We start from the raw sequence: 72,089 nt of genomic DNA, 5'->3' as shown, positions 1-72,089 counted from the left end.
AGGCCGAAAAGTTGCCCTACCAGGCAGTGATGCAACCAGTCAGGATGCTCTCGGTGGTGCAGATGTAGAACTTTTTGAGGATCTGAGGACCCATGCCAAATCTTTTCAGTCTCCTGAGGGGGAATAGGCTTTGTCGTGCCCTCTTCACGACTGTCTTGGTGTGTTTGGACCATGATAGTTTGTTGGTGATGTGGACACCAAGGAACTTGAAGCTCTCAACCTGTTCCACTATAGCCCCGTCGATGAGAATGGGGGCGTGCTCAGTCCTCTTTTTTTCCTGTAGTCCACAATCATCTCCTTTGTCTTGATCACGTTGAGGGAGAGGTTGTTATCGTGGCACCACACGGCCAGGTCTCTGACCTCCTCCCTATAGGCTGTCTCATCGTTTTCGGTGATCAGGCCTACCACTGTTGTGTCGTCAGCAAACTTAATGATGGTGTTGGAGACGTGCCTGGCCATGCAGTCATGGGTAAACAGGGAGTACAGGAGGTACAGTGTATAATCGAAGTAACAGTACTTTTATTTAAGTTTAGATTTACAGTACTCTAGCCACCTCTGCAAATTATACATAGCCTAATTATAAAACGTGGCAAGCATACACACTGGAGTTTACCGTTCTTCAGTAGGCCTACATCTGTCAATCAACTGATGGCCCAAATCAGCTCATCAACTCCGCCAGGGAAACACAAACAGTAGCCTATTATCGGTTTTCACACCTTTCATTATGTGACAATGTATAGGCTAAAAGGTAGTCTACAGAATGTAGCCTATTAGAATATAATCAAATAACAAGTGGCCTATTGTAACCATCGATGGCACTAGATTATCGGCAGCTGGTGTATCGTTAAACCATCATATGCACTAAATTCACCCACACAGCTGACCTCAATTGCAACCATTATTGGTCACATCATTACAGCTCCCTAAACGATGATGTCGGTGTTACCTTGGTCAGAGATCAGGGCTGCGTTCAGTACTTTTTTACCTTCTGGAACATTCAATTGAACGGAAACGATGCTGTACTGAACGACCAGTTGAAAAATCGGGAGTGGTTGTGGGTTGGGGGAAACTGTCAGCATGGCCACTGCCCATTAAATACGTCACTCATTGCTTGAAGCCACATTTCGCCACACCCACCATACGGGAACGTACCTCAAAGTCTGTTCAAGAACGTACAAGAACGTGTTGTTCAGTACAAACTGTTCAGCAACGTAGCAAATTATCAAGCAAACTGAACGCACCTCTGTATATATAATGATGAGATGACCATGTCTCCGCCCTAACAATGGGAGTCGTTGTCCCAAAGGCAGGAAGGCAGACAGCAAGCTTAGGTCTGCATATTAAGCCCATAGAAACGCATTGGACTTAAACTTGGACTTGAAGAAACTTTCAAAGTTCTTGAAATTGTCCGTATTGACTGACCATGTCTTAAAGTAATGATGTTTCTCTTTGCAAGTTTGAGCTGTTCTTGCCATAATATGGACTTGGTCTTTTACCAAATAGGGCTATCTTCTGTATACCCCCCCTACCTTGTCACAACACAACTGATTGGCTCAAACGCATTAAGAAGGAAAGAAATTCCACAAATTAAGTTTTAAGAAGGCACACCTGTAAAATTAAATGCATTCCAGGTGACTACCTCATGAAGCTGGTTGAGAGAATGCCAAGAGTGTGCAAAGCTGTCATCAAGGCAAAGGGTGGCTATTTGAAGAATCTCAAATATAACATATATTTTGAGTTGTTTAACACTTGTTTGGTTACTACATGATTCCATATGTGTTATTTAATAGTTTTGATGTCTTCACTATTATTCTACAATGTAAAAAAAATGTAAAAATAAAGAAAAACCCTTGAATTAATAGCTGTGTCCAAACTTTTGACTGGTAGTGTATGTTATCGAAAAGAAAGTGTCTGGTATGGTCATTTCTTATCAAGATTGGGGGTAAAATATCCCTGGATTGTTCATATTTGAAATGTGTAACTAAATTAAGTCAATCTGGGGGATTGAGTTGAGTTATTTGTGCAAGAAGGGCATGGGCCGGAATCGAACCCACACCGACACAGCAGGCCTATATGTGCGCCATGAAAGCAGCAGCCCTAAATGCTAGACCACCCCAGGCAACAATTGAACTACATTTTGACAGTTAATTTGTAACTTTAGGGTACTTCACACTTGTATGTCATAGTCTAGTGGAGATCAATATCTATCTTGTGTTATTAAGCTATACTATAAAACAATATATAAAACATTTGAATGTTGCAGTAATAGGACCTTGACGTAGCGTTTGATCGAGCGAGAGATAATATTGTTTTGATGGCAGGCCTTATCCCAATGGCTCCACTGCCCCTGCATAGAGAGAAAGAGAACAGCACATTTTCAAGGAATCACGAGGCTCATTTGGATATCCTGATGCAGCAGGAAGATTCTCCCTGACAAAAGAGTGATCAAGTTAAGATCTGACATCTGTATAGTGCACTGTGGGCACTGGTCAAAAGTAGTGCACTATGTACGGAATAGGTGCCATTTGGGATGCAGCCATTGGTTTGGATGTGAAGACAGGGACGGTCACGGCATGATGTAGTCCCGGGATAGGGGATACAATGTCCTTTTGAGTATAATGGATGACGCTGTCCATCCACAAGGTTCGGTGTGGTAAGTTGGTCCGTTATTAACCTTGATAAATCGATCGTTAACGGAGAGATGGATGACTTGTTGAAATAATAATATAATATGCCATTTAGCAGACGCTTTTATCCAAAGCGACTTACAGTCGTGCGTGCATACATTTTTGTGTATGGGTGGTCCCGGGGATCAAACCCACTACCTTGGCGTTACAAGCGCCGTGCTCTACCAGCTGAGCTACAGAGGACCACAATGAAATGCTGATTAAGGAATCTGCCTTTCTTTTTTCCGGAGAATGCTGATTTATGAAATGGGATTGAGCTCATGTTTAATCTTTTTGATTATTTAATATGGGTAAAGATGGATTTGATATGAGAGTCTGGAAGCAGATATTAACTCCATTCTAGATTATACATATTAAAGCTGCAATATGTAACTTTTTGTGTGACCCAACCAAATGCACATAGAAATATGAGTTATAGATCTGTCATTGTCATTGAAAGCAAGTCTAAGAAGCAGTAGATATGTTCTATGTGCTCTATTTCTATGTTTCCCGTTCTTAAATTTAGTTTTTGCGTCTTTTTCTTTCGGTTTTGTACACCATCTTTAAACAGCTGAAAATACAATATTTTTGATTATGGAAACTATATTTCACTGCAGTTTAGATGGTACAATGATTATCTACACAATGACTGCTTGTTTTGTCACATACCCTGAAATTAGGCAAACTATTCGAATTTTACCAACCAGGAAATGGCGGAACGATTTCTACATATTGCACCTTTAAATCATTAAATCGGAATTATATTTATCAGCACTTCAAGAGAATGGCTCAGAAGACATTTTAGTCATTTAGCAGACGCTCTTATCCAGAGCGACTTACAGTTAGTGAGTGCATACATATTTCATACTGGCCCCCTGTGGAAAACGAACCCACAACCCTGGCGTTGGAAGCGCCATGCTCTACCAACTGAGCTACAGGAGGCCTACATGGACGTTTGAGTAGGCTCTGCATATTCTGAGCAGTTGATTATGAAGTTGTTCCAGTTAATGAACCAAGTATTCAAGGTCTTACTGAAAAAACGTTCCATTTGTAAAGATAGATGGACACTGATGTGTTCATCCATATTGTTCTTCAGTTGCACTGTAATTATGGTATTTTGTATAAAAATGTTGTTATTATTATTATCCGCCAGTCTGCACTGTTTGCACAGCGCGTTATCGACCCAGAACATATCGGTTTTTCTGCCGGAATCACTGATTCACTGGACCTTTAACACCGGATAATCGTAGCTAGATAGCTGCAATCAAATGGACGTTGTTGTTGGCTAATCAGCCTTGAGCTAGCCGCGAGCCAGGCCCTTCTCCCGGCTATCTACCTCTCTGTCAACCGGACGGGTTGTCTGATGTGATTACAACAGGTTTCCCGTTATGACGTCGACCACGAAGATCCATCTGCTAGCCCCGGCCCGCTAGCACACGCTTGCCGTGGCCTCTTGCTCGCTAGTGCTATAGCAGCCCCCGATCTACCTCCAAACTCTCCTATTGCTGTTCACCGGACCTTATGATAACTCAGCTATACAGCTGATGCCTGCTGGACTGTTCCTTTATACGGTACCGCATCCTGTTTATGTTTAGCCTCAGCCCAAACTTTGTCGCCATTACCAGCTGTTGTCTTAGCTCTAGAATAACACCTGTGGTTGCTTTATGCCTCTCTCCCATTTCAATATGCCTTGCTTATTGCTGTTTCGGTTATTCTTATTGTACTATTTCACTGTAGATCTCCCAGCCCAGCTCAACCTGCCATAGATAGCTCCTTTGTCCCACCCCCCATACACGCGGAGACGGACTCAATCGGTGCCTCCAGTGATGCTATCTCTTTCATCGTTACCCAATGCTTAGGTTTACCTCCACTGTACTCATATCCTTCCATATCCTTTTCTGTACATAATGCCCTGAATCTATTCTACAACGCCCGGAAACCTGCCCCTTTTTTTCTCTGTACCCAATGCACTAGAAGACCAGTACTTAAAGCCTTTAGCCGTATCCTTATTCTACTCATCCTCTGTTCCTCTGGTGATGTAGAGGGTAACCCAGGCCCTGTAGCCCCCAGTATCACTCTTACTCCCCAGGCGTTATCATTTGTTGACTTCTGTAACCGTAAAAGCATTGGTTTCTTGCACGTTAACATCTGAAGCCTCCTCCCCAAGTTTGAGTTATTCACTGCGTTAGCACACTCTGCCAACCCTGATGTCCTAGCAGTGTCTGAATCCTGGCTTAGGAAGGCCACCAAAAATTCAGAAATGTCCATCCCCAACTACAACATTTTCCATCTCGATAGAACTGCCAAAGGGAATGGGGTGGGGTTGCAATCTACTGTAGAGATAGCCTGCAGAGCTCTATCGTACTATCCAGGTCTGTGCCCAAACAGTTTGAGCTTCTACTTCTAAAAATCCACCTTTCCAGAAATAAGTATTTCACTGTTGCCGCTTGCTATAGACCCCCCTCAGCCCCGAGCTGTGCCCTGGACACCATATGTGAACTGATTGCCCCCCATCTATCCTCAGAGTTTGTACTGCTTGGTGACCTAAACTGGGAAATGCTTAAAACCCCGGCCAACCTACAATCTAAACTAGATGCCCTCAATCTCACACAAATTATCAACGAACCTACCAGGTACAACACTAAATCTGTAAACATGGCACCCTCATAGATATCATCCTGACAAATTTACCCTCTAAATACACCTCCGCTGTCTTCAACCAGGATCTCACCGATCACTGCCTTATTGCCTGCGTCCGTAATGGGTCCGCGGTCAAACAACCACCCCTCATCACTGTCAAACGCTCCCTAAAACACTTTAGCGAGCAGAACTTTCTAATTGACCTGGCCCGGGTATCCTGGATGGATTTTGACCTCATTCCGTCAGTAGAGGATGCCTGGTTGTTCTTTAAAAGTGCTTTCCTCTCAATCTTAAATAAGCATGCCCCATTCAAAAAATTCAGAACTAAGAACAGATATAGCCCCTGGTGCTCCTCAGACTTGACTGCCCTTGACCAGCACAAAAACATCCTGTGGTGTACTGCATTAGCATCGAACAGCCCCCACGATATGCAACTTTTCACGGAAGTCAGGAACCAATATACACAATCAGTTAGGAAAGCAAAGGCTAGCTTTTTCAAACAGAAATTTGCATCCTGTAGCACTAACTCCAAAAAGTTTTGGGACACTGTAAAGTCCATGGAAAATAAGAGCACCTCCTCCCAACTGCCCACTGCACTGAGGCTAGGAAACACTGTCACCACCGATAAATCTACAATAATTGAGAATTTCAACAAGCATTTTGCTACGGCTGGCCATGCTTTCCACCTGGCTACCACTACCCCGGCCACCAGCTCTGCACCCTCCACTGCAACTTGCCCATGCCCCTCTAAAGACACCTCCGCTGTCTTCAACCAGGATCTCACCAATCACTGCCTTATTGCCTGCGTCCGTAATGGGTCCGCGGTCAAACAACCACCCCTCATCACTGTCAAACGCTCCCTAAAACACTTTAGCGAGCAGGCCTTTCTAATTGACCTGGCCCGGGTATCCTGGATGGATATTGACCTCATTCCGTCAGTAGAGGATGCCTGGTTGTTCTTTAAAAGTGCTTTCCTCTATATCTTAAATAAGCATGCCCCATTCAAAAAATTCAGAACTAAGAACAGACATAGCCCCTGGTTCTCCTCAGACTTGACTGCCCTTGACCAGCACAAAAACATCCTGTGGCGTACTGCATTAGCATCGAACAGCACCCACGATATGCAACTTTTCAGGGAAGTCAGGAACCAATATACACAATCAGTTAGGAAAACAAAGGCTAGCTTTTTCAAACAGAAATTTGCATCCTGTAGCACTAACTCCAAAAAGTTTTGGGACACGGTAAAGTCCATGGAAAATAAGAGCACCTCCTCCCAACTGCCCACTGCACTGAGGCTAGGAAACACTGTCACCACCGATAAATCTACAATAATCGAGAATTTCAACAAGCATTTTGCTACGGCTGGCCATGCTTATCACCTGGCTACCACTACCCCGGCCACCAGCTCTGCACCCTCCGCTGCAACTTGCCCATGCCCCCCCCCCCCCTCTTCTCCTTCACACAAATTCAGACAGCTGATGTTCTGAAAGAGCTGAAAAATCTGGACCCCTACAAATCAGCTGGGCTAGACAATCTGGACCCTTTCTTTCTAAAATTAGCCGCCGAAAATATCGCAACCCCTATTTCTAGCCTGTTCAACCTCTCTTTCGTAACGTCTGAGATCCTCAGAGATTGGAAAGCTGCCGCGGTCATCCCCCTCTTCAAAGGGGGTGACACTGTAGATCCAAACTGTTACAGACCTATATCCATCCTGCGCTGCCTTTTGAAAGTATTTGAAAGCCAAGTTAACAAACAGATCACCGACCATTTCGAATCCCACCGTACCTTCTCCGCTATGCAATCTGGTTTCCGAGCTGGTCATGGGTGCACCTCAGCCACGCTCAAGGTCCTAAACAATGTTATAACCGCGATCGATAAAAGACAGTACTGCGCAGCCGTCTTCATCGACCTGGCCAAGGCTTTCAACTCTGTCAACCACCGCATTCTTATTGGCAGACTAAATAGCCTTGGTTTCTCTAATGACTGCCTCACCTGGTTCACCAACTACTTCTCAGATAGAGTTCAATGTGTCAAATCGGAGGGCCTGTTGTCTGGACCTCTGGCCGTCTCTATGGGGGTGCCACAGGGTTCACCTGGGTGTCTGGTTAGGTGTCTGGTTAGACTGTAAACTCTCCTTCCAGACTCACATTAAGCATCTCCAATCAAAAGTTAGATCTAGAATTGGCTTCCTATTTCAAAACAAAGCCTCCTTCACTCATGCTGCCAAACATGCCCTCGTAAAACTGACTATCCTACCGATCCTTGACTTCGGTGAAGTCATTTACAAAATAGCCTCCAACACTCTACTCAGCAAATTGGATGTAGTCTATCACAGTGCCATCCGTTTTGTCACCAAAGCCCCATATACTACCCACCATTGTGACCTGTACGCTCTTGTTGGCTAGCCTTCACTACATATTCGTCGCCAAACCCACTGGCTCCAGGTCATCTATAAATCACTGCTAGGCAAATCCCCGTCTTACCTTAGCTCACTGGTCACCATAGCAACACCCACCCGTGGTCTGCGCTCCAGCAGGTATATCTCACTGGTCATACCCAAAGCCAACACCTCCTTTGGCCGCCATTCCTTCCAGTTCTCTGCTTCCAATGACTGGAACGAACTGCAAAAATCTCTGAAGCTGGAGACTCTTATCTCCCTCACTAACTTTAAGCGTCAGTTGTCAGAGCAGCTTACCGATTACTGCACCTGTACACAGCCATTCTGAAATTAGCCCACCCAACTACCTCATCCCCATATTGTTATTTATTTTGCTAATTTGCACCCCAGTATCTCTATTTGCACATCTATCATTCCAGTGTTAATACGAAATTGTAACTATTTTGCACTATGGCCTATTTATTGCCTTACCTCCATAACTTACTACATTCGCACACACTGTATATATATTTTCTGTTGTATTTTTGACTTTATGTTTTGTTTACCCCATATCTAACTCTGTGTTGTTGTTTTTATCGCACTGCTTTATCTTGGCCAGGTCGCAGTTGTAAATGAGAACTTGTTCTCAACTGGCTTACCTGGTTAAATAAAGGTGAAATAAAAATTAAATTAAATTAAACTGTCATGAACAAATGGTATGTGGCTGGGCTTTGTCATATACAGAAACACTAGATCATCCTTAAGGAATATAGATTTTTTCTAATGTTATTAAAGGTGTCTAGATCAAATAAAGTATGCCATGGGAGTAATTTAGCATGTTTTTATGTTTTCAAATATCAAATCAAATGTTATTTTTTCACATGCACCGAATACAACAGGTGTAGACCTTAGCATGAAATGCTTACTTACAAGCCCTTAACCAACAATGCAGTTTTAAGAAAAATAAGAGTTAAGAAAAGTATTTGCTAAATAAACAAAAGTAAAACATAAAAGAGCAACAATAAAATATAAATAACGAGGCTATATACAGGGGGTACCGGTACCGAGTCAATGTGTGGGGGTACAGGTTAGTCGAGGTAATTGAGGTAATATGTATATGTAGGTAGGGCTAAAGTGACTATGCATAGATAATAGATAATAAACAGCGAGTAGCAGCGATGTAATGCAAATAGTCCAGGTAGCCATTTGATTAGCTGTTCTTGTTTAGATATCATTCTTTATACCATCCTCACATCCAATAATATGTTCAGAAATAATTATCTGACAGGCATTTACCAGTGTGAGATGATCGATGAGTGTGTCAATATCCAAGCAATTTCCCAACCACAATCAATCACAGCAATTTTACATTATGTGTCATAAGAAGCTCTATTGGTTGGTATTTGAAGCTCTGATGTGTCACATGACCTCTCGATGATAGACTTTTGTGACTTTTATCATGCTGGTGGCCTACAGAAATTGCACCTCAGCTGTGGAGAAATGATGCAAGTAATTTGGTGACATGAATCTAAAATGCTGAATTCAAAGCCCCCACTAGCCAAGCCAAGCTAAAGTTAGGCTAACTAAAACTGTGGGGAGAAAAACTCTGGTGGAGCTTTCTGAAAAGGACATAGAGAAACGACACTACCACATAGTAATGACCAACTTCAGTACCTTGTCCTGAACTTTAGTCACTGTTACTAGCTGGCTACCACCCGATACTTTACCCTGCACCTTAGAGACTGCTGCCCTATGTACATAGTCCTTGAACACTGGTCACTTTAATAATGTTTACATACTGTTTTACCCACTTCATATGTATATACTTTATTCTAGTCAAGGCTCATCCTATATAACTACTGCTCTACGCACCTTTTCAATACATATACTGTCCATACTGCCTATTCACACCATTATATATATATATATATATATATATATATATATATATATATATATATATATATATATATACATATACACTGCTCAAAAAAATTAAGGGAACACTTAAACAACACAATGTAACTCCAAGTCAATCACACTTCTGTGAAATCAAACTGTCCACTTAGGAAGCAACACTGATTGACAATAAATTTCACATGCTGTTGTGCAAATGGAATAGACAACAGGTGGAAATTATAGGCAATTAGCAAGACACCCCCAATAAAGGACTGGTTTTGCAGGTGGTGACCACAGACCACTTCTCAGTTCCTATGCTTCCTGGCTGATGTTTTGGTCACTTTGGAATGCTGGCGGTGCTTTCACGCTAGTGGTAGCATGAGATGGAGTCTACAACCCACACAAGTGGCTCAGGTAGTGCAGCTCATCCAGGATGGTACATCAATGCGAGCTGTGGCAAGAAGGTTTGCTGTGTCTGTCAGCGTAGTGTCCAGAACATGGAGGCGCTACCAGGAGACAGGCCAGTACATCAGGAGACGTGGAGGAGGCCGTAGGAGGGCAACAACCCAGCAGCAGGACTGCTACCTCTGCCTTTGTGCAAGGAGGAGCAGGAGGAGCACTGCCAGAGCCCTGCAAAATGACCTCCAGCAGGCCACAAATGTGCATGTGTCTGCTCAAACGGTCAGAAACAGACTCCATGAGGGTGGTATGAGGGCCCGACATCCACAGGTGGGGGTTGTGCTTACAGCCCAACACCGTGCAGGACGTTTGGCATTTGCCAGAGAACACCAAGATTGGCAAATTCGCCACTGGCGCCCTGTGCTCTTCACAGATGAAAGCAGGTTCACACTGAGCACATGTGACAGACGTGACAGAGTCTGGAGACGCCGTGGAGAACGTTCTGCTGCCTGCAACGTCCTCCAACATGACTGGTTTGGCGGTGGGTCAGTCATGGTGTGGGGTGGCATTTCTTTGGGGGCCGCACAGCCCTCCATGTGCTCGCCAGAGGTAGCCTGACTGCCATTAGGTACCGAGATGAGATCCTCAGACCCCTTGTGAGACCATAAGCTGGTGCGGTTGGCCCTGGGTTCCTCCTAATGGAAGACAAAGCTAGTGGCTGGAGTGTGTCAGCAGTTCCTGCAAGAGGAAGGCATTGATGCTATGGACTGGCCCGCCCGTTCCCCAGACCTGAATCCATCCACCAACGCCACGTTGCACCATAGACTGTCCAGGAGTTGGCGGATGCTTTAGTCCAGGTCTGGGAGGAGATCCCTCAGGAGACCATCCGCCACCTCATCAGGAGCATGCCCAGGCATTGTAGGGAGGTCATACAGGCACGTGGAGGCCACACACACTACTGAGCCTCATTTTGACTTGTTTAAGGACATTACATCAAAGTTGGATCAGCCTGTAGTGTGGTTTTCCACTTTAATTTTGAGGGTGACTCCAAATCCAGACCTCCATGGGTTGATACATTTGATTTCCATTGATAATATTTGTGTGATTTTGTTGTCAGCACATTCAACTATGTAAAGAAAAAACTATTTAATAAGATTATTTCATTCATTCAGATCTAGGATGTGTTATTTTAGTGTTCCCTTTATTTTTTTGAGCAGTGTATATATATATATATATATATATATATATATATATATATATATATATATATATATATATATATATATACACTACCGGTGAAAAGTTTTAGAACACATACTCATTCAAGGTTTTTTCTAGATTTTTACAATTTTCTACATTGTAGAATAATAGTGAAGACATCAAAACTATGAAATAACACATATGGAATCATGTAGTAACCCAAAAAGTGTTAAACAAATCAAAATATATTTTGTATTTATATTCTTCAAATAGTCACCCTTTGCTTTGATAACAGCTTTGCACACTCTTGGCATTCTCTCAACCAGCTTCACCTGGAATGCTTCTCCAACAGTCTTGAAGGAGTTCCCACATATGCTGAGCACTTGTTGGCTGCTTTTCCTTCACTCTGCCGTCCATCTCATCCCAAACCATCTCAATTGGGTTGAGGTCGGGGGATTGTGGAGGCCAGGTCATGTGATGCTGCACTCAATCACTCTCCTTCTTGGTAAAATAGCCCTTACACAGGCTGGAGGTGTGTTGGGTCATTGTCCTGTTGAAAAACAAACGATATTCCCACTAAGCACAAACCAGATGGGATGGCGTATCGCTGCAGAATGCTGTGGTAGCCATTGCTGGTTAAGTGTGCCTTGAATTCAAAATAAATCACTGACAGTGTCACCAGCAAGGCACCCCCACACCATAACCCCTCCTCCTCCATGCTTCACGGTGGGAACCACACATGCGGAGATCATCGGTTCACCTACTCTGTGTCTCACAAAGACACGGCGGTTGGAACCAATAATCTCAAATTTTGACTCATCAGACCAAAGGACAGATTTCCACCGGTCTAATGTCCATTGCTCGTGTTTCTTGACCCAAGCAAGTCTCTTCTTATTATTGGTGTCCTTTCATAGTGGTTTCTTTGCAGCAATTCGACCATGAAGGCATGATTCACACAGTCTCCTCTGAACAGTTGATGTTGAGATGTGTCTGTTACCTGAACTCTGTGAAGCATTTATTTGGGCTGCAATTTCTGAGGCTGGTAACTCTAATTAACTTATCCTCTGCAGCTGAGGTAACCCTGGTTCTTCCTTTTCTGTGGCGGTCCTCATGAGAGCCAGTGTCATCATAGCGCTTGATGGTTTTTGCACTTGAAAAAAAATGCAAATAGTCCGGGCAACCATTTGATTAACTGTTCAGCAGTCTTATGGCTTGGGGGTTGAAGCCGTTAAGGAGCCTTTTGGACCTAGACTTGGCGCTCTGGTACCGCTTGCCGTTCGGTAGCAGACAGAACAGTCTATGACTAGGGTGGCTGGGGTTTTCCTGCATTAAAGTCCCTGGCCACTAGGAGCTTTGGATGAGCATTTTCTTGTTTGTTTATGTCTTTATACAGCTCGTTGAGTGTTGTCTTAGTGCCAGCATCGGTTTGTGGTGGTAAATAGACAGTTACGAAAAATATAGATGAAAACTCTCTCGGTAAATAGTGTGGTCTAGTGTAGTCTACAGCTTATCATGAGGTACTCTACCTCAGGCGAACAAAACCTTGAGACTTCTTTAATATTAGATTTTGCGCACCAGCTGTTATTGACAAATAGACACATACCACCACCCCTCGTCTTACTGGAGGTAGCTGTTCTGTCTTGCCGATGCACGGAAAACCCAGCCAACAGTATATTATCCATGTCGTCGTTCAGCCACGACTCTGTGAAACATAAGATATTACAGTTTTTGTCCCGTTGGTAGGATAGTCTCGAACGGAGCTCATCCATTTTATTCTTTAATGATTGCATGTTAGCCAATAGGACGGATGGTAGAGGCGGGTTACCCACTCACCAACGAATTCTCACAAGGCACCCGGATCTACATCCTCTGTCTCCTTTTCATGCGAATGACAGGGATTTGGGCCTGGTCCGGCAGCAGCAGTAAATCCTTTGCGTCCGACTCATTAAAGAAAATATCTTCGTCCAGTTCGAGGTAAGTAGTCACTGTTCTGATATCGAGAAGCTGTTTTCGGACATAAGAGACAGTAGCAGAAACATTATGTACAAAATAAGTTACAAACAATGCAAAAAAACACATTAAATTGCACAATTGGTTAGGAGCCCGTAAAACGGCAGCCAGAGAGAGAGAGAGAGAGAGAGAGAGAGAGAGAGAGAGAGAGAGAGAGAGAGAGAGAGAGAGAGAGAGAGAGAGAGAGAAAGAGAGAGAGAGAGAGTCAGAGAGAGAGAGAGTCTCATGATAATAAAGCCTGTTTTAGGAAGGGAATGTCTATGGAATAGGTTATGGAAATAAGGTGTTCCTAAAGTACTGCAAGAAGTAGTGGCAGAGGTGGTTTAACTTAACAGAAGCCCATGTAGGTGTCTGTGGCGATGCCTGCCCACTTGCCCTTCAACATAATGACTTCTAGAACGGCCTGTCAATTTTAACCCCTCCTCCCTATTCTCTCCACTTCTCCTGCTGTAGGACGCAGAGAAGATGAAGAAGGTCGTACCTGCAAGAGGGTGTTGTGGATGACAAAAGACAATGGAAAAGCAGAGAGGGGATGAAAGACACATTCGCTCTACATCTTCACCCAGTCTACACCTTCACATTTCACAGTCATTCCATATTTACTTCATGCATTATATCATACTGTAAAATAAAGTACATTTTGTACATGCTCTCTGTTTTCTTTATCTTCACATTAGTAAATGTTGCATTAGATATACATTTTAGATTGACTTAATGAAAGATTATGACGTTATCTTCCATATTCCTACAGATACCTTGCAACTGGAGACTCCTTCAAAACAATTGCCTACACTTACCGTGTAGGGCACTGCACGGTTGGATGACCAGGGCCATCTGGAACTGCCTCGTGGGAGAATTCAGGCATGTGTGAAGGCTACCTGTGTCCTGCAAAACTTAATGAGGATGGATACGAGGACCAGGAGGGGATCTGCAGCTCTCCGCCGTGTGCCAGAGGAGAGGTCTGCTACTCTGCAGGATGCTGCAAGGATGGGGGCCAACAACGCAGCATGGGAGGTAATCCGTGTGCGGGAGATCTTCACCTCCTACTTCTTCGAAGAGGGTGCTGTTCCCTGGCAACACCATAGACTACACTATGCACAACCAAATGCTCTTTTAAGAGCCATTCGCATTGCAATAAGAGTATTCTTCCATTTACTTAGCTATGTCAACTGCAGTTATTAAATTCCCAGTTTCTCTCCTTTTTCTACTTCTCAGGTGAGGGTGCTGTTCAGGTAAGGGTGATGTCTGTACAAAAACAAAACAGACTCTTTTAAGAGTCACCCATATTGAAAAAATTTAGAACAATTAGACACCCTATAACCCACAGCTACCAACGCACGTGTGTATCAATCTGATTGATGGATTGTGTTGTGCAGTTAACAGGCTCAGGTGTATAACTGTGGCTCCTTCCACCTTCAAAGAATAGGCAAGAGGACCAACCATGGAGAATAGTAAGACACTTCATTATTTCTATTTATATAACTACGCTATATTGTTTGTCCTCGTGTGTCTGTGCATGTTTTTCAGTATAAAGTACTCTGCAGCCACTTAGTGTGGACACCAAGTGAGGCCACACACACAGATTTCTGTTGAACACTGTCTCTTTAACTACCTTATTTTCTCAATAACAGTCTCTCCTTCACTTCCTCCCTCTACCCCTTCTCCCTAAATCCTCTAGGTTATATCAGCTATGTCGGTGAACCCCTCCCGCATCTGAACTGGCTGACACATAGAGGGCACAGCATGATCAGAGGTGAGAGGTCACCTGGTCGAGATGCTTTATAGAGAGGCTTTACACTGAAATACAGAGAGAGCTGTAGTAGTCCCGGAGTTAATGATCCAAGGTCAGTTTTGCATTTCACCTCCTGATGATTATGATGACTGACAATGTTAGAATAAAAAGAAACACAAGGCTTAATCATGTAATCTCTCTCTCTCCATCTGTCTCTCGTCTGCAGGTATGTTTTGATGTCATCGCCACCTCACCCGCTCTTAAGATAACCTTTGGGCCAACTGGGGGCCAAAGGCTGGTTAGGAGACACCACTAGAGACACTGTTATGTAATTGTGATGACCTGAGAGAATATTACGTTTAGTAGCACTGCAATTCATTAATCATATGCTGCTTTCCTGCTCCTCTGTTCTTACCTCTTTCCCTTTCTGTCTTTTACACTCTCTTACACCTCTCTCCCCACCTCCTCTTTCTAAATCTGTTTTTATAATGCACAGCAGATGTACATTGAAGTACAGATTGAACTTGTAAATACAATTATACTATTTATAAGGCATGTATTATGTGTTTATAACACTTGGATAATGAACTTCTTTCAATAATGTGTTTCACATTCTCTACTGGAATTGGTTCACATTCTCTACTGGTTGAAATTAAGTCTCTCATTTGATGAAATACTACACCTATCCTGTGTCCTCAGATCAGTGCATATGAAGGAAATTAGATATTGAGATGAACCTGTTTTATAGTATTTACATGATGCATAGGAAGTGTAGTGTACTGTTTTTTAAATTCTGTTTCTGTATATATGAATTACAAATCAGCCTTTAACTAGTTAAATCATGTGTTCTAGTCTATTGCATAGTTACAATGTGTAACCATTGATGTCCCAGGACCAGGATTGGTAAACACTGTTCAAGTGTATAATTGTAATACATACTGTACATGCAGACACAGCATCATTCAAAGACAAGTTTGATATTCCTGGTATTATATATGATTGAAAAATAATGTCTCACAGACAGACATTCACACCTGAACCACACCTTTATTTGCCAAAGTAGAGTACACGATCAGTTAATATATTCAACGTGCAGGCTATAATGTGGGGAACTCATGCTTGGTAATAGCTGTATGTATATACGACTTGCATCCTTGGCACAATAAAGTTATATTATATTCTACTCAATCCATATACTTAATTGATTCCATTCAGAGTGTTTTGAAGTCGATACAACCTGCTATGATAGCTGAGGTTCATAGCTAGGTTCATTGCTTGCTAATATTGACATTATAATATTGACATGTAACAGTCATGTGTGACATGTAACAGTCATGTGCGTAACAGTGATTTTCTGCAATTTCTTAGGGATGAATGATTAACTGCTGCAAGCAATTAAAACCACTGTTCTGAACTAATATTTATACCAAACATTTTAGGGTCCATACACAGATCGGCTACATAGCTAGCTCCATAGGCATACAGGTATTTGTATCCTCCACTACACAATAAGCAAGAAAATAGTTAGCTAGCTACGTTACCTCAGCTGCAATGCATGGCAAATATCAGCAAGACAAGCTTACAAAATTGTACATTCAATTTGCAGTAAATACTTTAGCTAGCTAGATTATTTACATCCACTGTTTCACAAGACGACAGCCTGGTTTGCTGGCTTTCTTGTGAGTTCCTAAAACATTAAACAACACAAATTACACAATTTAATCCTCATGTCACAACGCCCATAAAGCTAGCTCGCCGGCTGGCTAATGTTAGCTAGTCAGCTAGCTTGCTAAATAGCGATTTTCATGAATTAACTTTATGACCAAAAAATATGAATAATCGTTTGTCTCTACATTAAATAACATATTCCTCTCAACTGTAAATGTTTTGCATGATTCATTATGACGTTATAATTACTTAAACTTGCTTCCATCCTTGTATTTGTGTTAGCCATCTTTGCTGCAAGAAATTCTGCAGCGTTGGGTTGCATAGCGTCAATGTCGTCATGGGAACCACTCGATATGATTTTGCCACTGGTGAATGGAAGACGGGCAGTGAGGTAAGGAATAGAGAGCAAGCTTTTTTTTGCGACTTTCTCAAATCATCAATAGCCAATAGTCGCATCATGCAGCCCATATACGTTTGATTTCTAAGACATTCTAAGGTGTGTATCATTAACAACTAAAGTTGCCAAATAACTCTAAATCTAGCATAGCCATTAGGACCTGTTTCAAATGATCACTTTTATGCTCAACATAGCCATCATATGCTCACTTGGTCCGGAATGGGAAAAATATCCTTTCTATTTTATTAAGCTAAGTTCAGTTATATTATTCTTACTATAAAATCATATAATATAAGGTCTAAGGCACTGCATCGCAGTGTTGCTGCGTCACTACAACCTGGGGGTTCGATCCCAGACTGTGTCATTACCGGCAGTGTATTAACATAGTGTCAAGTGCTTGATGCTGATGTTTTTCTCATTGGCACTGCGAAGCCTGCTGGGAGCATGGCCAATTGACATAAGCATCAATTGGTTGATGCAGAACTTTTTACAAAAACATGACAAGATTACGTTTTGCTCTGATATCATGTTGATTTCCATTCTTTTTTTTTACTGTGCTCATAGTCATAGCACGTTTTGTGTGTGAGAGTAATCCTAGAAACCCCAGTGGTCATATTCACATACAAGGCAACATGCCATAATCCATTCCTAGAAACAGTACATGCTGCTTTCCTCACATTGCATCATTGAAAGTGCATAACATTTTGAAATGTCATGAAGCCCTTTACTGGGCAACACAATTTACCAAAAATACATATTCCAGAATATACAGTAGAAAGTAATCTAGACTTCACAATATTTTCATGGGCAATTTATTTAAGGTCATCCTATGTCAATAATGTTCCTGTATACTCAATATGATTTTGATGCATTATCTGATTTGCCACAAAGTACTATGGTAGAAATTTCATGTCCAATCATGTAACTCAACTCACCCCTAGCCTATTAAATAATGTCTTACACTGAGTGCACAAAACATTATGAACAACTGCTCTTTCCATGACATAGACTGACCAGGTGAATCCAGGTGAAAGCTTTGATCCCTTATTGATATTACTTGTTAAATCCACTTCAATCAGTATAGATGAAGGGGCTGAAACAGGTTAAAGAAGGATTTTTAAGCCAATATTAGGAAGGTGTTCTTAATGTTTTGTACATTCAGTGTATACTGAATACAAAATATACAAAATTACATTCAGCTAGGGTGGTAAATCCAAATGTAAAACCAAAAATTACATTCTTGTTTTTAATAAATCAGCCCACTTTTTGTCATACAGTGCAAATATGATTTGGAGGTAAACCTGCTAGATGAATGTCAGGCAGATCCCCTTAAGCGTGATAGATGCGGTTGTTTTCCCTTGCTAAGAGAGGCTTGAGGGTGGATTGGCCATTGAACTGGAAGTCAACAGAATGTATCTGTCAAATGAATCCAACACAACAACACCAAAGCATTGCATATTGATCATTTACATGAGAGTGTCATGCCCGATCTGTCACTTTAGCTCATTCATGCAATAGCAAGATATTTCATAATAGCAATGCTTTCTCAGAGTAATGTGATAGAGCAATATGGTTTCCATAGTGTTACAAATATCACACCCATAAATAACATAATTCGATTTATCTTGATGGATTTTTCCATAGCCTAACACAGAACATTTTTTCAATTATATTTATGCATTTTCCTTCTGGTGGGTAAGCAACCCAAGCACCCGTGGCAACCTCATCATTCAGGACAGGTTCCCTGTATTCATGCCATCGTCACCATGGTAACTGGTATTGAGCTGTCCCATTGGCAGTGCCAAGAACTGAGTGGTACAGGCAGTTCTAAATAAGTGAAAGTAAATAGATTCTAAGACAAGTTCAAGAGGTTTGATTACAGAACGTAGGTTCCAATGAAAATAGCACGCTCTGAAGCTGCTCAAGTGCCTGGAAGAATTTCAAAAGAAGAGGAACAATTATACCTATAAAGAAAAGGAGCATATTTGTTGTCTCGTGATAATAGAAGCTAAATTCGCACTTGTCTATGACTGGGACAACAACAGTATTTTACAAATGAGAACATCATAACTCAGGTGAGGGAGAGAGAAGTTCTCTGTAGCAGCCGCTTGGCTTTGGCTCTTCCTCTGATTAATCTGGGCTCCAATCCCTTGTTAAACCTACGAAGGAGATTGATGGCCCCGGCTTCTGCTCATTACCGGTTCCTGACATGTGGATGAGACTCGGCTAGCTCCAATTATCACACGTGCCCTCCATGATGGCTCTATGACAGATGGTTTCTACTGGTCTCACTCAGTTTGACATCAGTGTCAGGTAAAATCATTTTCCACGCAAATGAATTACCCTTTGACATCTAGGTGCAGATTGGGTTAATCCTGCTGTAATTTAGCTGTTGCTGTGAGCTTCATATGGATGAGATTGGGAGACCACATCAGACTAAATGGTGTCTGTCAGGTGTAAACAGATTTGTCTGAGATGAATCAGCTAATATGGATCAGATGGCAGCAAAACTATCTCACATCTGTCTTTGATCCAGTTTCCTGGCTATGTTAGCTATCACGCCAGAAGGAGGCAGTGCCTTGTCATTCAGAATGATACAAAAAATATGTAATGATTTCATTTTTCAAATAGAAGTCACATGAATCGTTCTCTAAGGATATCAGATTTGATTTTCCTATACTTCATTGGGAAAAGGGGACACATTTGCAGAAACAAAAATATTATTTTAGGCTGTAGAAAGAACTGACAGCTTTCGTGAATTAGCCAATGTGTTATTTTCGTAATTCACTCCATGTAAGGCAGTACCTCGTGAAAGAATACCACTCCCACACATTTTTATCAAATGGATTTATCAATAACATCAATACTTGTATATACTATAGGTATCCAAAGAGTCTGCTCATACAGTGTTTATGAGGTGTCTTGCATCTTCACCTTTGTTAGCAAAATACAAGCCAAGTGACACAGCATTGCACTTGACTTCTCCAGGCACCAGGCTCCGGGCTGTTGTGTCCACCCTTTTCTGAAGCACTCTTGTCACCATTTGATTAGTCAGTTTGATGCTCACCCAACCTGACTTTAGTGAGTACAGATGTATGATCTTAATTTGAGCCAGTTTGCTACAACAGGAAAATAATCCTGCAGCAATAGGAAATGTGAATTATTATGTGGATTATAATTAATGGACATTTTTGTAGGGGTTGATACATTTCTCGTAAGGGAAAATCAAGTATGGTGGAATTACAAACTTCAGAAGCCTTTTTAAAACTAAAATACACTACACGTTTTAATTTTCCTGCTTTGCAGCGAAGTTCTCCTGCAACAGATTGATCAAATTAAAATCCTACAAGTGTACACTTCTCAGAAACAGAAACTGGGGGAAGTCTTCTGTGTGATTCTAGTTCCTGTAGCCCTGTACCCATGGTGAATCCATCACTGTCTAGTCTTCTCCTTGACTGGATCTTCTAGACCCCCAGGGTGGTGGAACTTTTCACAGACCTGCCCAGGTCAGTGTGGCCCACCTCTTGTCACCTCATGGACATCTTGTGGACTGGTCCCAGATCTGATTGAGCTGTATAGTCAATTCCTATGCATAGCTAACTATACAGAACAAACAGATCCGGGGCTAGCCTTCATTCGCTTTGACTAGATGCTCTTTGATATTGAATGAGAGTGTCTGCCTCTCCACCAACACCTCCTATGTAGCCAACTCAAAGAACGACACTGTATGCTTTCATCCGCCTCAAGCTCCAGTGTCCAGGTCACCATGTGACTGTGTAGTTGATATGACACGAATAGAACAAAGCACCTCCTGTTACTGGAAATTAACACCGACGCCCACAGAGCGCTAAGAATAAAGCCGGTAGAGCTAACATGGGGGTTATAAAATTCCTTTGGTTACTGGTGAGACTGAGTGTCGATGAGTGTGTGTAAAAACAGATTTGTTTTGATGCTTTTACTGGTTGTCTGTGTTCTGCATACGCCAGATTAAAATGATAAAGAGGAGGAGGAGGTGCAACATCTCCTCTGAGACATCCCAGCCTTAGTCCTGACAGGAGGAAGGACTTTTATGGTCAGGGAGAATGTGTCTGTGTAAACAGCTGCCTGGGGGTTGTGACGCAATGGCTCCAAACACAGAAGGAGAAGTCGGAGATAGGAACTGAAATACTGAAATGGCCAAAGACTCTGCTGCCGCTTGCTCTGCTCTGCTTGTTGAAATCGCAGGCTGTCAAGAAAACAATATGTCATAATATCTGTTGCAGCAAAACAACAACAATATGTGAAAGGCCAAACGGAGATGTTAAAAGAGGCCATTCTCTGCCAGACACTGATGATAGCACAGTGTACACTGGTAGGCTTTAGGAAACAGCTGTTCCTCAAAATGCCAAACAAAACATCAGTAACAGAATTCAACACCCTAACAACAGAAGGAAATAATAATAATAATGATATATTTCTTTTATATAGCACTTTTCATTACAAACCGAATCTCAAAGTCGCTTTACAAAAATACAAAAACAAATTTAAGGATCTGGCTTCTTGGGCAATTGGCTTCCACAGCTTCAGATGATAGGGCGTTGAGGCAGTTTGGATAGGCAGTAGCTTGAGCGGGCGGAGTATAGATGGCACAGCCAGGGAGAAATGTCAGTCAGGCCAGAAGCTCTTCATCAGGCACTTCAATGTCTACGATGTTCGGCTCCTTTCTGTAGGTAAGCTTTAGATTGTTGACCAGAGGTCCGGGTTTTAGTGAGGTCCGGGTGGATTTTTTGAAAGATGAAGCTCATTTCTATACAATTATAAAACTTAAAATTGCTATTTGGAGAACAGCAAAACCATGCAAAAATGACACCAGCCATGTTTACCTTGGCTGCTGTAGGTTCATTCACTACAAACACATAGCCTATTAGCTATACAATTGTAATGTTATACCCTTGAAAGGGGGGAAATATGAGAAATTATTCACACTGACATGTAGCATTTACATAGATATCGCTTTGCTCAAATGACATATCATTCATATTTGCAGTGGCGCAACTTTCACAGGGGACAGTTTTATCATTGGAATGTGATACAAAACGAGGCAACGGTGTGCTTTAGGACCATGCGGACGCCTCCGAGCAGTCGGTTAGGCTGTTTGGCGTGTTTATTCGACTGGATAAAAAAAATAATAATAATAATAATTGTCCCCCACACCTCTAAAACCAAAGTTGCGCCCCTGCATATTTGTATTCCTAGGCATTACTAATCAAGCTCTGCACAAACAGACATCAATGGAGCACACCGATGATCCTATTCACTTGAATTATTAGAATATTACTCACTATACTGTATTAATATCAGTGATGTAGTGGTGAAGAAAAGGTGGGTAATAGGTCAACTATAAACTCCAGTGGGCGATCGAGATAAGACGAAAAACCAGAGATAAGATTAACAATTCTCAGAGAGTCGGTTTGTGTTTGTTTGGGGGTCTTTGTAGACACCAGATGTCCACACAGACATTCCCCAAGCAAACAAAAACTGACTCTCGGAGAATGAGTGCACAACTGGTAAATAGTCGCTTATAGATATATCAGTCAGTCAGGTGGCTAGCTGCCGGCAGAGACCTCTATTCCAGTAATGTTTAAGGGCTCTGGCTAGTTTTTAAAGTGGCCTTTTGTCCGGCATCTTAAAATTGCCTTTTGTCCAGCATCTCGCAAACACACTGGCATCTCTAGTTGCCTACTTGAGCTGACTCCGAGCTGGGGTAGTTAGTTTTACGTCTCAGGCCCTCGGCCTGTGCCGCGAGAGGGCACAGTTAGCTGTTTGAGAGAGTGGTGAATGTGCTGCTAAAAAGGCAAATCCAGGGGACGAAGGCGAACATAACAAACAAACCACTGTTCATGATTCCACTCATTCGCAAAGAGGCAGTTGTGATTAGAACTCAGTCAGATCAAGAATATAAGCGTTCTGAGCTTTGATCAACACTGGGAGCAATATTTAGATGCTGGCCTGTAATATATTTTCTTTATTGTGACCAAAATATATATTTTTTGAATGATTTATTATTCAAATTAGAACAATTTTCTGAGGTCCGGAACTTGGTGTCCTCATATCTAGTTATGGCCCTGGTCAACATACCTGCCCGTTACACATCCCTCTGGAGGAGGCGGAGGAGAGGCCTGGCCATTGAGCCCCAGTTATTGCCTGACTCTGGGGGATTCAGAGAAACATTCTTCCCATGATTAGAGCCATTAGGCAGAAACATGAGTCACTGGAGATCTGGTCAGCGTCTACTACTCCCACTCCCTTCAGTCTTCACCATCAGTGAAAAGAAAAGCAAAAGAGCAAGCACAATTTATATTTCAATTTGTAGGCAGTTGGCAAAATTCTATTAATCAAGTTTTGATGACAAATGGCCAGGTTTTGTTCTCCTGTATGAGCACGGACAGTTGTTGATGTCCCCCTGGCGTCACAGATTCTCCAGGTGGGTCTCTACCTCTGGATCCCATCCTTCAACAGAACCTCGGCTCAGTCCTCTCTGCTTCTGTTTGATCTAGGGACTGACTGGAGCCGGAAGCAACAGCTCAGCAGAGTTTCTGGAAGCTTCTGGGCAGGATCCAAGGGACACCATATGGCCGTGGCTCGCCTGCCTGGTGGAAGGGGCTCTTTTCACAGTTTTAAATAACTTGTGAAACAATGCCAATGATTTTACCTTTAAGCTGGAGAGTGAGAGTCAAAGGAGAGGAATGCCCAAACACATGGACTGGTCTGCTCATCATGGCAGCAGTGGTAGCTACGTTATGGATCCTCTGGGACCGGAAGAGTTGTGTAACACACCACTGTCACCGCAGGAAATGACTATGGAGTTAGAGTCTAACTAGACCATTACTCTCTGCAGTCTCTGAACAGGATGATACCGAATTATAGAATGAATCGGTCATACCCATCAAGACTGGACTTCATTCATTTCTCCCTGATTGATTTAGCTATTCCAGCAATTTTTAGCTTCCGACCATGTGGCCAATCGATAGCTCACAACACACAAAAAGAAAGTGCAGGTAAGTAACAGAGGGTTAAGCCTGTTTTGTAAAATATACATTTTTACCGTTGAGCTGCCAGAGCTGGCTGGAGAGTCAAAGGAGAGAAATGCCCAAACATGTGGACTGCTCTGCTCATCAGGACGGCAAAGGTAAAGTATGGATCCTCTGAGATAAGGAGGGATGTGTAACACCACTGTCAAGGCATGAAATGACTATGGCATTAGAATCTAACTAGAACATTACTTTATATTCATTTGAAAGGAACATGAACTCATGTTGATCACCTCTTCACTTTTCGGTCATTTAGCGAAGTACACCAACAAACATTTGTACTTTCAGATGTAAATGAGATGCTCACGGGAGGTCAGAGTTACATTACCCCTTCCTCCCTCAACTGCTTTGAAAAGCAGCTACACAGTCCAAGTTGCTATGGAGACCTCACCAATTCAGCCAAAAGGAATGTTTCTCAAGAGGTTGAACAGACAAATGCCCCAACTGAACACTGTATTTGTATTAAAATCCCACTGTGAACATTCTTCGATCTAATGTTTAATAATTAAAGTAATTATTTGAACTGTTGACAGATTGTCACAGGCACAGCCTAATGGACACCTTCTATGGGCAGGTTATCTGGAATAATAATTTTACATTTACATTTACGTCATTTAGCAGACGCTCTTATCCAGAGCGACTTACAAATTGGTGCATTCACCCTATAGCCAGTGGGATAACCACTTTACAATTGTTATATATATATATATTTTTTTTTGGGGGGGGGGGGGGGGGGTGGGGGGTAGAAGGATTACTTTATCCTATCCCAGGTATTCCTTAAAGAGGTGGGGTTTCAAATGTCTCCGGAAGGTGGTGAGTGACTCCGCTGTCCTGGCGTCGTGAGGGAGCTTGTTCCACCATTGGGGTGCCAGAGCAGCGAACAGTTTTGACTGGGCTGAGCGGGGACTATGCTTCCGCAGAGGAAGGGGAGCCAGCAGGCCAGAGGTGGATGAACGCAATGCCCTCGTTTGGGTGTAGGGACTGATCAGAGCCTGAAGGTACGGAGGTGCCGTTCCCCTCACAGCTCCATAGGCAAGCACCATGGTCTTGTAACGGATGCGAGCTTCAACTGGAAGCCAGTGGAGTGTGCGGAGGAGGGGGGTGACGTGAGAGAACTTGGGAAGGTTGAACACCAGACGGGCTGCGGCATTCTGGATGAGTTGTAGGGGTTTAATGGCACAGGCAGGGATCCCAGCCAACAGCGAGTTGCAGTAATCCAGACGGGAGATGACCAGTGCCTGGATTAGGACCTGTGCCGCTTCCTGTGTAAGGCAGGGTCGTACTCTCCGAATGTTGTAGAGCATGAACCTGCAGGATCGGGTCACCGCCTTGATGTTAGCGGAGAACGACAGGGTGTTGTCCAGGGTCACGCCAAGGCTCTTCGCACTCTGGGAGGAGGACACAACGGAGTTGTCAACCGTGATGGCGAGATCATGGAACGGGCAGTCCTTCCCCGGGAGGAAGAGCAGCTCCGTCTTGCCAGGGTTCAGCTTGAGGTGGTGATCAGTCATCCATACTGATATGTCTGCCAGACATGCAGAGATGCGATTCGCCACCTGGTTATCAGAAGGGGGAAAGGAGAAGATTAGTTGTGTATCGTCAGTGTAGCAATGATAGGAGAGGCCATGTGAGGATATGACAGAGCCAAGTGACTTGGTGTATAGGGAGAAAAGGAGAGGGCCTAGAACTGAGCCCTGGGGGACACCAGTGGTGAGAGCACGTGGTGCGGAGACAGCTTCTCGCCACGCCACTTGGTAGGAGCGACCGGTCAGGTAGGACGCAATCCAGGAGTGAGCCGCGCCGGAGATGCCCAGCTCGGAGAGGGTGGAGAGGAGGATCTGATGGTTCACAGTATCAAAGGCTGCAGACAGGTCTAGAAGGACAAGAGCAGAGGAGAGAGAGTTAGCCTCCGTGACACAGAGAAGAGCAGTCTCAGTTGAATGACCAGTCCTGAAACCTGACTGGTTTGGATCAAGAAGGTCATTCTGAGAGAGATAGCAAGAGAGTTGGCTAAAGACGGCACGCTCAATAGTTTTGGAAAGAAAAGAAAGAAGGGATACTGGTCTGTAGTTGTTGACATCAGTGGGATCGAGTGTTGGTTTTTTGAGAAGGGGTGCAACTCTCGCTCTCTTGAAGACGGAAGGGACATAGCCAGCGGTCAAGGATGAGTTGATCAGCGAGGTGAGGTAGGGGAGAAGGTCACCGGAGATGGTCTGGAGAAGAGAGGAGGGGATGGGGTCAAGCGGGCAGGTTGTTGGGCGGCCTGCAGTCACAAGTCGCAAGATTTTATCTGGAGAGAGAGGGGAGAAAGAAGTCAAAGCATAGGGTAGGGCAGTGTGAGCAGGACCAGCAGTGTCATTAGACATAACAAACGAGGATCGGATGTCGTCAACCTTCTTTTCAAAGTGGTTGTGAAGTCATCCACAGAGAGGGAGGAGGGGGGGGGGGGTGGGGGGGAGGATTCAGCAGTGAGGAGAATGTGGCAAAGAGCTTCCTAGGGTTAGAGGCAGATGCTTGGAATTTAGAGTGGTAGAAAGTGGCCTTAGCAGCAGAAACAGATGAAGAAAATGTAGAGAGGAGGGAGTGAAAAGATGCCAGGTCGGCAGGGAGTTTAGTTTTCTTCCATTTCCGCTCAGCTGCCCGGAGCTCTGTTCTGTGAGCTCGCAATGAGTCATCAAGCCACGGAGCTGGAGGGGCGGACCGAGCCGGCCGGGAGGATAGGGGACACAGGGAGTCAAAGGATGCAGAAAGGGAGGAGAGGAGGGTTGAGGAGGCAGAATCAGGAGATTGGAGGGAGAAGGATTGAGCAGAGGGAAGAGATGATAGGATGGAAGAGGAGAGAGTAGTGGGAGAGAGAGAGCGAAGGTTGCGGCGGCGCGTTACCATCTGTGTAGGGGCAGAGTGAGTAGTGTTGGTGGAGAGCGAGAGAGATAATAATGATTACTTAATCCAGTCAAGATCAGGTGGTGAACCATGATGAACCCTTTTTTCCACTGCTATGTCATGGTATATGTGCTGATTTTAGACAACATTTTAACTATTTCTAAATTTTAGGGGAATTCACGAGTTCACTTTTAAATATGCAAAAACATTCTAATGAGAGTTCTCATGATGATGATGATTCTGCTTGAAATGAAGCAGGAAGGAATTTCCTGCTGTACACAGGATAAGATAATTTATGCTAAATAGTTATTATTCTACATGGCGTTTTCAGCTACTGTGTTCCAGGGGTTGTAACCAAAATGATTTTCCAATCGTTTCGTTCTGAACAGAACCACCATTTTTTTTGTTCCGTTACACTGTTCTGACGAGCATGATAATGTTCTGAACTGGTTTGAACCAAAAAAAAGTACCTGTTTATATTGTTAATTTCTGTTCCTTATTTAACCTGTTAAATCAATATAGTTTTTACATTTAGCTCATTAAATTACTCCTTCAGTCAGTGCGGGTAGAGCAGCTTGCTATGGACCGGGCAAGCTAGTTGTTTACATGCTTGATGGACAGACAAGTGTAGGGCTCGAGATGCGACTGCATTTTGCGGGTGGGGAGAGAGCGAGAGAGGGGGCATGGAGGAGGCTTAGCTTGAAGCACTGGGAATCATGATATGACGTGCATTATAATGCGTTTAGGATATTAGGGCCTAGATTCAATCAAGTCAAGCATTAAACCGGCAATAGCCGACACCCACATAGCTGATGTTTGGTGGTATGGGGGGTGGAACTGTGTTGAAGCTGTCAAATCGGCGAGCAGCTGCTCTTGTGATCATTGTCACGAAGCCACACCTGTCCCACTCGCATTACACGTTCAGAACGAGAAAGTGTAGGCTAAATAAAAATAATGACACTCAAAATGAAAATCATTAAACTAAATCATGAGGATTTCTATTAGCATAATTGAGGTGTAGATTACACCTCACATTCCAGTGTTCGAACTTGTAAACAAGGCTGCATGGGATTCTGTTAATGCTACTCCATGTAGCCAATGACAATGTCCACTTTAGGCATAATGGCGTGAGCCGCTGCAACTTGCCCATGTCAAATCGGAGGGCCTGTTGTCTGGACCTCTGGCAGTCTCTGTGGAGGTGCCACAGAGTTCAATTCTCGGGCTGACTGTATTCTCTGTGTATATCAATGATGTCGCTCTTGCTGCTGGTGACTCTCAGATCCATTGGACACTGTGTTAACAAAACTCCAAACGAGCTTCAATGCCATACAACACTTCTTCTGTATCTCCAATCCAAAGTTAAATCTAGAACCGGCTTCCTATTTCGCAACAAAGCCTCCTTCACTCATGTTGCCAAACATGCCCTCGTAAAACTGACTATCCTACCGATCCTTGACTTCGGCGATGTCATTTACAAAATAGCCTCCAACATTCTACTCAGCAAATTGGATGTAGTCTATCAAAGTGCCATCCGTTTTGTCACCAAAGCCCCATATACTACCCACCATTGTGACCTGTACGCTCTCGTTGGCTGGCCCTCACTACATATTCATCGCCAAACCCACTGGCTCCAGGTCATCTATAAATCACTGCTAGGCAAATCCCCACCTTATCGTAGCTCATTGGTCACCATAGCAACACCCACCCGTAGTATGCGCTCCAGCAGGTATATACTGACTGGTCATCCCCAAAGCCAACACCTCCTTTGGCCGCCATTCCTTCCAGTTCTCTGCTGCCAATGACTGGAACGAACTGCAAAAATCTCTGAAGCTGGAGACTCTTATCTCCCTCACTAACTTTAAGTATCAGTTGTCAGAGCAGCTTACCGATCACTGCACCTGTACACAGCCCATCTGTAATTAGCTGACCCAACTACCTCATCCCCATATTGTTATTTATTTTGCTCATTTGCACCCCAGTATCTCTATTTGCACATCATCTTTTGCACATCTATCTCTCCAGTGTTAATACTAAATTGTAATTATTTTGCACTATGGCTTATTTATTTATTGCCTTACCTCCATAACTTACTACATTTGCACACACTGTATATAGATTTTCTATTGTGTTATTGACTGTACGTTTTGTTTGATCCCATATGTAACTCTGTGTTGTTGTTTTTATCGCACTGCTTTGCTTTATCTTGGCCAGGTTGCTGTTGTAAATGAGAACTTGTTCTCAACTTGCTTACCTGGTTAAATAAAGGTGAAATGAAAATAATAATAATCAATGTAAGCAAAGGGGGCATGTGAGCATGTTTTTTTAAAGGTAAGATCAAACCAAATATGCATTTGATTTCAGGTGACTTGGACATTATTTTGTTTAACATGCTCACATGCCCCCATCACTTCCATTGATTTTTAGCTAGCGGTGGCTAAAATTAGCTGAAGTTTGTAATTGCTTAAATGTAATTTCAAAATGTAAATTTACGCCTAAATAGACATACCTAAAGGTAATTATTTATTGTGAGTGGACCATAAGCAATACCTAGTAATGCGCACAGAAATATTAAAATCTCACCTTTCTGGTATTTGTTTTATTTAATTGCCAAGATGTGGTCACTTTTGAGGACACAATGTCAAGGCGTCAGTGTAATGCGGTAGGACGAAGTCAGGCGCCGGACACAGAGCTAATCGAAAAACGTACTTTACTCGTAGGTATCTTAATGAACATACCTCCACGCAGGGAGGAACGAACCCGCTCACATACGACAACCAAAACATGAACAAACATGCACAACACACAGTGTGAGCCAGAGGGTTAAATAGGGAAGACATAATCACATGATGGGAAACAGGTGAGACCAATACAGACAAAACAAGTAGAACATAGAAACATGGATCGGTAGCAGCTAGTACTCCGGTGACGACAAACGCCGAAGCCTGCCCGAGCAAGGAGGAGGGGCAGCCTCGGCTGAATTCGTGACACACAAGCTCAAGTACACAGTACAAATACTAAAAAACCCTTGAATGAGTAGGTGTTTGTCACGGTTTCGGCCGAGGCTGCTCCTCCTCCTTGTTCGGGCAGGCTTCGGCGGTCGTCGTCTCCGGAGTACTAGCTATCACCGTTTGATGTTTTCGATGTCTGTTTGGTTTTGTCTGATTGTGTACACCTGTTTCCTGTTTAGTTGATTATGTCTCCTATAAGTTTCTCGTTTGGTTAGTGTTGTGTGTTATTGTTCCGCCTGTCTACTGTTGCTGTTAGTTTTGCTCCTCTGTGTTGTAGAGGTTTTGCGCACGGTTGTGCGCGTTTGCTTAGTATTTTGTAGTTTACGCCTTGTGTGCGTAATCGCTCGCCTCCGGGCTCTTTTGAGGCTCGTTTTGTATTTTTGTGACTAAAGTCTGTTGGACTAGCTTCTGTGTCCTGCGCCTGATTCCTGCACCACATCCACATTCAGCACGCCTGACAGAGTTCTAAAACTTTTGACCGGTAGTGTATATATCTATATATATATATATATATATATATATATATATATATATATATATATATATATATATATATATATATATATATATATATATATACTGTATGTATACATATATATATATATATATATATATACACTACCGGTCAAAAGTTTGTCTGTGTGTGGGACCATTTTATATAAATGGTATAATTGCGTGATATGATAGCATTTTGCAAACCCGCTGCCTGCCAGCAGCCTACCTACCAAAGGTTACACCGTGTCCATTACAATGTAGAAAAACTATCACGTTTCAGGAGAAGACCCAGATGCCGACAGTGTCGAAGTAACAAAAGTTTATTACAAAAACAGGGGGCAGGCAAACGACAGGTCAAGGGCAGGCAGAGGTCAGTAATCCAGATCAGAGTCCAAAAGGTACAGAACGGCAGGCAGTCTCAGGGTCAGGGCAGGCAGAGGTCAATAATCCAGGGTGGTGTGACAAGGTACAGAACGGCAGGCAGGCTCAGGGTCAGGGCAGGCAGAATGGTCAAAACCAGGAAAACTAGAATACAGGAATTTGAGAAAGACAGGAGTAAGGGGAAAAACGCTGGTAGGCTTGACGAAACAAAACGAACTGGCAACAAACAAACAGAGAACACAGGTATAAATACACTGGGGATAATGGGGAAGATGGGCGACACCTGGAGGGGGGTGGAGACAATCACAAAGACAGGTGAAACAGATCAGGGTGTGACAAAAACGCTTCAATAGTTATCCATATTACCAGGGCTTCATCTAATTATTTTTTACTATTTCTATGGCGGATTCTCAGCCTCAATTTATGGACTTTTGCCCAAACTTTGGAAATAATAATATCTGGCGAAGTCAAAGATAGGCCAGTTGTTTCCATCTGTGGCTAATCTTTCCCTCAATCAATGCTTATGGAAAATCCAGCTCCATAACCAGCCATAGAGCCAGCTGGCTAATCTTTTGAATAAGGTGGAGTAAAAAAAAAAATACAGCAACAACAGATAACATAAGCTAGCTAGATAAGGTTAGCAAGATAGCTAGCTAGATAAGATTAGCATGCTAGCTAGTCACACTGACAGCTGTCAGTGCCCTATTTGTTGACCCACATGGAAATTCCCACTCCCAAATCGTGAATATGTATACGTAGCCTTCATCATTCTTCAAGGGGTCCTTTAAGACTTTTACTCAAGTAGTATTTTACTCGGTGACTTTCACTTTTAATTGAGTAATTTTCTATTACCGTATCTTTACTTTGACTTAAGTATGACAATTGAGTACATTTTCCACCACTGTGCAGTATTGTAAGTGGAGCTGCGAGGTTCACAGCCAGAGGAAATTGATCCTTTGTCTGGATAGGCGAGAAAATGTGGTGTCGCTCCCTGTGCAAATGACGTGTCAGATTTCATATACTGCATCTCAACTGAGAGCGGCATGTGAAGCGGGACAACCAGTACTTTCGCGGAGTGCATAGCAATTGATGTTGCACCGTTCACAGAGGGCTCTGTACACAAAAATGATGGTCGGAGAACTGATCAAAATAGGGGATTTATCATCTAAGAGGTTTTTAAAGAACACTGAATAATGGATTACAGTTTCTCCTGGCCCATAGACTACTTTCAGGTTGAAGAACAATCTAATATCAAGTTGTAAAATAGTGCACTTCTCCTTTAACTAGCCTAGAAAACTAAATGGCAGGCAGACACTGGAAGGAGAAGTTTCTGAGTGAGAGATTGAGTGCTTTGTGGGGCGTATTTTTTTAAACCTGGAACGTAAAGGATGTTATTAACTTGTTACCATTCTGTTCCGGAACACTAAAGATCCCTTTCGTTCCCGTTTCTGTTCCCGTTCTTCAAAGAATGTTGTTATTTTCCAGTTTTCTGTTCTGTTCCCTGAACCGGTTCCAACCCCTGATGTGTGCCACACGTTAGCATGTGTATTTATATTGTACACAAGTGATTGGACATGGATTGGACTGCAACATGGATAACACCAAACCAGAGGACCTTCTCCCTCATACCCCCAACACACCCCTTAGTCTCCCACTAAGTCATTCATCTCGGTAGACAGGCTGATCTGCAGATTGTGGTGCAGCTTGCATGCTCCTGCCTGACCTGATTCAAGCGAGAGAGAGAGAGAGAGAGAGAGAGAGAGAGAGAGAGAGAGAGAGAGAGAGAGAGAGAGAGAGAGAGAGAGAGAGAGAGAGAGAGAGAGAGAGAGAGAGAGAGAGAGAGAGAGAGAGAGAGAGAGAGAGAGAGAGAGATCAGCCAGCCTGTCACAGCAACAGCGCTTGGCTGTTCTTGGCACAACTGTGGCCCCCAGGCATCGAGAGGATCTCTTCCGATAAATACACGCTGATCGACATGATGAATGGTGAAGACTAACCTGGTGTCAGTGTGTTCTCTTTTCCAGGGGAACAGGGAATCGACCAGTGGCGGCTCCTGAAAAAATTCTCAGGGGGGGCAATTTTTCTGATGATTTAGGTGACCTACACACATTTTAAAAAAGATATGTCCAGCAACAACATGAAGACAGGGGCAGCATATAAGTCAATACCAGAAGCATTTATTGACTGATCTCAAAAGTGTTGGCTTACAAAAGCAAAATAAGTTATCACAGTAAAAATAATCAAGGGTGTTCTTTCACATTCCTCAACACTGCATAAACAATATGCATTTCCATAAAACACCTCATCTAATTGTGCCACAAAGTTGACAAGTCCAAGAAAAATACCAGGGTTGGTGGAGCCCTCAGTTTCATCTTTGCCTCGCAAAGCTAACTCAAACACTCCGCAAAACTTCACACACTGGATTAGCCGGCTGAGGATGTGGCGGTTCTTGCTAACCTCATCGTTGTGGCGGCGGACAGCTAGCCTGTATCCCTCATCCAGTTGAGTGGCAATGTTCACTCTCCCCAAAGCAGACAATCTCAAACAGCTATCCATGTGGGTCTTTGACAGCTCATGTTTCTTAATCTTTTCTGAAAGATGGTGCATGTCCGTTACACCAGTCGCTGTCCAAGCGGTGCTGTCTGCCGTGCCGCCTTCAGGGTGAAAGAGTAAGCAGGGGTAGCAGAAGACTGCATTAGCTACATCGCAGCCTGCTAGCCAGGTTTTTCGTTCGTACCAATTTTTGGAAAATCCTCGGGTGTAGGACTTTCCCCCTTTAGTAGAAACCTGTTGAATTATTAAATTTGGTCTGGGAGGTCCTAATTGTTTGGTTGCCAATTTATCTTGATTTGTTCGCCGACAAAAAGGAACTTCTTTCAAAGAGACAATCGAGTTGCACTGAACTCTAGCCATCTTGACAGTAGTACGTGAATTGATTGACGCTGCTACCCGCTCTTTTCTTAGTTACGTTCATGGTTATGTTACGTATGACGAAAGCGCGTAAGTGCAAGCCCTCCCGGAACCCATAGAGATTGTATTGAAAGCTCTGATATTTGAAAAAAAAAGATTTTACATGAGAGTCTAAGAGAGACTTCTGGGGCGATTTTCAACCTGACTGAAATCGCCACAAAAGGGGCGGGGCCATTTGAAGCACGACTTTAGCCTGATTGGACATTTAGTGGCAGATCAGACGTCTAGATTAGAACACTGATAACTACTGTTGCCGTGATATAATTGATTAGAAAAAAAATCCCTTCCTTTTCCCGTTTGGCAGTGCGTCGCCCATATCGCCCTAATGAACACACCGCCCCTGGAATCGACCCAGCACGCTTTGTGTCTGGCTTAGATGACCCCCTGGGGAACCAACTGTGGCCAGTGTCTGCTGCTCTCCTCTGTAGCCTCTGGACAGGATGATACCGGATTATCATGTGAATGGGGCACACTCGCCGCCACCACCGGCCTTTCATTAATTTCTTGGCTGATTGATTTAGCTATTCTAGCCATTTAAGCTTGCAACCATGTGGCCAATGGATCGCTCACAAGTACACAAAGAGGGTTAAGCCTGTTTTTGTGCGAGAAAGAGGTATCTATTGTGTGGAATGCACTGAATGAGAATGAGAGACGATACTAAAACGAATAAGACTACTGGAAATGGCTATTGGTAATATAGGCCTAGAGAAAATAAAGTAATTCTTACACTATACAGTGGGGGAAAAAAGTATTTAGTCAGCCACCAATTGTGCAAGTTCTCCCACTTAAAAATATGAGAGAAGCCTGTAATTTTCATCATAGGTACACGTCAACTATGACGGACAAATTGAGAAAAAAAATTCCAGAAAATCACATTGTAGGATTTTTTATGAATTTATTTGCAAATTATGGTGGAAAATAAGTATTTGGTCACCTACAAACAAGCAAGATTTCTGGCTCTCACAGACCTGTAACTTCTTCTTTAAGAGGCTCCTCTGTCCTCCACTCGTTACCTGTATTAATGGCACCTGTTTGAACTTGTTATCAGTATAAAAGACACCTGTCCACAACCTCAAACAGTCACACTCCAAACTCCACTATGGCCAAGACCAAAGAGCTGTCAAAGGACACCAGAAACAAAATTGTAGACCTACACCAGGCTGGGAAGACTGAATATGCAATAGGTAAGCAGCTTGGTTTGAAGAAATCAACTGTGGGAGCAATTATTAGGAAATGGAAGACATACAAGACCACTGATAATCTCCCTCGATCTGGGGCTCCACGCAAGATCTCACCCCGTGGGGTCAAAATGATCACAAGAACGGTGAGCAAAAATCCCAGAACCACACGGGGGGACCTAGTGAATGACCTGCAGAGAGCTGGGACCAAAGTAACAAGCCTACCATCAGTAACACACTACGCCGCCAGGGACTCAAATCCTGCAGTGCCAGACGTGTCCCCCTGCTTAAGCCAGTACATGTCCAGGCCCGTCTGAAGTTTGGATTGCGAGAATGTCATATGGTCAGATGAAACCAAAATATAACTTTTTGGTAAAAACTCAACTCGTCGTGTTTGGAGTTGCATCCAAAGAACACCATACCTACTGTGAAGCATGGGGGTGGAAACATCATGCTCTGGGGCTGTTTTTCTGCAAAGGGACCAGGACGACTGATCCGTGTAAAGGAAAGAATGAATGGGGCCATGTATCATGAGATTTTGAGTGAAAACCTCCTTCCATCAGCAAGGGCATTGAAGATGAAACGTGGCTGGGTCTTTCAGCATGACAATGATCCCAAACACACCGCCCGGGCAACGAAGGAGTGGCTTCGTAAGAAGCATTTCAAGGTCCTGGAGTGGCCTAGCCAGTCTCCAGATCTCAACCCCATAGAAAATCTTTGGAGGGAGTTGAAAGTCCGTGTTGCCCAGCGACAGCCCCAAAACATCACTGCTCTAGAGGAGATCTGCATGGAGGAATGGGCCAAAATACCAGCAACAGTGTGTGAAAACCTTGTGAAGACTTACAGAAAACATTTGACCTGTGTCATTGCCAACAAAGGGTATATAACAAAGTATTGAGAAACTTTTGTTATTGACCAAATACTTATTTTCCACCATAATTTGCAAATAAATTCATTAAAAAATTTTTTCTCATTTTGTCTGTCATAGTTGACGTGTACCTATTATGAAAATTACAGGCCTCTCTCATCTTTTTAAGTGGGAGAACATGCACAATTGGTGGCTGACTAAATACTTTTTTCCCCCACTGTAAGTGGTATTGCGAAATTGATTTTTGTCATTGATCTACACAAAATACTTGGGTAATTCTTGAATTGTGGTGGGAAGTCTTGTCCCTTGACTTTGGCACCATATAAAAACATTACAAATAATACAGTGAGAAAATATATATTTATATGCATTGTAGAAACTACAGGGGACTAGCAAATTGGCTTGTCCCACTGGTGATGTGTAGAGGTGTAGTGACATTTGTTGGTGATTTAGAGATAGCTATCTACTATTTTGAATGCTAGACAGTGAGCAAAAGTATTTCATATATTTATAGATCAATAAAAACAAAGATGGCTATTAAAATACTTTATTTTGTATTAGTATAATGTGTGTCCCTCGGTTTTATGTAATTGATGTTACCACCTTGAAAAACACTGATTACAAAAGATATACAAGGACCTTGAACATTCTCTCCAGTGGCAAACTGTTATCGGGGGAGGGGTCTATATGAAGAAGAAAAAAACTATTAGCTTATCAAACCCTTTTAGTATTTCATAAATTTGAGGATTCCATTGATAATTTAGTGTGTCTAAATCCAAGGTGTAATTTGTGTTAGTCAATTTAAATGAAGGGAAATAACATAGAATAGAATAAAACTATACTGTCCATCCAGGATGGAAATGTTTCTTTGGCATCATCTTACATTAGAAGGATCACAAACATTCTCACATCATACACATTTAAACCAGTCAGTCCATCTTACTGCATACACTAAAAACATAGAGGACATTGATACATTCACTCACAACTAACTGCTGCCCCAACTGCACTGGATAGATAAGTACATATTGAGAGTTCCAAGATGGCGTAGCAGTGCGGTCGTGTTCTCGTGTAAATAGCCTATTTTTTTGTCTATTTTGTATATATTTCTCAATTTTACTTTTCATTCTTTAACTAAATATACTTTCCTGCAACCTGCCTCACTCAACATGGAAAGGATTCTATTATTTCTTTATAACTTTTATCAAGAACCTTAAGCTGAAACTAGTCTAGCTGCAACCGAATGGCTGTGGTAGCCAGCTAGCTAGCTACTTGCTATTAGCCACCATTAGCATCTTCACCATTGTCTGGGGCCTGCACTACTCACCAGCCAGTTCTAGCTCTAGCCTGGACAATTTGTCGGCCAGTCTGCACAGCGTGCTATCGACCCAGAACATATCGGATTTCTGCCGGAATCACTGGACCTCTAACACCAGATCATCGCAACTAGCTAGCTGCAACCGAATGGCTGTTGTAGCCAGCTAGCTAGCTACTTGCTATTAGCCACCGTTAGTGGTCTAAACCATTGTCCGTTGCCTGCACTGCCCACCAGCCAGCTCTAACTCTAGCCTGGACAATTTGTCGGCCAGTCTGCACAGCGTGCTATCGACCCAGAGCATATCGGATTTTCTGCCAGAATCACTGGACCCTAACGCCGGATCATCGCAACTAGCTAGCGGCAACCGAATGGCTGTTGTCGTTGGCTAATTACCATTGCCCCTTAGCAAGCACCAGTTAGCCTTGAGCTAGCCTCGAGCCAGGCCCATCTCCCGGCTATCTACCTCTCTGTCAACCGGACGGTACCTAGTAGTTTTGACACGGAGCCCCGCCGATCCAACACGACTGGTCTGCTGACAAAATCGTCTGATGTGGTTTCAACAGGCTTCCCGTTATTACGTTGATCACGAAGATCCATCTGCTAGCCCCGGCCCGCTAGCACACGCAAGCCGTGCCTTTTGCTCTCCAGTGCTGTAGCAGCCCCCAAACTACCTCCGAACTCTCCTATTGCTGTTCACTCTGACCTTATGATAACTCAGCTATACAGCTTATGCCTGCTGGACTGTTCCTTTATACGGTACCACATCCTGTTTATGTTTAGCCTCAGCCCAAACTTTGTCGCCATTAACAGCTGTTGTTTGTCTTAGCTCTCTCGAATAACACCTGTGAATGCTTTATGCCTCTCTCCCATGTCAATATGTCTTGCTTATTGCTGTTTTGGTTATTTCGTATTGTACTATTTCACTGTAGAGCCCCAGTCCAGCTCAACCTGGCTTAGATAGCTCCTTTGTCCCACCCACACGGAGACCGACTCAATCGGTGCCTCCAGTGATGCTATCTCTTTCATCGTTACCCAACAGTTAGGTTTACCTCCACTGTACTCATATCCTTTCATATCCTTGTCTGTATATAATGCCCTGAATCTATTCTACAACGCCCAGAAATCTGCCCCTTTTATTCTCTGTACCCAACGCACTAGAAGACCAGTTTTTAAAGCATTTAGCCGTATCCTTATTCTGCTCCTCCTCTGTTCCTCTGGTGATGTAGAGGTTAACCCAGGCCCTATAGCCCCCAGTATCACTCCTACTCCCCAGGCGTTATTATTTGTTGACTTCTGTAACCGTAAAAGCCTTGGTTTCTTGCACGTTAACATCAGAAGCCTCCTCCCTAAGTTTGAGTTATTCACTGCGTTAGCACACTCCGCCAACCCTGATGTTTTAGCAGTGTCTGAATCCTGGCTTAGGAAGGCCACCAAAAATTCAGAAATGTCCATCCCCAACTACAACATTTTCCGTCTAGATAGAACTGCCAAAGGGGGTGGGGTTGCAATCTACTGTAGAGATAGCCTGCAGAGCTCTATCATACTATCCAGGTCTGTGCCCAAACAGTTTGAGCTTCTACTTCTAAAAATCCACATTTCCAGAAATAAGTCTCTCACTGTTGCCGCTTGCTACAGACCCCCCTCAGCCCCGAGCTGTGCCCTGTACACCATATGTGAACTGATTGCCCCCCATCCATCCTCAGAGTTCGTACTGCTTGGTGACCTAAACTGGGATATGCTTAACACCCCGGCCAACCTACAATCTAAACTAGATGCCCTCAATCTCACACAAATTATCAACAAACCTACCAGGTACAACCCTAAATCTGTAAACATGGGCACCCTCATAGATATCACCCTGACAAATTTACCCTCTAAATACACCTCTGCTGTCTTCAACCAGGATCTCAGCGATCACTGCCTTATTGCCAGCGTCCGTAATGGGTCTGCGGTCAAACAACCACGCCTCATCACTGTCAAACGCTCCCTAAAACACTTTAGCGAGCAGGCCTTTCTAATTGACCTGGCCCGGGTATCCTGGATGGATATTGACCTCAGTCCGTCAGTAGAGGATGCCTGGTTGTTCTTTAAAAGTGTTTTCCTCTCAATCTTAAGAACTAAGAACAGATATAGCCCCTGGTTCTCCTTAGACTTGACTGTCCTTGACCAGCACAAAAACAACTTGTGGCATACTGCATTAGCATCGAACAGCCCCCGCGACATGCAACTTTTCAGGGAAGTCAGGAACCAATAGACACAATCAGTTAGGAAAGCAAAGGCTAGCTTTTTCAAACAGAAATGTGCATCCTGTAGCACTAACTCCAAAAAGTTTTGGGACACTGTAAAGTCCATTGAGAATAAGAGCGCCTCCTCCCAACTGCCCACTGCACTGAGGCTAGGAAACACTGTTACCACCGATAAATCTATAATAAACGAGAATTTCAACAAGCATTTTGCTACGGCTGGCCATTCTTTCCACCTGGCTACCACTACCCCGGCCACCAGCTCTGCACCCTCCGCTGCAACTTGCCCATGCCCCACCCCCCCTCCCCCCGCTTCTCCTTCACACAAATTCAGACAGCTGATGTTCTGAAAGAGCTGAAAAATCGGGATAACTACAAATTAGCTGGGCTAGACAATCTGGACCCTTTCTTTCTAAAATTATGCGCCAAAATTGTCGCAACCCCTATTACTAGCCTGTTCAACCTCTCTTTCGTAACGTCTGAGATCCCCAGAGATTGGAAAGCTGCCGCGGTCATCCCCCTCTTCAAACTGTTACAGACCTATATCCATCCTGCCGTTCAAAAGTATTTGAAAGCCAAGTTAACAAACAGATCACCGACCATTTCGAATGCCACCATACCTTCTCCACTACGCAATCCGGTTTCCGAGCTGGTCATGGGTGCACCTCAGCCACGCTCAAGGTCCTAAACGATATTATAACCGCGATCGATAAAAGACAGTACTGCGCAGCCGTCTTCATCGACCTGGCCAAGGCTTTCGACTCTGTCAACCACCGCATTCTTATTGGCAGACTAAATAGCCTTGGTTTCTCAAATGACTGCCTCGCCTGGTTCACCAACTACTTCTCAGATAGAGTTCAATGTGTCAAATCGGAGGGCCTGTTGTCTGGACTTCTGGCACTCTCTATGGGGGTGTCACAGGGTTCAATTCTTGGGCCGACTCTATTCTCTGTGTATATCAATGATGTCGCTCTTGCTGCTGGTGACGCTCGGATCCACCTCTATACGGACTATACCATTTTGTATACATCTGGCCCTTCATTGGACACTGTGTTAACAAACCTCCAAACGAGCTTCAACGCCATACAACACTCCTGCTCTTAAACACTAGTAAAACTAAATGCATGCTCTTCAACCGAACACTGCTTGCACCCACCCACCCGACTAGAATCACTACTCTCGGCGGGTCTGACCTAGAGTATGTGGACAACTACAAATACCTATGTGTCTGGTTAGACTGTAAACTCTCCTTCCAGACTCACATTAAGCATCTCCAATCAAAAGTTAGATCTAGAATCGGCTTCCTATTTCGCAACAAAGCCTCCTTCACTCATGCTGCCAAACATGCCCTCGTAAAACTGACTATCCTACCGATCCTTGACTTCGGTGATGTCATTTACAAAATAGCCTCCAACACTCTACGCAGCAAATTGGATGTAGTCTATCACAGAGCCATCCATTTTGTCACCAAAGCCCCATGCACTACCCACCACTGTGACCTGTACGCTCTTGTTGGCTGGTCCTCATTACATATTCGTTGCCAAACCCACTGGCTCCAGGCCATCTATAAATCACTGCTAGGCAAATCCCTGCCTTATCTTAGCTCATTGGTCACCATAGCAACACCCACCCGTAGTCTGCGCTCCAGCAGGTATATCTCACTAGTCATCCCCAAAGCCAACACCTCCTTTGGCCGCCATTCCTTCCAGTTCTCTGCTGCCAATGACTGGAACGAACTGCAAAAATCTCTGAAGCTATAGACTCTTATCTCCCTCACTAACTTTAAGCATCAGTTGTCAGAGCAGAATACCGATCACTGCACCTGTACACAGCCATTCTGAAATTAGCCCACCCAATTACCTCATCCCCATATTGTTATTTATTTTGCTAATTTGCACCCCAGTATCTCTATTTGCACATCATCTTTGGCACATCTATCATTCCAGTGTTAATACGAAATTGTAACTATTTTGCACTATGGCCTATTTATTGCCTTACCTCCATAATTTACTACATTCGCACACACTGTATATATATTTTCTGTTGTATTTTTGACTTTATGTTTTGTTTACCCCATATGTAACTCTGTGTTGTTGTTTTTATCGCACTGCTTTGCTTTATCTTGGGCAGGTCGCAGTTGTAAATGAGAACTTGTTCTCAACTGGCTTACCTGGTTAAATAAAGGTGAAAACAATAAATAAATACATATACCGATACAATTGCATTTAGTAGCCCAACAGCACAAGGAACGAATGAATGTTTGAGCACGTTATTTTTTGCCATGGGCATTCTGAAGCGCCAGCCAGAGGGAAGCTTCTCGAACTGAGGGTGGGAGGGGTCACCAACGACAGCCAGCGCCTTCTTTTTGGTTGCCTTGTGGAACAGACTGCTCAACTATGGTCGACCAATTACTTTGCTGGCTGTGTTTACACTTCTGGTAAATTTGCTTTTTCTCCTCATGCTCAGATTACCATACCGGACTGTCATATTGAATGTGAGGATGCTCTCCACCAAACTACTTTCCAGAACATCCTGGCTGATCCAAAACCCCTTCAATTTTCTGATTAAAAACAGGCGCTGGCTACCTTTTTAAAAAATACAGTCTGCATTCTCTGTAAAACGCACCTTGTTATCAATTTGTGTCCCTAGGTATTTTAAACACTCAACCACCTCCACTGGTTGAGCAAAATTATGAATCATATCACTTTAGTAAATTATTTTAAAAGGATGATTTAGAATGGGAAGATGTACCAAAATACATTTAAATAAATACAAAATCTAGAAGAATGAAGCACATTTTTTCCAAAATGCAATGCCAAAAATGCCACGGTAATTCAAGAACGACCCACTCCATAATGTCAAAGTGAAAAGAAAATGCTATAAATGTTTACAAATTAATAAAAACTAAATAACTAAAATGTCTTTATTGTATATAAGTATTCACCCCCTTTGTTATGACAAGCCTAAATAAGTTAAGAAAATTGGCTTACTTACAAACCACATAGTAAGTTTGAAGTTCCTCTGTGTGCAAGGACTGGGGAGTTTTTCAGGATAAAAAGAAATGGAATGAAGCTATGCACAGCTAAAATCCTGTAGGAAAACCTGGTTCAGTCTGCTTTCCTCCAGACACTGGGACATGAATTCACCTTTCAGCAAGAAAATAATCTGCACTGGAGTTGCTTAAGACAGTGAATGTTCCTGAGTGGCCTAGTTACAGTTTTGACCTAAATCTGCTTGAAAATCTATGGCAAGACTTGAAAATGGCTGTCTAGCAATGATCAACAACTAACTTGACAGAGCTTGAACAATTTTGAATAAAATAATGGGCAAATATTGCACAATCCATGTGTGCAAAGCTATTACAGACTTACCCAAAAAGACTTACAGCTGTAATCACTGCCAAAATAACAATAATTTGGGGGAGTGCTTATACAGTGGGGGAAAAAAGTATTTAGTCAGCCACCAATTGTGCAAGTTCTCCCACTTAACAAGATGAGAGAGGCCTGTAATTTTCATCATAGATAAACGTCAACTATGACAGACAAAATGAGGAAAAAAACCCAGAAAATCACATTGTAGGATTTTTAATGAATTTATTTGCAAATTATGGTGGAAAATAAGTATTTGGTCAATAACAAAAGTTTCTCAATACTTTGTTATATACCCTTTGTTGGCAATGACACAGGTCAAACGTTTTCTGTAAGTCTTCACAAGGTTTTCACACACTGTTGCTGGTATTTTGGCCCATTCCTCCATGCAGATCTCCTCTAGAGCTGTCGCTGGGCAACACAGACTTTCAACTCCCTCCAAAGATTTTCTATGGGGTTGAGATCTGGAGACTGGCTAGGCCACTCCAGGACCTTGAAATGCTTCTTACGAAGCCACTCCTTCGTTGCCCGGGCGGTGTGTTTGGGATCATTGTCATGCTGAAAGACCCAGCCACATTTCATCTTCAATGCCCTTGCTGATGGAAGGAGGTTTTCACTCAAAATCTCAGGATACATGGCCCCATTTATTCTTTCCTTTACACGGATCAGTCGTCCTGATCCCTTTGCAGAAAAACAGCCCCAAAGCATGATGTTTCCACCCCCATGCTTCACAGTAGGTATGGTGTTCTTTGAATGAAACTCAGTATTCTTTGTCCTCCAAACACAACGAGTTGAGTTTTTACCAAAAAGTTATATTTTGGTTTCATCTGACCATATGAAATTCTCCCAATCCTCTTCTGGATCATCCAAATGCACTCTAGCAAACTTCAGATGGGCCTGGACATGTACTGGCTTAAGCAGGGGGACACGTCTTGCACTGCAGGATTTGAGTCCCTGGCGGCGTAGTGTGTTACTGATGGTAGGCTTTGTTACTTTGGTCCCAGCTCTCTGCAGGTCATTCACTAGGTCCCCCCGTGTGGTTCTGGGATTTTTGCTCACCGTTCTTGTGATCATTTTGACCCCACGGGGTGAGATCTTGCGTGGAGCCCCAGATCGAGGGAGATTATCAGTGGTCTTGTATGTCTTCCATTTCCTAATAATTGCTCCCACAGTTGATTTCTTCAAACCAAGCTGCTTACCTATTGCAGATTCAGTCTTCCCAGCCTGGTGTAGGTCTACAATTTTGTTTCTGGTGTCCTTTGACAGCTCTTTGGTCTTGGCCATAGTGGAGTTTGGAGTGTGACTGTTTGAGGTTGTGGACAGGTGTATTTTATACTGATAACAAGTTCAAACAGGTGCCATTAATACAGGTAACGAGTGGAGGACAGAGGAGCCTCTTAAAGAAGAAGTTACAGGTCTGTGAGAGCCAGAAATCTTGCTTGTTTGTAGGTGACCAAATACTTATTTTCCACCATAATTTGAAAAATAAATTCATAAAAAATCCTACAATGTGATTTTCTGGAAAAAAAATTCTCAATTTGTCTGTCATAGTTGACGTGTTCCTATAACGAAAATTACAGGCCTCTCTGATCTTTTTAAGTGGGAGAACTTGTACAATTGGTGGCCTGTAATTTTTACACACAACCCACACACGTCAATTCAACGTTGGTTCAATGAAATTATGTGGAAACAACGTTGATTCAACCAGTGTGTGCCCAGTGGGAAGTGTTTCTTGCATATCCCAACTCCCCCTGAGACACCCACAGGAAGTGGAGTCACAGCCAGGGTCACCATTGTCCAACACCCCTGGAGTTAAGTGTTTTGCTCAAGGGCACAGCAACAGATTTTTTGACCTTTTGTTACTGGCCCAACTCTCTAACCTCGAGGCTTCATGCCACCCCCAAATGATAATGTCCCTGGGTGGGCAGAAGATGTTTCTAACATGTATTGGCTCAGGGGTGAATACTTCTCTAATCAGGATATATTCATGTTTTATTTTTCCTTAATAAAAAAATATATATAAATGTATCCACTTTGACATTATTGAGTATTTTGTGATCGTTGACAAAAAAATTACAATTAAATCCATTTGAATCCCACTTTTTAACACAAAAGTAATTGAAGAAATCCAAGGGGGGTGAATACTTATGATAGGCACTGTATTTTACTCTACTTTCTGTATTATTATAGAACAATGCCCTAGAAGCTAAAAAAAAGTTTAAGAAAGCTGGCACAGCAAGGATGGCAAGTAAATTGTATCCCTGTAGTGACCATTTACCTAGATTCAGGTCCAGGCCAAGGTCATAAAATAAACAACTTAAAAACAATGACATGCTTTATAAGGAGAGAAAACCTTATGTTCTGCAAATCTAATAGCTTTTCTGTGCGAACATGATAAACAAATTATATCGGGGGGTTGCTGGACGTACTTTACAAGATTAGGCTGTAGAAGCCCAGAGGCTCAGGGGATTCAAAGGCCGGTGTTCCCACTGGTCCAGAAAGGCTGGTTGCTTTAGTGCAATACAGTCCTATAGCCTAGCCTTGCTGGAGTCCAAACTTCCAACCAAATGTACATTGAACATGACAGAAATAGTACCATACTGTGTGTACAGTGTGTTTCATCAGTCAAATTCAATTTTTGTTTACCCGGTAAAATGAATCTGGCAAGTTTGTTTGAAAGAGAACTGAGACAAGCTCCACAGCCAATTTATAATATCCTCAGATTGAATCAAACAAAAATAGGACAAGGTTTAACTCTGGATACATGTATTCAAAACATTTAAACCTCTCTAATGGACTTTCCCACACTTATATGGATCTAGCTCAATGCAGTTTACTTGCAAACCATTCCTACTGTAAATGTGGCTCCTTTTATATCTCTCCAATGAAACAACAGTGGGTCGTGGTTTCGATAAATAGTTGAGCCAGAAAGAAGTAGGCCTACTTAGGGGAAAAACTGGGCTGTGCTGGAGGCCAAGTGACGACATTGGGATGATCTGTGTTCGGCTCATATAAGAGCGGCCATCCTCCCAGAACGCTCTTCAGAGGAGGCCAGATGGTCATGATGATAATACATCAGGAATGAACCCGGAGAAGGAGCACATCTGGACTGAGACCACAAAGCTCTGGAGATAAGGTGAGTTAGCCTCAAAGCCAACAGGGATCTTCATGGAATGAGAAAGATAAAGGGGGGGAAATGTTCAATTGTGATTAAAGGCAGTGTTTTATGTTTTTAACTTTTATTGTATGCAGCGCATGCTAAATTTTGGCAGCATGGAAAAGTTATTCTAAGGATGTAAAGAGAAATAATTCAAAGTGGTTAAATTGGAACGGATCCAAGTTAAAAATAGCAAAAAGTTGTATACACTCCTCAACATATAATGAATGGGCCATTTTTACGGTCAGGAAAATGAGTACTGTATGAACATTGAGCACAGATAGACAACACACACAGAAGCTAAACAGAGCACTAACTGAGCTTGTATTTTTTCTTACATAGTTTTGAAAATGTGCTATTGCTTCAGTTATGTAATGGACCAACACAAGTCATGGCACTACTATTTCTTCTTATCAGAATGAATCAAGGTCTAGTAATGTTAGCAGACTTGAGGGATTCCTGAGCTGTAGTCTACTCCCATCAGTGAAACACTACACTGGTATCTGTTTCTCGTTAGTCACGTACAGTATTTCACATTTTCCACTGTTAAAAGTAAAGGTATGACTTAGTACGGCCAGGAAAAACCCATGAATCGTTATGTGTCACCCCTTAGGTGGATTCTCATATTGTGTCTCCTTTTCCTTAGGATGTTGCAGTTCAATGATTTCAAAAATGTTTGACACTATGTGAACAAACATGGAAAAAAGACAAATAGTTAAATTAATACTTTCTTCCAGTTTCCCAATGTTCCTGAACACAACCGAGAGGCTCCTCCCCACTGAGGACCCATACTCAGAGCTGGATTGGACTGAGTTGGACCCCTACAACTGTACACTACTGTACAACTACACTGCAGCCTGGGACTGGCTCTCCACCTACCAGCCAGCCTACCTGGTTCTGCTCAGTGTGGTGGGCGTGTTGGCCAACGGCCTGGTCCTCTATGTCTTTTGCCTGCAGAGAAAGCAATGCACCGTGGCCGATGTCTACCTGGGCAACCTGGCTGCTGCCGACCTGGTCATGGTGTCCTGTCTACCCTTCTGGGCCGCTACCATCAATAACGGCTACCACTGGGCGTTCGGTGAACCAATGTGCAAGCTGGTCAACGTGGCCATCTCCATGAACTACTACTGTAGTGTTTTCTTCCTGGTGCTGGTTAGCGTTGATCGCTACCTGGCTCTGGTCCGTCCCATGTGCCAAAGCCGGCTGCGAAGGGCGACCTGGGCCAAGCGCATCTGCCTGGGGATATGGATCGTGGGGTTCCTGCTGAGTCTGCCCACCCTGTTCTTCCGCAGGGTGAAATACGTGGCCAAGGCGGGGGTGACGGCCTGCTACCTGGCTTACCCCCAGCCGGACTGGGAGATCCAGCGCAATGTCACCATTAACGTGGTTGGGTTCCTGCTTCCTGTGATAGTGGTGGCGTACTGCAGTCGCCACATTGTGATCACTCTGAAAAATGGTCAGATCAGAAAAACTCCTGGGGTGAGGTCAGAGAGGAAGGCCACACAACTGGTCCTGACCGTCCTCACTGTCTTCCTCATCTGCTGGACACCCTACCAGGTGGTGCGCTTCCTGGACACACTGGATTACCTCCAGGTCACTCCAGGGTGCCTCTGGGGTCACATTCTGGACATTAGCATACAGCTGTCCACATACCTGGCATACACCCACAGTGCCATTAACCCTTTCCTGTATGTCATTGTGGGGAGACACTTCAGGAAGAGAGCAAAAGAAGTGTTCAGGACAATGTTAAACCGTAGATTGTCAGATAAATGGTTCCTGATGGTTAATTTCACCTCCAGTGGACGACTGGACACTCAAAGGATACAATGTAAACAACTTGTGAAACAAACTGTGATGTGACAAGAGTGTCTGTCTTGAAGTCTGTCCGTCCGTCCATCTGAACTGATCCAGACTGAAACATTTAATATTCAGCTGTTTTTACTTATTGTAAATATGTTCTGTCTTCTAATCGGATCAATCTCCGTCAGTCGTTTGTGTGAGACCAAATGAGGTGAACAAGTGATCAGGGACTTCCAGATATTTCTGTCTTTGTTAAACTTGTAATTACCGGAGGACATCTGTTCCGAATCATTAAGATGTTTATTAATACAAATAGTCAATTTAGCTGTCTACAAAATTCTACCTCGTAAGCTATCTAACTCCTGTTGAAATTCCTTTGTTGATTTATGGAGAAATACAGACTACAGACTCAATTCGGGTGCACGACACTGAAGATTTATGCTGTAATGTAGACGCTAAATTACGACTGTCTGGTGTAGAAGATTAATCTAAATGTGATCTATGAAGTCATTCATTGTCATTGAGCCCCTTTTCACTTTGATGGAGTGTGCCAGTATGAGAAATGACTCTCCTAAAGCAGTACTATGAATGGGACTTAATGCACTGGGGACTAATTGAAATGTAAAAGTTTGTATTGTCCTTTAAAAAGCTCATATAATTTTTTCTTCTTGGCCACTAAATCAAAAGAGGTTCTGGTTGAAAGGTCAGTATTTCTTATCAATCCAGTGCAAAAAAAGATGTAGTTATTGCATAAAAATAACTTTTGTATGTATCAAAATGCTGTCCACTACTGTGATGATATAAATAAATCCATGCGGTGTTTGAGTACTAAACAGAGCTCTATTTCTCAGTAGTCTTTGTGCACTGTTGACCCAGACTAATACTTGCGTTATGACAACTCCTAACACTGATATACTGTGTGGAGCACTTTGCTTACACCAACAATCAGCTTGTTCTCACAATACTTCTGGCTACATACAGTACACCCCTCTATGACATCCCTCTAACAATACATTTATCAAGTGTTTGACAAAATATTTTATAACTTCCCCCCTTCATAGTGGATGTTGAGCCAAAAAGAGTTTGTATGAGCATAAACTGAAAACCTGTGGGATTCACTCTCAGATGCAATCTGTGATGTATGCTCTGAACTTAAATAAACCTTATTAAGAAACATCCCAATGTACCTGGAGTTGGCTGGAAACTGTTTAAAGGAGGTCACAGAGTAGTTACCAGAAAGATCTTTCTCCTCTGTTGTAAAATGTTACGCTACAGTGTGCCCCACTGAGCATGACCCTGATGTTAACCAATACTACATTGATGAGTGTAGATGGACTTGGATCTGACAACCGTTCAGAAGGCAGCCACCAGAGGTCAGTATGTTACCACAGATTGCACTTGATTGAAACACACTCATACAATCTGTAAAAAAAAATAACAACTATGCTGTAAATGACTATGTTCAGACCACTTAACGTTTAGGCTTACACACCAAATAAATTGCATAAAGGAAAACATGGTGCTATTCCTTATATGCATTTGAAAGCAAGACATACATAGGGACTCACTGCTTGAATGTACCAAAAACACATATTTAAATAAGAACTCATATCACAAAATAAATCATACCTACTGCAACTGTTTTTCATTACTTTGCTTTTCAGTAAGGACACCATAATGGTATACTCATTGTGGTGGTATAATCAATGGTTTGATCATGATCAGGTATTTAAATGATCACTTTAAATATAGACTTCCACAGGGCCTCTCTGTATTCCCTTGCATTCTTAGCTCTGATGTCACATACCACCTAAGCCTAGTTCAGCCAATTGGGCTTTAGCACATCTGGAGACTTTACTTCTGTATAACAGGTTGCTCCACTGAAAAAATGGGCATTTAGACAGCATATGCTGCCCCCTAGTGCTTACAGAGATGCCATAGCATAGGCTTCGTAAGGGATACACATGGTATACATCGTCCAACAAAATGCTTTCTTGCAGGTTCCTTCTCAACAATGCCACAACAATAAGAAATAGTAAAAAATAAGAATACGAACATAAAGTAAAAGGCAGTAGAATATATATATATCACATACCACCTATATATATATTGTGCATAAGTATAATACACGTGTATTGGGGCGGGGGGGGGGGGGGGGGGGGGCAAGTGAATAAATTGAGCAGTATAATAAGAGTCTGGTAGCAGCAGTTGTGATGTGTGCTACGGTACGGAGAATCAAAGCAGGTGGTCAGATGAAACCACATACAGTATGTGTGATAATCATACATTTACATACTCACATATACACTGAGTGTACAACACATTAAGGACACCTGCTCTTTCCATGACATAGACTGACCAGATGAATCCAGGTGAAAGCTATGATCCCTTATTGATGTCACTTGTAAAATCCACTTCAATCAGTGTAGATGAAGGAGAGGAGAAAGGTTAAATGAAGGATTTGTAAGCCTTGAGACAATTGAGACATGGATTGTGTATTTGTGCCATTCAGAGGGTAAATGGACAAAACAAAATATTTAAGTGCCTTTGAACAGAGTATTGTAGTAGGTGCCAGGCGCACCGGTATGAGTGTGTCAAGAACTGCAACGCTGATGGGTTTTTCACAGTGGTGTAAAGTACTTAAGTAAAAATAATTGAAAGTACTACTTAAGTAGTTTTTTGGGGCATCTGTACTTTACTTTACTATTTATATTTTTGACTACTTTTACTTTTACTTCACTACATTCCTAAAGAAAATTATGTACTTTTTACTACATACATTTTCCCTGACACCCAAAAGTACTTGTTACATTTTGAATGCTTAGCAGGACAGAAAAAGGGCCTCATTCACACACTTATCAAGAGAACATCCCTGGTCATCCCTATTGCTTCTGATCTGGTGGACTCACTAAACACATGCTTTGTTTGTAAATGATTTCTGAGTGTTGGAGCATGCCCCTGGCTATCCATAAATAAAATAAAACAAGAAAATGGTGCCATCTGGTTTGCTTAATATAAGGAATTTGAAATGATTCATACATTTACTTTTATTTTTGATACTTAAGTATATTTTTGCAATTACATTTACTTTTGATACTTAAGTATATTTAAAACCAAATACTTTTAGACTTTTACTCAAGTAGGATTTTACTGGGTTACTTTCACTTTTACTCGAGTCATTTTCTATTAAGGTATCTTTACTTTTACTCAAGTACAACAATTGGGTACTTATTCCACCACTGGTTTTTCACGCTCAACAGTTTCCTGTGTGTATCAAGAATCATCCACCACCCAAAGGGCATCTAGACAACTTGACACAACTGTGGGAAGCATTGGAGTCAACATGGCCCAGCATCCCTGTGGAACACTTACAACTCCTTGTAGAGTCCATGCCCCAACGAATTGAGGTTGTTCTGAGGCAAAAAAGGGGGTGCAACACAATATTAGGAAGGTGTTCCTAATGTTTTATACACTCAGTGTATACTTTTCTTTTAGACATATAGACATGGCTGGACTCATAAGAGACCATTAATTTTATCCCTAAATATTTCCAATGCTAATTATGCATCTAGTGGCCTAGAGCTCATGAACTTCAGTTACACATTGTTTCAACAGGTTTGCTATGGAGCTTGTGTATCTGACCACCACCATTCTCTGGAGGCAGTCAGCTGTTGGACACAGAAACCGCCACAAAAACACTATGACTGCCAGACGACCAGGCTCCAGTTGCCTTGGTAACAATACACAGACGTCTGGCGTATCATCTTAAACAGATTTCAGAGCTGTGAAAGTTGTCGCTGCTCGTTGGCGAATAAACTGTCTCTGTCTCTACAGCCTTGGGTATACATCTTCTCTCAGAGTTATATACAGTTTAATCATTTTCATATATACTCCCTCTCTTTTCAGATATTTACTTGCGGATATTCATTGATCTCTATGGACCTATGAATCAACCTATACAGTTGTCACGACTCCCTCGGAAGCTGTCTCCTCTCCTTGTTCGGGCAGGCTTCGGCGTTCACCTTCACCGTCCTTCTAGCCACTGCCGCTCCTCTTTTCATCTTTCCATTTGTTTTGTCTTGTTTTTCACACACACCTGGTTCATATCCCCTCATCAGTCTCTGTATAAGTATTCCCTCTGCTCCCCATGTCTTTGTGTGTTATTGTTCCATGTGGAGGTGTCGCTAGCTCGTGTTGAGCATTATGTTACTTTTTATCGCCGGGATATTCACCCATGTGTTTTGTTTTCCTAGTACGCATTTAAGTCGCACTGTATTTGGTTTACGCATTGCTGCGGACTGATGTATTGGCCAAATAATCCCAATTCTTTGATTGACATCTCCTGCGCCTGGCTCCGTCCTACTCACCTTGTTACAACAGTTTATAACCCATTGCAATGGTGCTTTTGTACTGTACAGACAATGTGCTGGAAATTCAGGGGAGTATTTCCTCATACTCTGTTGTGGCCTTGATTTTATTTTTTGACCAAGGACATGAGTCTCTTTACTGACATTAAACAGAAAGCATAGATCTGAAGACAAATCCTGACTCATAGTATAAAGCCATGTTTAAATCCACTCCTCTGCTCCTCCAGTCCTCGGTGCTGTGGGCTCCTGAGTCCCCTCTCCCTCATTTTTACAGTACAGAGAAAAGCCAGGTCTGAATTGGATACGGTTATTAATATGGATATATCCACTGCGGCCTGAGCTGTTTCTAGTCGGTTTTTGTCAACAACCAAGAGAGTGAGTCATGATGGGTAATACATTCAGCCTAATCCCAGGCAGAGGAGCCTCAGCTGGGAACAGAGAAGCAACAGAAGCCTGTGGGATGGGCTCCCCACACAGCCTCAGACCTGTGCTTTAAATAGCATTTGTTCTCTTTCAGCATTTGGTTGAGCCTGCTTGGAGAGCCAGGTGGACGAGGTTTGGGGTTCGCAATGGTTGCTATTCTATCGGGTTCCATTGTGCCAGACGAGCTAAATCGAGCACAGCTAAAGTATTTGAAAGAAAACTAAGCCTATTTGAACCCAGGTCTGCCACACAGTAACCCAGACGAGGAGAAGGCTGCCAACAAAGCTTCTTAATCCTACTGTGATGAAGGACATGAGCATCGGCTCAGGTAGACAATAACTGACCTAATGAAACAGACAGCGCACCTTCCAAATCTACAATGGAATACAAGTGTAATCTGAATTAGACATGACACCAGAGATGTGATTCTTTAACCTGCTCAGTGCAGCCTGCTGCATATCTTAGCCAGATGAATGCAGATGACATGCATGAATTGGAGGATGACTGATTGAGAGCAAGAAAGGTATTCATGAAATAGAAACAGCATATTCCTCCATTGGCAGCAATGAAAAAGGTGTACATAGGCTAACAGAGTTTGACTAAATCAAATAACGAACCTAGCCTTACTCACTTTTATCAGTTACTCAGGCTCCCGAGATGCGCAGCGGTCTAAGGCACTGCATCTCAGTGCTTGAGGCGTCACTACAGACCCCCTGGTTCGATTCCAGGCTGTATCACAACCGGCTGTGATTGAGAGTCCCATAGGGCACGCACAATTGGCTCAGCGTCGTCCGGGTTTGGCCGGTGTAGGCCGTCATTGTAAATAAGAATTTGTTCTTAACTGACTTGCCCAGTTAAATAAAGGTAAAATTAAAATAAATAAATAAATAACAAAATCTAGACTACTGCATCAAGGATTTTCATTACCCCAACATAACCCAAGTGATTTGTCCTCTTACGATTTAGTAGATGCTCTTATCCAGAGCGACTTACAGTAGTGAGTGCATATATTTTCGTGCTGGTCCCCCGTGGGAATCGAACCCACAACCCTGCTCTACACACTGAGCTACACACTTGTTAGATTATCTATATCAAAGATATAGCCCAGGCCAAGCTGGGAAAGTCTCCAAAAGCAAAGAGCAGGGAGGCCTGGTGGGGGAATAATCCACTAGAGTCCTCCAATTGACATTCATATTGACAGAGTCTTGATTGGCTAAGATCTTGTCCATTTAAGTTGTTATTCCATTCCAGGTTTGTCACTACTCTCTCGTTGCACTTATAACTGAAAAACAAACGAAAAGCCTTGTAAAGTCACACAATTATGGTCCCAGCTCTGACAATGACCTAGGAGATGGCAAGACAGCACAAACAGGTCTGGGACCAGGGGAGTGAAAGCATACCCAAATGCAGTTCAATCCAGTTTGGACAAAAAAGGGAATCAGGTGCTCGAGTGAGAGACTATACAAAAAAATAACATTGCTAAAGAGATAGGCCTAGCTGGACCCAAAGAGTTGATACCATGGAGCCAAAAGGGCCTCAATTAACAACTCTTTCTCATCATTCTTGTAAGTAAAAAAGTGTTTTGTTTATTTCTCTTTTGTTGTTATTCAAGTGGAATGTATGTGTAGTAGGAATATGGAATTATACAGTGTTAGAAATTAGTAGCCTAGTCAGTGCATATTCGGACACCGACATTCATTAGCTTAGCTCATAAACCATTTGTTAGTGTTTCAGCTAATATTAGCTTGTGCTATCATTCTTTTTGTGCATTCAAAGTTCAAAGTTAGAAGTTTGTAGTCGAATGCCAAGAAGTTTCAAGCCGGACACCAACATTCATTAATTAGTTTCACTAATATTAGCTCGTAGTCTAGCGTACTATCATGCTTTTATTTATGTATTAACCTAATGTAACCACTACAAAGTGCACATGTTTTGGGATTGAGATCGCTTTTTCCATATTAACCAATGTTTGGAAACGTAGTGTAAGGTTCTGTATTTATTTTCTTAGTTCACCTTGTGTTCTTGTACGTAGCCCTGTTTCTTTGTGTTCTTGAACGTAGCCCTGTCTTTCATTTTTGTTCATTGATTTCATCTGTGTTAGTTACTCACCTGGTCTCATCAGCTCCTTATTTAGTTCAGTTCTTTCTGTTTGTGCCTTGTGAGGTATTGTTCGTTTTGACTCTACTAAGCCTTTTCCTAGCTCGTTTGTGAGAACCAGTTTTAGCCTTCAGTCCTAGTTTTGATTCTCCTGCCTGTTTGCCTACCTGTGTATGACCATTGCCTGCCTGTGACCACGATTCCTGCCTTCTGCGAAGGCGTAATAAACACCTGACGCGCTCTGCGCGTGAATCAACACCTTTTTCTCCCTGAGTATTCATTACACGTTGGCTACCTTTATTCCTTGTAATTTAAGAAGTTAATTGTTTGGTCCTTCCTGCCGTGCTCTGGTGGCAAACAGAAAGTGAATCCCAAATCAGTCCCTCGCCCTTACCAATTCGCTTGGAGGGCCCTCCGTTGTCACGTGTTGCTGGCGAAACTCTGAGGGTGACTTCAAGAGTGGCGAGGGGATTGTATAAACCCATCAACTTCGGGACACACTCATGACTTGAATGATGCAATTCAAGTACCACATTTAAATACTAAAATGAAAAATTGCAAAATTCCCCCTCTCCATTCTTTAGTGTGAAATTGCACTCACTCAAAAATAACGCGGTGCGTTATGGGATACCACTTTTCTCTGAAGTCGGCAGCGTAGCTGACTCGTTCAGAGTGGCTATCGGAAGGTCTAATTAGCCCCTGCACCCTCCATGATTTTCACTGCCTCAGCTTTTGAACACTTTTGCTTATGGCGAAGGTATGGTGAACGCGCAAATGGAGGAGCGAGGTGAAGGGGAAGGAGAAGTGGGTGATTTGGGATTCCAGTCAGAGCATAGAGAATGAGAGAGGCCTCTAGTGGCCAAAAGGCAGTTTTAGCATGGGCAACGCCATTGAGGGCTTCCAACATGCTTCCGCCATTTTAAAGTAGCGTAACTGGGTGGGGATTCCTGGGGTTGTAGCCTCAGTGGCGCTGCCCATGCTTTCACAGAAGCTATAATGGCACAGATATAAAGATGAGTCCTCTATCTATCTCTATGAGCCAGAACTACTTCTTCTTCTTCTTTGAGATTTAATAGCGGACTACAACCTATAAGTTGTATTGCCATTACCTACTGTACGGGGTAGTGAACTGGATAAAAATAAAACGACAACATACAAGAAACTAAAATAGATCAATCAAAAACCCATCCCACTCCTTCAGTTACAGTTCAGTCGAGATCACATTCCTCAGGGGCCTGGGAGGGGGGAACGTCTTCAGACAGTTTCCCCCTGCAATGTATCAGCTGTTAGTTCCTGATGACCAAAAAATCTTTCAGCCGTAAATACAATTATTTCCAGTTTCTTGGACTTCTTGTTCGTTTAGGCAGTACAATTAATCACCTGCGCAATAAACGCCACAAAATCCACCTTCTGCACTATCAGTGTGTCAGTTTCCTTCAACTGGTGAACGACATTCTGAATCTCCAAGCAGCTCCACTCTCTCCTTCAAATATTTCCTTCGACCTCCATGTGGGAGACCTGCTTGACAGCCCAGACCCTTGCCACGTCAAACTCCTTCACCCTAATAGGGCACTCTGGGGATTCGGGAGATCAAACGATTCTTCAACAACATGTCCCCTGAACCGTGTAGTGGTTGGAAAGAAAGAGGAAAGCCTACAGATTTATTTAATGTTTGATGAGTATCTAACCGATAGGCTTTCCTTTTTCTTTCCATTCACTACATGGTTCAGGCAACGTGCATCAACTAGTCCTGGCATGTTCATGCTAAACCCTGAAGAGTACATTTCCAACAAGACGCCCGAGATTACACCTTTTTACCTGAATTTGTCCAATATTAACTCTCATTTTCATTGCAAAACGTTTTCTGTTTGGAGTAAACGGTTTCTGTGAAAACGTTTTGCAACTGCTTGCTACGGTCTTGGTCTGAATTAATACACCCCAGATGAGAGCAATACTGGGAGAATAGGCCTGCCTGTCATTCCTCTGCTAGGGTGACTGGCATGGTTAAGGCCTTGTTATATTGAGTGCACTTGTCTGCCTCCTCACTGAAACCTCCACCGCCTAGATTGCCACTTCACATACAGTGATATACTGTACTTGTTAGTTACTTGTTAGATCAGCCCACGTCTACTTGCTACTATTGGCATTTATTATTGAGGCGATTCGATTAAGCTAGCCTGGGTGGGGAGAGTTGGCATCGGGTGAAAAGCTTTAATTTTGAAATAGGGCTGCCGGTTTCAAACTAATAAAAATAGTCTAACATATATTTTATGTAAAAGATATGTGTTTCTGAACATCGCACCATGCTGTCTTGTTGATAGTATGACCAGGCGGCGCAGTTTACTGTCCTGTTTGAACTCGTTACCTGTATAAAAGACACCTGTCCACACACTCAATCAAACAGACTCCAACCTCTCCACAATGGCCAAGACCAGAGAGCTGTGTAAGGACATCAGGGAAAAAATTGTAGACCTGCACAAGGCTGAGATGGGCAACAGGACAATAGGCAAGCAGCTTGGTGAGAAGGCAACAACTGTTGGCGCAATTATTAGAAAATGGAAGAAGTTCAAGATGACGGTCAATCACCCTCGGTCTGGGGCTCCATGCAAGATCTCACCTCGTGGGGCATTAATGATCATGAGGAAGGTGAGAGATCAGCCAAGAACTACACGGCAGGACCTGGTCAATGACCTGAAGAGAGCTGGGACCACAGTCTCAAAGAAAACCATTAGTAACACACTACGCCGTCATGGATTAAAATCCTGCAGCACACGCAAGGTCCCCCTGCTCAAGCCAGCACAAGTCCAGGCCCGTCTGAAGTTTGCCAATGACCATCTGAATGATCCAGAGGAGGAATGGGAGAAGGTCATGTGGTCTGATGAGACAAAAATAGAGGTGTTTGGTCTAAACTCCACTCGCCGTGTTTGGAAAAAGAAGAATGATGAGTACAACCCCAAGAACACCATCCCAACCGTGAAGCATGGAGGTGGAAACATCATTCTTTGGGGATGCTTTTCTGCAAAGGGGACAGCACGACTGCACCGTATTGAGGGGAGGATGGATTGGGCCATGTATCGCAAGATCTTGGCCAACAACCTCCTTCCCTCAGTAAGAGCATTGAAGATGGGTCGTGGCTGGCTCTTCCAGCATGACAACGACCCGAAACACACAGCCAGGGCAACTAAGGAGTGGCTCCGTAAGAAGCATCTCAAGGTCCTGGAGTGGCCTAGCCAGTCTCCAGACCTGAACCCAATAGAACATCTTTGGAGGGAGCTGAAAGTCCGTATTGCCCAGCGACAGCCCCGAAACCTGAAGGATCTGGAGAAGATCTGTATGGAGGAGTGGGCCAAAATCCCTGCTGCAGTGTGTGCAAACCTGGTCAAGACCTACAGGAAACGTATGATCTCTGTAATTGCAAACAAAGGTTTCTGTACCAAATATTAAGTTCTGCTTTTCTGATGTATCAAATACTTATGTCATGCAATAAAATGCAAATTAATTACTTTAAAATCATACAATGTGATTTTCTGGATTTTTGTTTTAGATTCCGTCTCTCACAGTTGAAGTGTACCTATGACAAAAATTACAGACCTCTACATGCTTTGTAAGTAGGAAAACCTGCAAAATCGGCAGTGTATCAAATACTTGATCTCCCCACTGTATATACCTGGGCCATTTCAGATAGTCAAACTGCTGGAGGATATAACGTGTGTGTGGAGGTGAGTGCACATCATTTTACAACAAGAAGATGAATGGTCATGTGACATCTTGGTCACAGTGGACAGTTGGCAATTGAGGAAATGGCTGCCAGGCAGTTTAGCTAGCTTGTTCAAGTACTGCTAATATCAAAAAGAAATGTACAGGTAAGGAGTCAGAGAAACATACTAAAACTACAACAAATGTTTATATGAACATGTTAGAGGGTAGCATAGTTATTTTTTTTGTGTTGTGTTTGCAGAATATTTGTTATGAGTAAGTTAGCTAGTTTAGCTAACATGTTCTCTACCACTGGCTGCTAGCTAGCTAGATAGCTTTGACTAAAAAAATACATTTAAAACTTTTGCATCCATGGAAAGTGACAAATGAGGTTTGATATCCCTCTTGCTATGTCTCTTTAGTACTGTTGTCACAACTTAGGCTATAATTTTTAAGTGTTTTGAAACGGATGGTAATAGATTAGGTTTTTTGAATGACTAGGCTAATGGCCCACTGACAAAGAAATGATCAGTCTATAATTTTAATGGTAGGTTTATTTGAACAGTGAGAGACAGAATAACAACAACAAAAATCCAGAAAAACGCATGTAAAAAATGTTATAAATGGATTTGCATTTTAATGAGGGAAATAAGTATTTGACCCCTCTGCAAAACATGACTTAGTACTTGGTGGCAAAACCCTTGTTGGCAATCACAGAGGTCAGATGTTTCTTGTAGTTGGCCACCAGGTTTGCACACATCTCAGGAGGGATTTTGTCCCACTCCTCTTTGCAGATCTTCTCCAAGTCATTAAGGTTTCGAGGCTGACGTTTGGCAACTCAAACCTTCAGCTCCCTCCACAGATTTTATATGGGATTAAGGTCTGGAGACTGGCTAGGACCTTAATGTGCGTCTTCTTGAGCCACTCCTTTGTTGCCTTGGCCTTGTGTTTTCGGTCATTGTCATGCTGGAATACCCATCCACAACCCATTTTCAATGCCCTGGCTGAGGGAAGGAGGTTCTCACCCAAGATTTTACGGTACATGGCCCCGTCCATCATCCCTTTGATGCGGTGAAGTTGTCCTGTCCCCTTAGCAGAAAAACACCCCCAAAGCATAATGTTTCCACCTCCATGTTTGACGGTGTGGATGGTGTTCTTGGGGTCATAGGCAGCATTCCTCCTCCTCCAAACACGGCGAGTTGAGTTGATGCCAAAGAGCTCGATTTTGGTCTCATCTGACCACAACACTTTCACCCAGTTCTCCATGGAGCCCCAGGCCGAGGGAGATTGACAGGTCTTTTGTGTTTCTTCCATTTGCGAATAATCGCACCAACTGTTGTCACCTTCTCACCAAGCTGCTTGGCGATGGTCTTGTAGCCCATTCCAGCCTTGTGTAGGTCTACAATCTTGTCCCTGACATCCTTGGAGAGCTCTTTGGTCTTGGCCATGGTGGAGAGTTTGGAATCTGACTGATTGATTGCTTCTGTGGACAGGTGTCTTTTATACAGGTAACAAGCTGATATTAGGAGCACTCCCTTTAAGAGTGTGCTCCTAATCACAGCTCGTTACCTGTATAAAAGACACCTGGGAGCCAGAAATCTTTCTGATTGAGAGGGGGTCAAATACTTATTTCCCTCATTAAAATGCCAATCAATTTATAACATTTTTGATATGCATTTTTTGATATGCATTTTGTTGTTATTCTGTCTCTCACTGTTCAAATAAACGTACCATTAAAATTATGGACTGATCATTTCTTTGTCAGTGGGCAAACGTACAAAATCAGCAGGGGATCAAATACTTTTTTCCCTCACTGTACATAAGGAAGTGATTGCATATAAATAGTAAAGAGGGGTTTAAAACATTGGCTGTGTTCCAAATTGCATACTTGCATTCTCCCGTTTGTTCAAGGGTGATCTTCCAAGAACACCTGAGAGAGCATCAAGGCGCCACGCGACTAGCTCTTAGGAAACTTTGCATTATTTTGTTTTTTTTGTGTTTTCTTTTTTACATTATTAGCTCAGAAAGTGTTTTGCATCATTACATACAGCCGGGAAAAACTATTGGATATCAGAGCGGTGGTAACTCACCAGCATTATGACCAGGAATACGACTTTCCCGAAGAAGATCCTTTGTTTGCTCTCCCCAGGGCAACTGAACTGATTCCAGCGGCCAACCCAAAACATCGCCGGCGGAGGAGAGGCACTCTGAGCGGCCTGCTGGTTCGAATTAGGAGGCGCGCACACCACCTACTGCTTCCAAGTATCCTACTCGCTAATGTTCAATCTTTAGTTAACAAAGTCGACAAACTACGGGCAAGGATTTCTTTCCAGAGAGACATCAAGGCCTGTAACATACTCTGTTTCATGGAAACATGGCTCTCTTGGGATATTCTGTCGATATCGGTCCAGCCAGATGGGATCTCAGTTCATCGCGCAGACAGGAATACATTTCTCTCCGGGAAGCAGAAGGGCGGAGGTGTGTGTTTCATGATTAACGACTCATGGTGTAAATGTAGTAACATACAGGAACTCGAGTCCTTCTGTTCACCCTACCAAGAATATCTCACAATCAAATGCCGACCGTATTATCTCCCAAGATAATTGTCTTCGGTTATAGTCACGGCCGTGTATATCCACCCTCAAGCCGATACCACGACGGCCCTCAAAGAAATTCACTGGACTTTATGCAAACTGGAAACCACATATCCTGAGGCTGCATTTATTGTAGACAGGGATTTTAACAAAGCAAATTTGAGGACTAGGCTGCCGAAGTTCTATCAACATATCGACTGTTGTACTCGCGCTGCTAAAATCCTCGACCATTGCTATTCAAACTTCCGGGATGGTTATAAGGCCCTCCCCCGCCCTCCTTTCGGCAAATCTGACCACGACTCCATTTTGCTTCTCCCTTCCTATAGGCAGAAACTCAAACAGGAAGTATACGTGCTAAGGACTATTCAACGCTGGTCTGACCAATCGGAATCCACGCTTCAAGATTGTTTTGATCACGCGGACTGGGATATGTTCCAGGTAGCTTCCTAAAATAATTTAGACGAATACACTGAAACAGTGACTGAGTTTATCAGGAAGTGTATAGGTGATGTTGTGCCCACTGTGACTATTAAAACCTACCCTAACCAGAAACCGTGGATAGACGGCAGCATTCGCGCAAATCTAAAAGTGCGAACCATCGCATTCAACCATGACAAGGTGACTGGGAATATGGCAGAATACAAGCAGTGTAGCTACTCACTCCGCAAGGCAATTAAACTGGCAAAACATCTGTATAGAGACAAAGTGCAGTCGCAAATCAACGGCTCAGACACGAGACGTATGTGTTGCGGGGTCTACAGACAATCACGGACTACAAAAAGAAAACCAGCCACGTCGCCGACACCGACGTCTCGCTTCCAGACAAGCTAAACACCTTCTTCGCCCGCTTTGAGGATCACACCAGCCAGCTGGTCTGACGAGGCCCACTACCAAGGACTGTGGCCTCTCCTTCTCCATGGCCGACGTGATTAAGACATTTAAGCATGTTAACCCCCGCAAGTGTCACACCCTGGTTCTGGGACTCATTATGTTGAGCCAGGGTGTGTGCATTCTATGTGTTCATTTTCTATGTTTGTATTTCTGTTGGGTTTATTTCGATGTTTGGTCAATGACTCCCAATCGGAGGTAACGAGTGTCAGCTGTTGGCTCGTTATCTCTGATTGGGAGCCATATTTATACTGTGTGTTTTCACCTTGGGGTTGTGGGTTTTTGTTCCTTAGTCGGTCAGTGTAACCGTTGGACTTTACGTATCGTGTTTTGTTTGTTATTTAGATACTTTAACTAAATAAAGTCATGTTCATTTCACACGCTGCGCCTTGGTCTACTCTCCTTTACGACGATCGTGACAGAAAAACCCACCATACCAAGACCAAGCAGCGTGTCCAGGAGCAGGCAGCCTGGACGTGGGAGCAGATCTTGGACGGGCAGGGGTCCTGGACCTGGGAGGAAATCCTTGCCGGGATGGATCGCCGGCCATGGAGTGAGACGGTGGAGGCGCGCCGTAGAGAGGAGCTACGGCGTGATCAGGGTCGTCGTCGGACGGTCGTGAGTCAACCCCAGAAAATTTTTAGGGGGGGGCACACGGCATGGACGACGGGGCTGACGGAGGAGAAAAGGGGGAGTATCCAGGAGGCCACCAGGCCAGGGGTACACCGCCCTGTACGTCCTGTGCGGATGCCTCACACAGAGTGTGTGAGGGTAGGCATTCAGCCAGGACGGGTGGTGGCCGCTGTTCACTCCAGGCCTCCTATCCGTCTCCACAGCCCGGTCCGGCCTGTTCCTGCCACCCGCACCAAGTCTACGGTGTGCGTCGACAGCCCTGCCCGACCTGTTCCTGCTCCCCGCACCAAGGCTACGGTGTGCGTCGCCAGCCCGACCCGGCCTGTTCCTGCCACTCGCACCAAACCTACGGTGCGCGTCGCCAGCCCGGTCCGGCCTGTTCCTGCCACCCGCACCAAGTCTACGGTGTGCGTCGCCAGCCCGACCCGGCCTGTTCCTGCCACTCGCACTAAGCCAGGGGTGCGAGTCGTCAGCCTGGTAAGGCCTGTTCCTGCCACTCGCACCAAACCTACGGTGCGCGTCGCCAGCCCGGTCCGGCCTGTTCCTGCCACCCGCACCAAGTCTACGGTGTGCGTCGCCAGCCCGACCCGGCCTGTTCCTGCCACTCGCACCAAACCTACGGTGCGCGTCGCCAGCCCGGTCCGGCCTGTTCCTGCCACCCGCACCAAGTCTACGGTGTGCGTCGCCAGCCCGACCCGGCCTGTTCCTGCCACTCGCACCAGACCTACGGTGCGCGTCGCCAGCCCGACCCGGCCTGTTCCTGCCACTCGCACCAAGCCTACGGTGCGCGTCGCCAGCCCGGTCCGGCCTGTTCCTGCCACTCGCACTAAGCCAGGGGTGCGAGTCGTCAGCCTGGTAAGGCCCGTTCCTCCTCCACGCACCAAGCCTACGGGGTGCGTCGTCAGCCCTGTCCGGCTCGTTCCTGTCCTCCGCACCAGGTCTGTGGTGCGCGTCGCCAGCCCATTCCGGTCCATTCCTGTTCCACGCACCAAGCCAGGGGCGCGTGTCGTCAGTCCGGCTCCGGCCAGCGGGGCTAGACAGGACCAGGGGTACTGTGGGGGGTGTATCGGAGGGTGGTGGTATAGGCCGGAGCCAGAACCGCCACCGAGGAGGTATGCCCGCCCAGCCCTCCCCTGTTTGGGGGTTTTGAGGCGCGGTCGCAGTCCGCGCCTTTAGGGGGGGGTACTGTCACACCCTGGTTCTGGGATTCATTATGTTGAGCCAGGGTGTGTGCATTCTATGTGTTCATTTTCTATGTTTGTATTTCTGTTGGGTTTATTTCGATGTTTGGTCAATGACTCCCAATCGGAGGTAACGAGTGTCAGCTGTCGGCTCGTTATCTCTGATTGGGAGCCATATTTATACTGTGTGTTTTCACCTTGGGGTTGTGGGTTTTTGTTCCTTAGTCGGTCAGTGTAACCGTTGGACTTTACGTATCGTGTTTTGTTTGTTATTTAGATACTTTAACTAAATAAAGTCATGTTCATTTCACACGCTGCGCCTTGGTCTACTCTCCTTTACGACGATCGTGACAGCAAGGCTGCCGGCACAGACGGCATCCCTAGCCGCGTCCTCAGAGCATGCACAGACCAGCTGGCTGGTGTGTTTATGGACATATTCAATCTCTCCCTTTCCCAGTATGCTGTTCCCACATGCTTCAAGATGGCCACCATTGTTCCTGTACCCAAGAAAGCAAACGTAACTGAACTAAATGACTATCGCCCTGTAGCACTCACCTCTGTCATCATGAAGTGCTTTGAGAGACTAGTCAAGGATCAAATCACCTCTAACTTACCTGTCACCCTAGACCCACTTCAATTTGCCCAATAGATCAACAGACGATGCAATCGCCATCACACTGCACACTGCCCTATCCCAACTGGACAAGAGGAATACCTATGTAAGAATGCTGTTCATTGACTATAGCTCAGCATTCAACACCATAGTACCCTCCAAGCTCATCATTAAGCTTGAGGCCCTGGGTCTGAACCCCGCCCTGTGCAACTGGGTCCTGGACTTCCTGACGGGCCGCCCCCTGATGGTAAAGGTAGGAAACAACATCTCCACTTCGCTGATCCTCAACACTGGGGCCCCACAAGGGTGCGTGCTCAGCCCCCTCCTGTACTCCCTGTTCACCCATGACTGCGTGGCCAAGCACGCCTCCAACTCAATCATCAAGTTTGCAGACGACACAACAGTAGTAGGCTTGATTACCAACAATGACGAGACCGCCTACAGGGAGGAGGTGAGGGCTCTGGGAGTGTGGTGCCAGGAAAATAACCTCTCACTCAACATCAACAAAACAAAGGAGATGATCGTGGACTTCAGGAAACAGCAGAGGGTGCACCCCCCTATCCACATCGACGGGACCGCAGTGGAGAAGGTGGAAAGCTTCAAGTTCATTGGTGTACACATCACTGACAAACTGAAATGGTCCAACCATGCAGACAGTGTGGTGAAGAAGGCGCAACAGAGCCTCTTCAGCCTCAGGAGGCTGAAGAAATTCGGCTTAGCACCTAAAACCCACACAAACTTTTACAGATGCACAATTGAGAGCATCCTGTCGGGCTTTATCACCGCCTGGTATGGCAACTGCACCGCCCACAACCGCAGGGCTCTCCAGAGGGTGGTGCGGTCTGCCGAACGCATTACCGGGGGCAAACTACCAGCCCTCCAAGACACATACAACACCCAATGTCACAGGAAGGCCAAAAAGAGAATCAAGGACATCAACCACCCGAGCCACTGCCTGTTCACCCCGCTATCATCCAGAAGGCGAGGTCAGTACAGGTGCATCAAAGCTGGGACCGAGAGAATGAAAATACAACAGCTTCTATCTCAAGGCCATCAGACTGTTAAATAGCCATCACTTGCACATTAGAGGCTGCTGCTGCCTATTGAAATCACTGGCCACTTTAAGAAATTGAACACTAGTCACTTTAATAATGTTTGCATATCTTGAACTACTCATCTCATATGTATATACTGCATTCTATTCTATAATATTCTACTGTATCTTAGTCCATGCCGCTCTGTCATTCCTTGTCCATATATGTATATATTCTTAAATTCCATTCCTTACTAGTTTTTTGTGTATTGGGTATATGTTGTGAAATTGTTAGATATAGTACAGCACTGTCGGAGCTAGAAGCACAAGCATTTCACTACACCCTCTATAACATCTGCTAAACACGTGTATGTGACAAATAAAATTTGATTTGATTTCAGAGCATAGAACATAGAGCGCTTAAAATCTGCTAAATTTGAAATGTACTTCAACGTGACCTCTAACCTAAATAGGAAACTGCATCATCACGCAACCGGTGTCAACAAAGGTAGCTTTTATGCTAGCTAGCTACGTCTGTTTACCTTGTAGCCAATGTAGCAGTGTGAGCAACTAATTATAATAATTCAGTGAACAACTATCCCAGAATGGAGATATTTAACCTCTACGGGACGGTTGAGCTAATGTGCGCTAATGTGATTAGCATGACTGTTGTAAGTAACAGCAAACTTTCCAGGACATAAGACATATCTTATATGGGCAGAAAGCTCAAATCTTGTTAATCTAACTGCCCTGTCCAATTTACAGTAGCTATTAAAGTGAAAAAATGCCATGCTATTGTTTGAGGAGAGTGCACAACAACAAAAAACATATAACGGCAATTGGTTTACTACATTCACCTCTGAAGGTAAATAATGTACTTACATTCACTAATTTTGCTCTGATTTGTCATCCTAAGGCTCCCAGAGATATGTACTATAGTTTTGTTTGATAAAATCAATGTTTATATTCAAATGTAGGAGCCGGGTTCTACAATTTGAACCCCTGCTGTCTCTGGCTCCACACCCACCCCGCCCGGATCTAATGTGTTATATTCTCCTACATTAACTTCACATTTCCACAAACTTCAAATTGTTTCCTTTCAAATGGTATCAAGAATATGCATATCCTTGCTTCAGGTCCTGAGCTACAGGCAGTTAGATTTGGGTATGTCATTTTAGGCGAAAATTGAAAAAAAAAGTGTCTGATCCTTAAGAGGTTAACACGAATCACAAGTAAACAAGTAACAGAATCAATTTTCTCAGTACCTGTTAGTGAGTTAAGCTGACATCGACCATTGTTTGGTCTGCTGCTACATCGTTGTGGACGTATGACAGGTAAGGTTTCATGCATTGTACAGAGGCTGAAGCTAAAAATTAAAAATATAAATCTATTTTGCTTACTGTTTAAGAATGATAAATAGCCAGAATAGTGGTGTTTCACTGTGAAGCTAATATTGCATTGCATTAGTACTGCTGGTGTTTTGTTTACATTGTGATACATTCACACTATAACACCCATGCATATTATTAAATGACACTGGTGTTCACGATAGGTTGGTTTTATATTCACCTTATGCATTGATAACTAAATTATAGGTGATATGATCCAATAGAACTAGATTAGAAGGCCTAGACTACTTCATCCTAAAGTAAGCTAAATGCATTGGATTAAAAAAAAAACACTGGCATATTATAAAGGACAATGTACAATTTAATGATATGTATGCATATCAAACAGGAATATGTATTAAATTATATTAAAACACCATTGTAATATTATTAATGCCTTTCTTTCTCCCTGCAGGGGATTAAACAGATTAACTGCAGCCCCCAGATGCCCAAGCCTCAAAACCAGAACTGTGGGGAGACATCAACGCTTGTTATTTTTAGGAAATATAACTATTTTATTGGTTTTCCTGTGTCTGTGCATTAATGTTTAGAACACAGTCCATTGTACAAAAGTTGTATTAGTCCTATGTACAGCACTGGAGGTTGGTGGCACCCTAATTGGGGAGGACAGGCTCGTGGTAATGGCTGGAGCAGAATAAGTGGAATGGTGTCGAATACACCAAACACAAAATGTTTACTTGCAGGTTCCTTTTCGACAATGCAACAACAATAATAAATAAGAATAAAAGATAAGAATACGAACATAAAGTAAATCTCTCAGTAGAATAGAATACATTTTTTGGAATAAAAGTATAATACAGGAAGGCACAATTTATAGTCCAATATTTACACATGTTGGGGGAAAGGGGGGATTGGGGTGCAAGTGTTTAAATTGTGCAGCATTTAGCAATCGTAATAAGATTCTGGTAACAGTGTGTGTGTGTGTGTGTGTGTGTGTGTGTGTGTGTGTGTGTGTGTGTGTGTGTGTGTGTGCATGGGTGAGTGAGTGCATGTGTGCTAAGGTGTGGAGAATCAGAGCAGGTGGTCAGTCCAGTTCAAGTGTTTAGCAGTCACATGGCTTGTAGATAGAAACTGTCTCTGAGCCTGTTGGTATCAGACCTTATGCTCAAAGATCCTTCTGTGGATCTCTCTCCATCTCTCCTTCCCTCCCATTCTCTCAATCATTGTTCCTATGGTTCTTGGCCCTCTCCCTAAACCTCCCTCTCCCTCACGCGTTCATCCCGCTGACGGTGGCTTTTTGCCTTTGAATTGTTTTCCCCGGAATGTCTTTCCAAAAAACGTTCTCTTGTTTTCTTCCTCTGGCTAAACGGCTTAACTACAAAGGACAGCTCCCTTTGTTCAACTACAGACGAGGATGAGCCTCTTCTAGTTTCCATTGATTTACTGTGCAGAGAGGAAGACCTCTTCATCACCTCATACTCACTCTGGCCTCCATACTGACAGATAGGAGACGTGAGGGTGAGAGCAGAGTACACCATACATGCATTAAGGACTGTTCATCATCAGTATCTGCATCAGTATGTCTGCATCTGTACACTCTAATCAAAGTTGTTGTTTCTTATATAATTAAAATCACAGCTCTAGGTGTTTGGAATAATCTGATATGAGGGTTGAAGTACGATGATAGTAAACACGGATGGCGCAATAGCAATTGTGTTAAGCAAGCAAACTGTTTATACCGGGGCAGAGCAAGTAGGTCAAGCACGTGCAGCCAATGAGCTACTTTGTTTCGATATTTATTACAGCTTCTACTTTTAACATTATGTGCTTTGGCACCCTCATTGCCCCAATATGTCTCTGTCAAAAAAGAGAAAAGTGGACGCAGAGTGCAGAGTGTTCCAAGAAAAATGGTCATCCTATTTTTTCACGGAATTGAATGGGAAAGCTGTATGTTTGGTATGTTCAGAGCATGTTGCAGTGCTGAAAGAATATAACCTTCGTCGCCACTATGTGAGTCTTCATGCCGACAAATATGACAACTTTCAAGGACAGCGGAGATGAGAGAAGGTGAATGAACTGTTGGCGGGTCTGAAGAAACAGCAGTCTGTGTTTACTCACAGCCGAGACATCAGTGACGCTGCAGTGAAAGCTAGCTACCTCATTGCTAATGAAATCGCAGTGGCTTCAAAACCATTTAGTGATGGTGAATTTGTAAAAACATGCATGATGAAGGCAGCGGAGATTGTGTGCCCTGAAAAGCGGCAGGCTTTTGCAAATATCAGCCTGACAAGAAACACAGTTGCAGACAGGATTTCCGATCTTTCAGTGGATTTGGACAGCCAGTTGAAGCAAAAAGTAAAGTCATTTATTGCGTTTTCGGTTGCAATTGATGAAAGCACGGACATTACAGATGTTGCACAACTGGCCATTTTCATCTGCGGAGTTGATGACACATTGACCGTCACCGAGGAGTTCGTGGAGTTGGTGCCGATGACATATACAACGACAGCAGCTGATATTTTTACCGCACTCGTCGGCGCGCTGGACAGGGTCGGAGTGGACTGGTCCCGCGCTGTCAGCCTGGCTACAGATGGTGCGCCCTCAAAGATCGGGAAAAAAGCAGGCGTTGTGACAAAGTTCAGAGAGAAAGTGCAATCTGCAAATGGAGGATGTGATTTTTGGACTTTTCACTGTATTTTGCACCAGGAGGCTTTGTGTTGCAAGTCATTAAAGATGGATAACGTCATGAAGGTGGTCATCCAAACTGTTAATTTCATCCGATCCAGAAGCCTGAATCACCGTCAGTTTGACAGCCTTCTCAGAGAGAAAGACCACATCTATGGCCTGCCATACCACACTGAGGTAAGATGGTTAAGCCGAGGTGCTGTGCTGAGGCGTTTCTTTGATTTACGAGAAGAAATTGAACAGTTCATGGAAGAAAAGGGCAAACCAGTGTTAGAATTTCATTCCGCAGAATGGATGCAGGACCTTGCATTTATGGTGGATGTTACAGAGCACCTGAATAACTTGAACAAACAGCTGCAAGGGCGCAACAAAGTTGTCACGCAGTATTATGACAGCATACGTTCTTTCAAGTTGAAGCTGTCATTGTGGGAGACGCAACTTGCCGGTGGTGATGCAGCTCACTTCCCCTGTCTGAAAAATGTGTGCGCGACCCAACATGTGGCAGACATGAAGCGGTTCAAAGATAAAATAACGGGACTGTTACGGGAGTTTGAGCAACGCTTTCAGATTTATGTTTATATGTTTTTATGTTGATGTGCTATTGTTTTTAATTGATTTTATTTTATTTGTATATTTAACCTATTCTTGACTCTGTGGTTCTTGCACTTGTTTGGGGAACAGGATTTCACTATTTTTATCTACATTTCTGCCTGAGAAATGACACCCTGATATAGTTCTGTGATCTGTGATATACTTCTGTGAATCACTGAGGCATTGTGTGTTTGTGTGTTCTTTGTCCTCAGAACTTTGAAATAACTTGAGGTGTTTTATGATTAATCGTGATGTTGTGCTTTTGGACACTGTCCTCAGGCTCCAGCTTTATGTTTATATGTTTTTATGTTGATGTGCTATTGTTTTGAATTGATTTTATTTTATTTGTATATTTAACCTATTCTTGACTCTGTGGTTCTTGCACTTGTTTGGGGAACAGGATTTCATTATTTTTATCTACATTTCTGCCTGAGAAATGACACCCTGATATAGTTCTGTGATCTGTGAAACAGTTCTGTTAATCACTGAGGCATTGTGTGTTTGTGTGTTCTTTTTCTTTAGAATTTTCAAATAAACTTCACGTGTTTTATGATTAATAGTGATGTTGTGCTTGTACTATTTTGGACACACTGTCCTCAGGCTCCAGCTTTATGTTGTATGTTGATCGTATTAAAACAAAGAAAACAATCTGAAGTTGTTGTTTTTAAGTTATATATGCCATGATTTTTCCGGTCCGGCCCACTTGGGAATAGATTTTCCTCCATGTGGCCCCTGAGCTAAAATGAGTTTGACACCCCTGCTCTAAGGGGTGGAGTGACCCTGGCCCCAAGCTTGTTGTGCTGTTTGTCTCTTTGTCTGTCTGTCCATCCATCCATCCATCTCTCTGTCTGTCAGCTCACATAGGCCTTCCAGCTATTGGGTAGAGGCCTGGGTAGACACGTTATAGTTTACAGCGACAGAGAACATCTTGTCCTCTGAGACTCATGTGTGACGAGGCGAGAGGCAGCCTCAGTACAGCTATTATACGCAATGCACTGTATTGATTTTCTTACATGCCGCTTTCGTCTAACAGGTCAGCTATTGAAAAGCCTGCAAAAAAAAAAACCGTATAAAGTGTTTGTGTGGGTGGATGCTTAGTTTGTAGGCTGATCATGGACATGCAGAAACTCACTCAGCTCAATTACAGAGATGGCGGTTTCCATGGCAACCACACACCGTGCCGCATTACACATTGTGTGATTCGTTTGGCCCATCTTCTCAAGGACTCTTAACCCTGTGCCTGTGTGTCTGCATGTGAGCGAGGTGCATGAGTTTGTGCGTGCGTGTATAAGTATTTGTTTATGACATGCGTGTATGTCATCTTCCTCTTCAAACTGTACCCCATGTACTCCTCTACTATAGAATCAATGCATTGTGTCCCTGTTAGAGGGTAATGCTGTAGAACATACACAGTTGTTAAGGTAAGGCACAGTTCAAGCTCAGGGCTAAAGCAGCAAAGTCAATGTGACTGTCAGCTGACTGATCCTTGAAATATTTTCCCAGTTCCTCACATGACCAATCCTTAATTGCTGCAGTGCTTTCATAACACTGTTAGAGTTGGCTACACTCATGACTGGCAAAGGCAATTGTGATTCTATGGCTGTTCCCCTACTGACAGATATCCTGGGGTTTGATAAAAGGAAAACACCCCAGTCCAAGCTGGTAAAGATCATGATTCATTCATCACTATGAGACTTGGGGCATCAGTGAAGGAGGAGTCCTGAGGTGACCATATGGCACTGCAGAATAACACAGCTGGTCTTCAGACTGCCTGACTGGCACTGACCAGAGTGACTGAGGGAGACGATGTGAAGGGTAAGGGAGCTCAAGTCATGATGGGCTGGGGATTTCAGTCACAGTAGAAGTTTGTGTCAAACCAAAACACAAGTATAGAAGCCTGGCCTGAAAGTTATACCCTGAATATATGAGTACTCACCCGCATCAAAGTGCCACTATAAATCATTAACACTGGCTGGGTTCCCACTTGGCACACACTGGTTGAATCAACATTATTTCCACGTCATTTCAATGAAATGACGTAGAACTAACGTGGAATAGACATTGAATTGACCTCTGTCCTCAGTGGGTCGGGTCTTTGAGTGTGTTTGTTTGTAAATACGTGTGTTGGTGTGTGTGTTGTTGTGGAAAATCAATCAGAAATTAAAATACTTTCAGAGTTTTTGTTGCAACAAAAATGACTTTATCAACAAAGTCA

At 43.4% G+C, this 72,089-nt stretch overlaps 1 protein-coding gene across 1 annotated transcript; it reads left to right on the top strand.

The window, feature by feature from the left end:
• Positions 1 to 45,810: 45,810 nt before the first annotated feature.
• On the top strand, positions 45,811 to 48,554 carry LOC311108841 (B2 bradykinin receptor-like). Its single transcript, XM_084151605.1, has 2 exons — positions 45,811 to 45,903; positions 46,662 to 48,554. The coding sequence occupies exon 2, from the start codon at positions 46,669 to 46,671 to the stop codon at positions 47,782 to 47,784; it is 1,116 nt and encodes a 371-aa protein (XP_084007731.1). The 5' UTR covers positions 45,811 to 45,903; positions 46,662 to 46,668; the 3' UTR covers positions 47,785 to 48,554.
• The last annotated feature ends 23,535 nt before the right edge of the window (positions 48,555 to 72,089 follow it).

The sequence above is a fragment of the Coregonus lavaretus genome (assembly GCF_964263955.1).
Source record: "Coregonus lavaretus genome assembly, chromosome: 33".
NCBI classification, from domain to species: Eukaryota; Metazoa; Chordata; class Actinopteri; order Salmoniformes; family Salmonidae; genus Coregonus; species Coregonus lavaretus.
This window is presented reverse-complemented; position numbering and strand designations above follow the sequence as displayed.

What these genes read in the sequence shown, in the direction of transcription:
- LOC311108841 (XM_084151605.1), top strand. Translation starts at nt 46,669, where the DNA reads ATGTTCCTGAACACAACCGAGAGGCTCCTCCCCACTGAGGACCCATAC.